Source organism: Brassica napus, chromosome C5 (assembly GCF_020379485.1).
Source record: "Brassica napus cultivar Da-Ae chromosome C5, Da-Ae, whole genome shotgun sequence".
Lineage (NCBI taxonomy): Eukaryota > Viridiplantae > Streptophyta > Magnoliopsida > Brassicales > Brassicaceae > Brassica > Brassica napus.
This window is the reverse complement of record NC_063448.1, coordinates 39,032,213-39,104,301: the sequence shown is the minus strand read 5'-3', so window position 1 is coordinate 39,104,301 and position 72,089 is coordinate 39,032,213. Positions and strand designations below refer to the sequence as shown.

The 72,089-nt window shown below is 37.8% G+C and overlaps 4 protein-coding genes, 1 long non-coding RNA gene and 3 pseudogenes across 6 annotated transcripts in view; all 8 read left to right on the top strand.

Moving 5' to 3' along the window:
- Positions 1 to 26,761: 26,761 nt before the first annotated feature.
- Positions 26,762 to 28,513, top strand: LOC106383984 (annotated as a pseudogene).
- A 196-nt stretch (positions 28,514 to 28,709) lies between these two features.
- Positions 28,710 to 30,440, top strand: LOC106383983. Its single transcript, XM_013824022.1, has 2 exons — positions 28,710 to 29,567; positions 29,727 to 30,440. The coding sequence occupies exons 1-2, from the start codon at positions 28,710 to 28,712 to the stop codon at positions 30,438 to 30,440; spliced, it is 1,572 nt and encodes a 523-aa protein (XP_013679476.1).
- Positions 30,441 to 33,139: 2,699 nt separating this feature from the next.
- On the top strand, positions 33,140 to 35,879 carry LOC106388243 (serine/threonine-protein kinase WNK2). Its single transcript, XM_013828270.3, has 7 exons — positions 33,140 to 33,359; positions 33,440 to 33,477; positions 33,628 to 33,855; positions 33,937 to 34,157; positions 34,252 to 34,409; positions 34,640 to 35,003; positions 35,085 to 35,879. Exons 1-7 carry the CDS (start codon positions 33,285 to 33,287, stop codon positions 35,798 to 35,800), a joined length of 1,800 nt encoding a protein of 599 aa, XP_013683724.1. The 5' UTR covers positions 33,140 to 33,284; the 3' UTR covers positions 35,801 to 35,879.
- Positions 35,880 to 40,099: 4,220 nt separating this feature from the next.
- LOC125587714 (imidazoleglycerol-phosphate dehydratase 1, chloroplastic-like) lies at positions 40,100 to 42,113 on the top strand. The gene is made up of 8 exons (XM_048758734.1): positions 40,100 to 40,454; positions 40,575 to 40,696; positions 40,850 to 40,954; positions 41,049 to 41,141; positions 41,231 to 41,305; positions 41,391 to 41,453; positions 41,567 to 41,676; positions 41,832 to 42,113. Exons 1-8 carry the CDS (start codon positions 40,139 to 40,141, stop codon positions 41,857 to 41,859), a joined length of 912 nt encoding a protein of 303 aa, XP_048614691.1. The 5' UTR covers positions 40,100 to 40,138; the 3' UTR covers positions 41,860 to 42,113.
- Positions 42,114 to 42,585: 472 nt separating this feature from the next.
- LOC125588212 lies at positions 42,586 to 42,703 on the top strand (annotated as a pseudogene).
- Positions 42,704 to 43,826: 1,123 nt separating this feature from the next.
- Positions 43,827 to 45,262, top strand: LOC125587715. Its single transcript, XR_007324013.1, has 3 exons — positions 43,827 to 44,348; positions 44,446 to 44,780; positions 44,855 to 45,262. It is a non-coding gene; the product is annotated as an uncharacterized LOC125587715 (long non-coding RNA).
- A 4,315-nt stretch (positions 45,263 to 49,577) lies between these two features.
- Positions 49,578 to 49,690, top strand: LOC125588250 (annotated as a pseudogene).
- A 19,451-nt stretch (positions 49,691 to 69,141) lies between these two features.
- Positions 69,142 to 72,089, top strand: part of LOC111198057 — a 4,183-nt gene continuing 1,235 nt past the window's right edge. For both annotated transcript variants that reach the window (XM_022694619.2, XM_022694618.2), the window contains exons 1-2: positions 69,142 to 70,230; positions 71,722 to 72,029. In XM_022694619.2, the coding sequence (XP_022550340.2) occupies positions 69,362 to 70,230; positions 71,722 to 72,029 (1,177 nt within the window). In that variant the 5' untranslated portion in view covers positions 69,142 to 69,361. The remainder of the gene's footprint in view (positions 70,231 to 71,721; positions 72,030 to 72,089) is intronic.

The following is a 72,089-nucleotide window of genomic DNA, read 5'->3' as shown; positions in this document are numbered from 1 at the left end:
ATATAAAACAACATTTGTTACACATACATTAGGATGGTAAAAAAACAATATTTCTTTAAACATACGTTACAATAGAGAAATACAACATCAGAGACATATATTACATCACTCTAAATCGTTTTCGTTCTCATCAATATTACATCACTCTAAATCGTTTTCGTTCTCATCACTATCATTACAATCATCATCGTCGCTTCTCTCGAACTCGTCTTCACGTGCTTCATCTGTCGCATCTTCGGGAATATCTTCATATTGAAAGTTTTGCGGGTCGATCAAAAGGATTTCATCAGTTGGTTGTTCTGGTACCTCAACTTCATTGATAGCGTCTTCTTCTTGCAAGGGCGGTTCTTCTCCAGCGACAATGCGTCCACGAGGTGTAATTTTGATAGCAGCTAACCAGTTTATCCCGGAAGTTCGAAGCCGAGGATAAGGAAGGAAGCTTACTTGCTCGGCTTGTGAAGCTAAAATGAAAGGCTCAAATTTGTTGTATCTTCTCCCAAAATTGACATCCACAACACCAAATTTGTTATACCGAATCCCTCGGTTCACAACAGGATCGAACCATTCACATTTGAAGAGGACGCATTTTAGCTTCAATAACCCCGGAAATTCCACTTCAATAATCTCCTGCAAGATCCCGTAAAAGTCCGTTTCACCTTTCACACATATTCCGTAGTTACTCGTTGCCCGATGTCTCCCATACTCGTATGTGTGAAAGGTAAATCCTCGTGTGAAATACATAGGTGATGTGGTGACCTTTGCAACTGGACCTTGAACCAATTCGTGAAACCATACGGGATAATAAGGATCGTCATAATCAACCTGCAAAAAGCAGTTATTCTTAATTAATATTGAAGTATCAAAACACTTACTTAATTAATCAATGTATGAGATATATTACGTACCTGTGATTTTAACCACTTGACAAAGTGCTTATCTTTACGTGTGTCCACATCAGTTGCAGATATTCCTGGTATTGCTTCTTCAACTTGAGATACAAACATGCTGCAAATTAAACAAATAATCAAGTCATACATAATTAACTGCAATTCATATAATTAACATTCACAAAAATATTTACCTTTCAAAGTAACGGGTCACTGCATCCTCGCAGTTGAGCAGAATATAAGTGTGGGCACTATGTTTATCCTCTTCACATGACCACCATACTTCTTTCGTTTTACCACCAAACCGTGCAATTTCGCAGAAAATGTCAGGAACACCATCAATTGGATATGATGTCGGTACTCCACCATCATCATATCTTCTAGGAACTCTTTTCCTCGTACGAACAGTTGGAGCAAAGTAGTATGATGTGAAGTTAGATGTTTCGGCTGTCAAACTTCCCGCAACTATTGAACCTTCCACCTTTGCAAGATTTCTTGCTTTCCCCTTCAAATGTTTCATCTGTCGCTCATACGGATACATCCATCCGTTGTGAACAGGTCCACGAAGCAATGCTTCATACGGTAGGTGGACAACTAGATGCTCCATGACGTCAAAAAATGAAGGAGGAAATATCTTCTCCAGGTTGCACAATATGATCTGAATGTTATGATGAAGTTGTTCGATGACTTCTTCCTTGAACGTACGTGTGCTGAGATCTCTGAAAAAAGCGCCGATGGCTGTATATTGCAAAAGTAATCAAATTAATAATCATAACATATGTATATATATTAACGTTTTATAATTACCTGCAAGTGCTTCATGGACATTTGCTGGAAGGAACTCGGTAAAAGCAAATGGAAGTAGTCGTTGCATAAACACATGACAATCATGACTCTTCATTCCGGAGAACTTTTGACCTCGTTCAACACATCTTGACAGATTTGAAACATAACCATCAGGAAACTTAACTTCTGATGCAACCCAGTCAAACAAGGTTGTTTTGGCTTCTGATGACAACCGGAAGATGGGAACAGGAACGTTTCCATTGCTCTTGATATGTAACTCACTTCTTGAGCAAATATCAGGTAAGTCCATCCTTGACTTTTTGTTATCTTTTGTCTTCCCAGGGACGTTAAGTAATGTATTCATGATGTTCTCAAAAAAGTTCTTCTCAATATGCATGACATCCAGATTGTGGCGTAAGAGAAGATCCTTCCAATAGGGTAGCTCCCAAAATATACTCTTCTTATGCCAATTGTGAGACACACCATATCCATCAGGCATATTTCCAGGAACATGCCAATTTCCTCCAACTTTAACTGTTTCCTGAGCTCCGTAATAATCAATGTCTGCTTCGATCTGCTGGCCGGTGAGATATGGAGGAGGACCGTCTCTGACAATTTTTTTGTGCCGAAACAATGTCTTATTTCTTCTGTACGGATGGGCAAGTGGAAGAAAGCGACGATGACAGTCAAACCAACAACTCTTCCTACCATTCTTCAGTTGAAAAGCATCCGTCGATCCAAGACAATATGGACAAGATAATCTTCCATGTGTTGTCCAGCCAGACAACATCCCATAAGCAGGGAAATCACTTATCGTCCACAGCAGAACTGCTCGCATCGTAAAATTGTTTTTCAAGGAACAATCGTACGTCCTCACCCCTTCTGACCACAATTGCTTTAGCTCTTCTATCAACGGTTGAAGAAAAACATCAAGAGACCGTTTTGGATGCTTCGGCCCAGGGATTAATATGGTCAAAAATAGAAATTCTTGTTCCATGCACATATCCGGCGGTAAATTGTACGGCGTAAGAATGACTGGCCACAAAGAATATTGTCTACCAGACATTCCAAATGGACTAAATCCATCGGTGCATAACCCAAGATAGACATTCCGAATATTTGTAGCAAAATCTGCGTGTACCTTGTTGAAATGTTTCCACGCTCTTGCGTCTGATGGATGTGCAACCTCACCATCTCTCTGGACATGTTCCGCATGCCACCTCATCGATGCAGCAGTCCTCTCAGATTGATATAATCTTTTCAATCTGTCTGTAATTGGTAGGTACCACATCCTTTGGTACGGTACCCTATTCCTCCCACGGCCTTGCGGTTTGAATCGTGGTTTTTTGCAGAATCGACACTCTTCTAACTTGTCATCTTCTTTCCAGTAGATCATGCAGTTGTCGATGCAAACATCAATCATCTCCGAAGGCAACCCAAGACTATAAACCAATTTCTGAATCTCATAATAAGATTCAGCAGACACGTTGTCTTCTGGCAAATACTCTTTAAACAACTCCGCCCATGCATCCATGCAATTCTCAGGTAAATTATGATCCGTTTTAATATTCATCATCCTAGCTGCTAGAGACAATTTAGAGAGACCTTCTCTACAACCAGTGTAGATTGGTTGATTTGCAGCATCTAGCATTTCATAAAACCTTTTTGCATCCAAATTAGGTTCTTCTACATTTCCAGTTCCATCAGCTATTGTTGTAGTTGTTTCTAAAAATGCATCACTAATCATATCTTGAACCCTATCATGATCTACCATCTGCTCATGATCTTGATGATAATTATATTCATTATGCAAATGATTCGGTTCTTCACTATGATGACCATCCTCAAAATTATTATTACTACTACTAGCTTCATTTCCCCCATAACCCTCTCCATGTTGATACCAAATGTAGTACTGTGGTGTAAATCCTCTGTTTACTAAATGCTTCCATACAGTTTCACTACGTGCAAATTTTGAATTCTTGCATTTCCGACAGGGACATAACATCTTACCGCTTTCCTGTGTGATCGGTGTACAGCCCGCCTGGTGCATGAATGTCTCTAGCCCGCTCAGAAATGCGTTCGTCACCCTCCCGTCGGAATCTTTGTGCAAATACATCCAACTCCGTAACTCGTAAATACTACCGCCACCGGCCATTTTTTTCTTAGATTTTTTTTTGAAATCTTTTTTTTCTGATTTTTTTCGGATTTTTTTTCGGATTTTTTTTCTTCCGTTTGTGTGTTGTGAGGAAGAGAGTTGTGGGAAATGATATATATATAGAGAAATTTTCGAGTTGGGTAGTTGAAATATAACAACGATTTTACAAGGAATATTTTACATGGATTTTACATGGTTTTAACATATTATTTACAACGACTTTACGACGAAATTAGGTAAGTTAAAGCACATTGAATACACGTTTTCACCTAAATATAACGGTAACATGCTTCGTTGTAATGTCGATGTAATGATTACGGCGTATTTCTCATTCCACGTACATTCGTCGTAAACTTACATGGAGTTTACGACGAAATCAGTTCGTCGTAAATTTACATGGCGTTTACGACGAAAGTTAGATTCCTCGTAATTTCGTTGTAAAGACCATGTAAATTTACAACGAAATATTTTCGTCGTAAATGTTCGTTGTTATGGGCACGTTTTCTTGTAGTGTACAATAATACAATACTGTCACATCCACCCAAGTCAAATACATTTCAAATAAAACAAGAAATCTGCAAAACTCATTACACATATGAATAGCACAAATGACCAAAAAATCCTCGCGAAACGCGTAAACACCACTAGTAAAATATAAACTACTAGGTTTGGACAGTTACACAAACAAAAAAGGTTAAGGTGTTTGGCCAAACTCATTTAAGCTGTAATTATTTTGGCTGAAATTTCATTTGAGTTAGGACCAGTCGAAAAACTCAAATATTCATGTATATCTTTAGATAATAAAATATTTCATTAATCGATAATAAAACTAGAGGTATTGACATGTTTTTAATATTTTAATCAACACACGTAAAATAAATATGAAAATTGTGAATATATTTTGCTCTTTGATCATTACAAAATTTACATTCCAAATTCGACAAATGTGTTTCGTATAGAACATGTACCTTTTACGAAATCCCAAAATAATGGATGTTTGACTGTGTTTAACCTAAATTTTATTCTTTTTATCTCTTATATATATATATTTAATTTTAGTTTACAAAAATTGATTATTCAATTCTTATTATAATTGGTTTGCTTTTGCATATAATAAGATTTCAAAGCTTATAAGAAACACAGTCTGGACAAAGAAAAATAAAATAATTAACCTTATAGCACGAAATCCTAATTAGTTGGTAATGTTAAAATATTATTTTCTCATTAATAAAATATAGTTTGAACTATTTTAATCTCGTTACATATAGGCCTGAGACTTTTATCCGAGATCCGGATTCGATCCGGATCCGATCCGAAAATCCGGATATCCGGAGGGACCGAATCCGGATCCGGACAGTAAAATATTGGATCTGTCAAAGCCGGATCTGGATCCGGATATCTTGATTTCTTAGTCCGGATATCCGGATCCGTAAGTTTTATTAATAACTATTTTAAAAATAGTAATATCTATATATAAAAACTAATTTTATTTATATATTTTCATTTTTATAATAGTATATGTAAGTTTTATGTAATTTTTTTAATATTATACATAGAGATAATTAAAAACATTATATATTTTTTATTTTTAAATTATTGTTAATATTTTATATGTATTAATTTTATTTTTTATTTATTTTAAGAATCCAAATCCGGATATCCGCCAGATATTACAATTTTTAGAAGGATATCCGAAAACCCTGGCTCCGGATAAGGATAGTAAAATTATGGATCCGTCGGATAAGGATCCAGATCCGGATACCTTACAGTTATCCGGATACCCGATCTGTCCCAGACCTAGTTACATATATAGTAAAAGTTCCACAAACTAATAATTTTGAGATTATAATAATTATCATTTTAAAGAAAATTTTAGTTTTCGATATATATTTATAAAATATTTTTCCAATTTTTAAATGAAATAAATTTGACTTCTCGATATTATATACTAATTAAGTTTTATATATTTAGATTTTTCTCTTTTAGTTAGATTAATTGATTATATTTTAAGTAGCGAAGTTACATTTTCTAGAAATGTATCACACTATAATGATAAATTACTATTTATATTTTTATTTGAAAATTCTTACGTATTATAATTTTTTTGAAAATTTATTTGTACACTATATTTCATAGTTAATAAATAAAATTAGAAATCACTCATTATTCTCTTTTCAATTATACAAAATTAAGAATTTTATTTTATTAATATTATAGAGATGTGTTTTATGTTTTTAAATTTTTAAATTTTTTTCATTAAAATATATTTTTCAGATAACAACATAATATATATAAAATTTTTTTATTTTAAAATATATTTTTTTAGATTTTGGATATCTCTTATTATTATTAATTTTAATCCCTTATCTCATCATAAAAAATCATAAAATTTTAAATTCATTTTTATTTTGTGGCTGATTTATATTCTTATTCATTAATAGTATAAACGATTAACCACTCTAAATTTTAATCTTGAGAGTTCGAACGCGTAAAATCAACTCGCAAATAATAGTATATATTGTTGTAGAAATATTTTAATTTTTCATTTAATTTTTATAACTAATTGATATACATTTATAACATAAATTATTCAAGGCCAAATTTATAGCAAGTTTTAAAGTTTTACGGTTATATTCTAACCAATCATTCACGATATAACAACTCTTCAAAAGAACTCACAATGTTAAGATAAAATATACTTATTAATACTCTAAACCCATCTAAGCAATTAATTGTAGGTTAAGTACTCCTTAATCGAAAGAAGAGAGGAAGGATATCAGAACTATTATGCAAAAACTGTATTATTTTTAGAATATACATATAATTATCATATACGTGTATGTATGTGTTATGTGTTTATAGAAATGGTGACATTGGTGAGATTGATTTTGAACGAAGGAAAGAAAAAGCAGATTGAAGACTTCTAAGAGAATCATTAACCCTAACCGTCACGTGTCGATGGAGTCCGTAAACAGAACAAACAACGACGTTTAAACAAGCAGCGGCTTAGATTTTTCCTGGGATCCACTCATTTGTTTAATATTTTTTTAAGCACTCCCCGCTAAGAGCATCTGCAATGAAAGTCTTTAAGTGGGAGTCTTTAGGAAAAAAAATAATTAAATAATTAGTGAATCTCACCAAAAGCTAATGATTCAATCATTAAAATTCTTAAATAAAGACTCTTCCTTAGTGAATCTTTGCACTATTTACGGGTCCCCACGACATGTGGCGACCCGTGATTGGTTGATATATATTTTTTTTATCTCAAAAAAAAAAATATTTAAAAAATCAAAATATACTTTTTCTAAGGATTTTTCTTTGGGTAAACACCATTACGGTTGCTCTAAGCTCCCTGGTTAATGATGCTCTAAGGCAACCTAACATAACCACAACGATATCTCAAGGTTTGTCATTTGCTTCCATTTGCATATTTACTCTTTCTTCATTTTTATTTCAATTTCTCCTAAGTAAAATATAATCATCTTTAGATGTTGGTCCAAACTCCACACTGGTGTATCTTGAACAGGAATATACAATTATGTAGTCTACTTACTGAGATTGGCTCACGCACTTATTTTGCGGGGCCGAAGACCATATTAATTAAAATAAATACATTTGATATCAATTCTTCATTCAAATTTATTATAAAAAGAAAAGAAAATTTAGTACTATTTATTCGACAATTTGATAATGGTTATATGGTTTTATGTCCTTTATGTACTGAAAGTATATTGTTTAAACTGATATGTTTAAAATACTGGTGACTGAGCAAATGACATATTCAACAGCATAGATCATGTACCTGAATATACGTTTCAGTGAATAAAAATAAATGATTTTATAACAAATACACCTTCAAAAAATGTTCATCTCAATTAATTACATTCAAATACATGCAACTACACACACTACAAGAAAACACAAGTTTAACGAGGAAAATTAACGAGGAAAAACAATCCTCGTAAAAATACGTCGATTTTGCGAGGAAATTACGTGAAAAAATAAAAGCATCGTTATTTCCTCGTAACATTACGACAAAAAAGTTTCGTCGTAAAGATGATGTAAATTGACGTGGTTTTTACGAGGAAACACTATTTCCTCGTAAATACGACGTAAAGTTTGCGAGTTCTTTACGAGAAATTAGTTTACGTGTACTTTACGAGGTAATTTTGAATCCACCACCAAGTTAGCTTCCTTCCATACCCTCGGATGAGAGATTCGGGTATAAATTGGTTAGCCGTGATCAAAGTTACACCTCGAGGACGAATCATCAGTGGAGAAGAACCACCATTGAAAAAAGAACAGATAAATGAAGTCGAGGAACCTGAACAAGAAATTGATGACATCCTTCTCATTGACCCGCATAATCATGCACGAGTACGAAGTTCTTACCGACGATACCACAGACAAAGCTGTTGAAGACGAGTTTAATGAAAATGATGATGTTTCTATTGATGACGAGAATGTTGATGTATCCGATTGATGTATTTGATTTTGTGTAGTTTGTTTTATGAATAAGATAATGTGGGAGTTTGTTTTATGAATAAGGTAATGTGAGAGTTTGTTTTAATTATGAATAAGGACTTGTGTTTTGGAATGGAAAGAATTGATTGAGGTGAAAGAATAGATTGAGGTTCAAGGGTAGATGGGTTTGGGGTTTGGAATATATGAAGTAGAAGATAAAGAAGATGGGGTTTGGGGTTTGGGGTTTCGGATTTTAGGGATTTAAACGTAATACTCGTTAATTCCTTGTAAAATAGCGTGGAACTTACGACAAAATGTAAAATAAAGAACGCGGCCATGCTAATTCCACGTAAGCCAAAATCGTCGTAAAGGAGTCGTAAATACACGAGGAAAATACGACGAAATTAAAAAAATAAAGAAAGCGGGGCACGCTAATTCCACGTAAGACAAAATCGTCGTAAACGAGTCGTAAGCCAACGAGGAAATTATGACGAAATTATAAAAACTAGAAAAAAAAGAAGAGAAAAAAGATACTGGAATCACATGTGGCGAGACTTACGTTAGTCTCACCCACATGAGTTCCAATATCTTCTTCTCCTCTTTTTTTTTCAAATATTTCTAATTTGAAAAACATTTTGGTGAAAAGCGGGACTCGCTAATTCCTCATAGTATAAAAACTAGAAAAAAAGAAAAGAAGAAAGATTCTGGAATCACATGTGGCGAGACTTACATACGTAAGTCTCGCCCACATGAGTTCCAATATCTTCTTCTCCTCTATTTTTTTTCAAATATTTCTAATTTGGGAATGTGGGAATTGTGATTTAGAATGGAAATAAAGATGGGGTTTGGAATATATGAAGTAGAAAATAAGGAATATGGGATTTGGGGTTTCGGATTTTAGGGATTTAAACATAACACTCGTTAATTCCTCGTAAAGCGACGTCGAACTTACGACGCGGGCTTCGTTAATTCCACGTAAGACAGAATCGTCGTAAAAGACTCGTAAGAAGAAGAGGAAATACCGATGAAATAAAAAAATAAAGAAAGCGACCCCCGTTAAATCCATGTAGGATGAAATCGTCGTAAATACCACGTAGGACGAAATCGTCGTAAATACCACGTAGGATGAAATCGTCGTAAATACCACGTATGACGAAATCGTCGTAAATACCTCGCAGTGTAAAAACTAGAAAAAACATAAAAAGGAGAAAGATACCAGATTCACATGTGGCAAGACTTCTAACAATTATAATACGTAAGTCTCGCCCACATGAATTCTAATATCTTCTTCTTTTCCTTTTTTTCAAATATTTATAATTTGAATAGGATTTTCCTGAGGAGTGTGATTTGAGATAGGATGTGATTTGGGAGTTTGTGTGTGGTTTGAGAAGGAGAGTTGTGGGTATATTTATAGGATAGCGCGGCTCGTCAATTCCACGTAAGCAAAATCGTCGTTAATACTTCGTATAATAAAAATGCGGGCCTTTGTAATTCCTCGCTATTTCCTCGTACAATAAAACGCGGGCCTTTGTAATTGCTCGCTGAAATCGAATTTCCAGGGATACTGAAGCTGAAATGCGTCCTCTTCAAATGTGAATGGTTTGACCCCGTTGTCAACAGAGGTTTTCGGTCTAACAAATTCGGTGTAGTTGATGTCAACGGTGGACGACGGTACAACAAATTCGAGCCTTTCATCTTAGCTTCACAAGCAGACCAAGTTAGCTTCCTTCCATACCCTTGGATGAGAGATTCGGGTATAAATTGGTTAGCAGTGATCAAAGTTACACCTCGAGGACGAATAATCAGTGGAGAAAAACCACCATTGCAAGAAGAACAGATAAATGAAGTCGAGGAACCTGAACAAGAAATTGATGACATCCTTCTCATTGATCCGCATAATCACGAGTACGAAGATCTTACCGATGATGCCACAGACGAAGCTGTTGAAGACGAGTTTAATGAAAATGATGACATTTCTAGTGATGACGAGAATGTCGATGAATCCGATTGATGTATTTTCGATTTTGTGTAGTTTGTTTTATGAATAAGGTAATGTGAGAGTTTGTTTTATGAATAAGGTAATATTGTGGGAGTTTGTTTTGTGAATAAGAAAATGTGGGAGTTTGTTTTATGAATAAGTAAAAGTGGGAATTGTGGTTTGGAATATATGAATTAGAAGATAAGGAATTGTGGTTTGGAATGAAAATAAAGATAGGATTTGGAATATATGAAGTAGAAGATAAGGAATATGGGGTTTGGGGTTTCGAATTTTAGGGATTTAAACGTAATACTCGTTAATTCCTCGTACATTGACGTCGAACTTACGACGCAGTCCTCGTTTATTCCACGTTGACAGATTCGTCGTAAAGGACTCGTTGAATAACGTGGAAATAACGACGAAATAAAAAAAAATAAAGAAAGCGAAACCCGTTAATTCCACGTAGGACAGAATCGTCGTAAACACCCCGTAATATAAATGATGAATGCGGCCCTCTTTAATTCCACGTAGGACGGAATCATCGTAAACACCTCGTAATGAAAATCGTCGTAAACACCTCGTAGTGGAAAAACTAGAAAAAAAAAGAAAAAGAAGAAAAATACTGGATTTACATGTGGCAAGACTTCCAGCAATTATATTACTTAAGTCTCACCAACATAAATTCTAATATCTTTTTCTCTTCCTTTTTTCTCAAATTTTTATAATTTGAATAGGATTGGATTTTGGAGTATGATGTGAGATAGGGTGTGATTAGGGAGTTTGTGTGTGGGTTGAGAAGGAGAGTTACGGGTATATTTATAGGGAAGCTTTCCTCGGTAATTCCACGTAAGCGAAATCGTCGTAATGTCCTCGTACCTAAAAAACACGTGCCTTTGTAATTCCTCATAACTTCCTCGTACGATAAAACGCGGGCCTTTGTAATCTCTCGCTGTTTCGTCGTAAAGAAAAACACGGGCCTCTGTAATTCGTCGTAAAATTACGAGGAATTTGTGACGTTATGTAATCTTATATATACCCCCGAGCGCTCACTCTTTCTTTCCTCTCTACTTCCTCTCCACTTCCTCTCCACTTTCTCTCCACTTCCTCCCTGTTTCGTTGCAATGGTAAGCCTCTCTAATTCCTCTCTAATTTGGTTAGTTTAGGTAGATTAAGTGGTTAGTATAGGGAATTTAGATAGGTTTACGGATCTTATGTTATTTAGTGTTGATTAGGTGGATAATGTTGGAAAATATACTGTTGACGAAAATTTAAAAAATTAATTTTTTTCTCAGGTTCGAAAAGGTAGACTTACTGCCCATTACAGAGAGATGTTCGGTGAGCCGGGTAGTCGTTTAGACCCGTCGTCTTCTTCAGCGCCCGGTTCTTCGGGTCAGGAGACTGTCCCCGAGACTCAGTACACTCAGAGAGTCTTTGGGTTTCCTTCTTCTAGTACACCATCGGTTCCTCATGTGCCTCCCCCGATGGCTCATCCGACGATGCCTCCTCCTGTGCCTCAGAGAGTCTTTGGGTCTCCTTTTTATTATTCATTTAATTTAACTTGAAATGTTTACTAACAAAATTTATATTTTTTTTTAAGGTTGTCCCTAAAAAAAAGGGACGGACGTTGGGGATTGGTTCCGTCAACGATGTTCCGAGAGTGACATCGTCTTATGGTCAGCGACGGGATGATGAAGTCTCTCAGCTGCGTAGGGAGTCCGATGAGTTGCGTTGAGAGTCTGCTGAGCTACGTCACGATTTGAGCTCGACGCGATCTCGTATGGGTGGACTCGAGGGCTTCTTGGACGTTGTAGCGGCCACAAATCCGGAATGGGAGACCTTGTTGAGGACCATGCGACAACGAAATCCTATTCCAGGCGAGTCAACATCCGACACACATGCCGAGGCGGATGTAACGGCGAGGAGTGATGAATTCTACCGGCGATTAACGACCCTTATTTCTTTTTAATTTTGGTTCTTGTATTATAAATTCAAAACTTATTTATATATAAAATATTTTGGTTTTGATTTTTTTAGAATTTTAATTTTATTAATAATTTAAATTATTTTTTTAATTATATTTTTTTATATTTCTGTAAAATAACGAAACGAAGTAAATTCGTAGCTAATTTTGCGACTTCTTTACGTCGAAGCTTAACGAGGTTTTTACGAGAAAAGGTTTACAAGGAAATGACGTGGAAAGTTCACGTAGTCTTTACGAGGAAAGCTATCAAGGTATTTACGTTTACTTTACGAGTATTTGCTTTCAAGTTATTTACGTGGGTTTTACGAGGAACGACTTTCGAGGTATTTACGAGGAAATTTAGCGACGTCCTTACGTGGAAGCTTTACGTGGTCTTTACGACGAAATATTCTTCTTCGCTTTTACGGCGAAATTATTTCCTCGCTATGTTACGACGAATTAGCGTGGATATATGCGTTACGACAAACGTATAACGACGAAACGGGTTTCCTCGCTAATTACTCGTAACACTGATTTTACGACGAAATCACGAAGAAAACTGCCCTCGTAAAACTTGTGTTTTCTTGTGACATCAAATTTAAATTGTTTCTCTTTGCATTCTTACAAAAGGTACACTGAGAAAGTCTACACTGACAAAAATTATATTTCTCCAAGAAAATTCCAAACTTAGGATTGAGATGGAAAACCCAAATATTCATAGAAAATAATTGTTCTTCTCGAAGTAATTGGTATGAAGCTCATCATATATTAAGGACATAAAATTTGGAGAAATTTACCCTGTTTTTTTTTTTTGTAACTGAACCCTTTTTGGTCGGCCAACTCTTGTTTATTTATTTAAACAAAGTAAAATATATATTACATTTAGACAAACACATGGATATAGAAATTAAGAAAAATATGGTACCCAAAATCACTAGAGAAAACAAAATTATTACAATATTAAACATGCATGCGTATATATAATTAATGAAGCCTAATTCAATGAGAAAATATAAGGTGGCAAATCCATGCATGTTAAAATACATCTAGAAAGAAGAAGTGTGAAGAGAAAACATGATAGGTGAAATGGGATTGTTCTTGAGGCACAAGTGAGCTTAAAAAAAGATATAGAAAGAGAAAGATGTTTGACAAACACCTAATACCAAAGAGACCCCATCACAATAAAAACATTAAGTTACAGGTTCATCATTCTTCCTCGATATTGCGTTATACTTCATCAAAACTGAAGAACAGAAATCTAATAAACTACTATATTTAATCAAGCTGGTATCCATGTGTCATGGTCAAAAGTATTGTGAAACTTATTTAATAATAAATTTGTATGGTGAAATAAAAAGAAAAAGAGAGAAAAGATAGATGGAGAAGGAGATGGTGGCTTGGGCCATACTTAAAAACTAACATATAAAATACGTTGATGTGGCTGCCTTCATTCTCCACTATCCAAGGTGGAGCACTGTGATTGGTTGTTTCTTGATTTGGGTTCATATATGTTATATATAACTATATATATAAAGATAGTATCATTAATTAATATTCATAATTTGCAAGAGCCTCCTCAGGCACTGTATGAGAAATGGGGTGGCTCAATTCTTTCTTCTCTCCCTTGAAGAAACTATGGTTTCGCGTCAATTCTACTCAGAAGAAGAGTATGGCCTCTCTTTCCCTCTCTATATCTTTCTCTCTACCGATTCTATATCTATTTTCCAGCATTATATTTGAATTCACACACACACACACACATATATATATATATCTTTATAATTAATGACCCAGTAGATCAGGTATACTTCTTTTTTTTCGTGGTTCATATATACTCTCTCAATGAAACTATGAAAATGAATTTTGTTTGCATCATGAACCTATGTATATGTGTGTATGCGGCATTGTGTTAAAGTAGAAAGATGGATAATGTGCAGGAAGAGGAATCCCCTATATATTATTTGTGAAACATTACAACTTCTTTTTGTAGCCACATGTCATTACTAGGATGATTCTTAGAATTATTAGAGAAATAGGTTGGTCCATCTCATTATATAATAAGCTTTTTATTAAACTAACCATAAATTAATTATTAATATCATTTATTATTTCATTAAATAAAAATTACGGAATTGCCTAATGTGGGTAGAGTATATATGACAATTAACGATTTTAAATAATAAAGATTTGATAAAAAAAATATCTTCTATCAAATTTGTTTAATTTAAAACTATTAAAATAATATTTTTAAAAACACAATAACCATATTATAAAAATTTACATTTTTCTGTATATTTTATATTTTGAATTTTAAAAAATGACTATAAATTACTAAAACTGTTAAAGGTCTCACATTCAAATTTTGCGATCCATGGTTTAAAATTTTTGTTATGACAAAATACAAATGATTACAAAATTATATAAGTAAAAGTATAATTTAATTAATCATTAAGATTTAAAATATATATGTATATATATCATTCTAAATTAAACTATAAACCATATTGAATAAATAAATATTTTAGTTTCAAAATTTACTTTGAATAATTTTTTTTGATAAAAGTTTTGAACTAACATTGATAAATTTTTATCAATTACTAAAATTATTAATCCCACAATAAAAGTTTTGTTATCAGTAATTTAAAGTTTTTGCCATTAAAAATACACATGATAAAAAAACATATGAGTAGAAAGCATCATTTAAAAAAAATAAAAAAATAAAATAGACATTAATATTAAAAATATACTATGTATGTTAATATCATTTAAATTTAATTACATATCCTATCAAATTTTTAAAAAAAATGTTTGGATTAATAAAATTGATTTATACGTTCGCACCAATTTAATTATATATGTAATAGTTACTGACTTTTAATTATTCAATATATATTTATTATTTCATAATATGTAAGAACATATAATACATAAAATAATTTATATATATAATGTTTATCCCGCGCAAGGCGCGGATCTTAATCTAGTATACATATTATACGCGGACGTGAAGTCATGTCCATATGAAGATGTGCATGTTTTGTGGTCTATACTCGTGGAGTCTCATCCACACGCTTTCGTTTTGGTTCAGAGTTCATATATGGAATGTTCATGCTCAAGGACGAAACAAAGGAGAAAATTGTTGGCGAATCATTCATATATATATATATATATATATATATATGTTACTCTCACTTGTACATAACAATATAAATACACAGAGATTCTAAATCCTTATGGTTTTGTACATATTCTCTCTCGCGACTATATTGGTATATGGAATGTTCAGAGAGTTCATATTCTCTCTCGTGACTATATTGGTGTATGTACGGTTCTCTTGAGGTCGTATATGCATACTTAAAATATTGGTATATAGATTGCATTATTAGGAGAAATACTTTAGATATGACTTAAAAGCATATGGATTGTGTATATGAAAATGTCCTATATATAATAGTGTGCGTGACAAAAAAGCAAGGAAAGATGTACCATACGTTCTTATAATTGGTAGACATGAAAAGTTAAAGGTTGATGGCGAAAGGAGAGTGAATAGAAGTTGAATTGTCATGGAGATTGTTGGCTTGTGTCGGTTGATGACGTTAATTAGTTGGACTTTGGAAATTTGCGGTTGAATTTATTTTGCGTTTCCTATTCGTTTATGCTTATAAGTTTTTTTCTAGGGGTAAAATTTATACATATAAGTTGAAAGTTAAGCTGGCATTCTTTAAAGAAAAAAAATGAGGGAAGCCAAAAAAGAATGTTATGATTTAGTTATTATTATTGTTACTAGGTCGTTGTCCGCGCATGGTTACATCATTTTCTTTTTAAATTTAGTATAAATATGGTTACATCGTTTGATAACATTGTAATAAAAACTTACAAAGTTTGAGCTTGGAAAGTAGTTAGAGAACTTGTTGTCCACTTATTAATATTCTGCTGATGATCTTCTTTGACTATAAGTTGTATCAAAGTTCAATATTTGCACAAAATTTCAGAGGTAAATTAGAGTTTGGCATTTTGAATATAATAAGAGAGTGAGAAAGAAATCATGCATATTGATCCGAGGGGTTTGTGGTTTATTTGGAAAAATATAAGAAAGTATGCAAGCTAGAATAACTTTAAAAGAAGATGAATGAGATGAAATCACGTGAAAGGAATATAAAAAACATTCAGCTTAATACTACACCCAACAATCGAGGGTTACTTTTTGTTGTTCTTCCCCTCTCAGGATTCAGGAAGTAATGTTAGTGTTTGAAATATACCTGGTGTTTTTGAGTCTCGAGGGCTCTGGTTCGGTGCTGAAGCTTCTATAATTTGGGAGCTCCTAGAATCACTCTCTTCAATGGATTGGCTACTGACTGTCTTATCTCTCACATCTTCTTCTGGGCTTTGTAATGAGCTTATAAGATGTTTTATCTTTTAGAATCATGTGAGTAACTTAAATCAGAAAAAATCCAACACATTGCAACATTTTTGTTGTCTTTTTCATCACGACCTGATTGATCTTCACATTGTTTATGCTCGGCGAAAATCTTCCCAAAGTCATTTACTTTCATTTTCAACTTGTCAAATTGTCATTTTAAATTCAGGTAAAATAAAGTCCCTAGAATAAATGATAACTTGTATATTTTTGTTTTAGTCAAAAAACTTTAATCCTTTTAGATAGGGAAAAAACAGTTGTCACTTATTAAGTTGATTTTTGAAAATTATTCATATCACATAAACAATATTTGAGAATAAAGATACAATTTAGGTTTCATATATATATTAAGTTATATCTTTTAGGTAACATGTTACTATTTATTTCATAACATTTTGGAGTGAATTATTTGCATATTTTTCCTATATTATTTAAAATTTTAAAATTATTTGATTAATTGTTCTTTGTGGCAAATCGAACTAATGATTCCATTTAGCTTCTTTTTACTATATTTACGTTGCCTAAATAATAGTACATATTCCATTAAAATTATACGCCACATCATTTAAATTTGGACCATATTTATAAGAAGTTGCTTTGGTAAACAACTTTTTTTCAAAAAAAGTTCGCAATTGATATGCCAAGTTACAAAAAAAAGTTCGCAATTGTTTTATTTCCACAAATGAAATAAACAAACAATTCGTTCATAGTAATTTGTTTTGGCGATATATGAATAAAAAATACGACACTCTATTTAATTATTCCTTATCGCTAAATCAATATACTTATAGAACACAATTAAAGAGACTTTTTTATTGTATCCTCGAAGTTGAATTTGGTTTCTTCGAGATTATCTCGGTCTTACACATAGAAAGATTTTGAATCGAGAGGGACCATGAGTAACCCCAGTCTCTTAATTGAGGTTTTTAGCTTCATCTAAGAGACGATTTTTATCTTTTCTTAGATTTTAACTAAGAAGTACTAAGAACCGTCTTTTAAATAAGAGATATAAGAATCGTTTCTTAGCCGAAAAGTGTTAAAAAAAAAGTATTAAATCGTGAGTTAATAACCCCGGCTAAGAGACCGGGGTTAATCATGCCCTATTGTTACAAGAAGCCATATGGAGTTCTCCTTAAGCTACAAACACTTTTTTATTCTGGTTTAAAATACATTGTCCACAATTTAGTTTTATTTGGATGTCGTAATCTTTACGCTGTTTAAGAAATTTTTAGGTACAAAAAAGAACTTAGGTTTCAAATGAAGTTGCCAACATGGTCACCACCTAAAAAATCATTTCCATTTCTCAAATTCCATTAAAAAAAACTCAAATCCCATTAGCCAAAATTTATTTTTTGGTAAAACCCATTAGCCATTTTTTATAAAATAATTATGCTTATTGCATCTTGTGTGTGCTTTTGTAAACTCCTACATTCACAGCTGGTTTGGATTAAGCTGGAGGTTGTCAAAACAACTAAAGCTTTCTTTCTTTTGAATGAATCAACTAAAGCTCTTTATTGTCTGCTTTATAACTTGGCCGCCCAATTGATGTGCTTCTTTACCAAATTTTGCATTCAAACACTTTATTGGCTTGTTTCAACCTGCTCACGCCACATTGCAAGCATGCTGAATCATTTTAAGATTTTAGTAACTCTTACTATCCTGAGCAAGGACTTTGGGATGAATCTTATAGGGAAATACTTGCTGAAGTTGAAATACTTGATTTCTCTATTGATGTCGGACTCCTTAGATAGATTAAGATCCATGGAAAATGCAGCTTTCAATGGTAACCTTTAGTAGATTCTACTTACTTTGAATGTTCTCTCATCTCATCTTACGCCCTGCCCCTTTCCAATGCTGCAGGTTCTCAATGTCTTTTACTCTAAGCAATCAGAAATGTTTTTTAGTCCCAATTGGAATAGTACTTGTTGGCTCTGATAGCTCATTAGTTTGGACTGTTTTTGGAGTTAGAGATCACATTTCTGCAGCACACTCTGTTGTGTAAGTACTTGAACTAATATACTATTGGTCCCTGATTCTATCCGACTACCAACATTATTTAATTCTGCTTAATTAATGTTTTTTGCTGAAAAGCATTTTTCTTTGGTTTAGGGAAACCTAACAGTTATTGTTATCTTTGCTCTAAAATGTCAATTTAAATTCATCCAGATTCATCATCTGAATTTCATGCTCAAACTCTTTCTTAAACACAATCTTTCTCTTACAGACATAAGTATCCTCTATCCCCCAACTATTTATGTCCTTAGTCATACTCATAATTTGTTTGCAGCCCAGATCAGATTAATGCTAGGTGCATCATCCAACCATGGCTTCACCTATACTTCTGCTTCATAAAGCTTCTCTAGCCAGCCTTGATGATCTACAACCTGATATGCCAGAGTATACTAGTACAACTAGTACAACTAGTACAACTAGTACAACTAGTACAACTTCAACTCCAAAGCTTATCAGATTTCATCTTTTATGTACAAGATTCAAGACAAAGAAGAACGCATAGTATACTAGTACAACTAGTACAACTAGTACAACTTCAACTATTACAACTCAAGTTAGTATAACTAGTACAACTACAACGAGTATAACTAGTATAAATAGATTGAGTATAATCATTATAACTGATACAAGTAAAACATGTAAAACTAGTACAACTTTACAATTAATATGGTGATTTTTTATATTTTTTTTGTTTTCAGCGCATTAAGATGATAGAAAAGAGGATGATGTAGAACCAATAAGGCATGTTCTTCTAATCTTCTCCCGCCTGTATGTATCCAATACATGAATAATATATTTTTAATAATATTTGATTTGGATAATGATTTGTTTACAAGTTTTACTAGTTATACTAGTTGTACCATTTTCGGAAAAATATCATCTAAATCTTTTTGCTCTTGAGGCCAAAAAATAGATGCGGAGCCAGAAAAATATTCAACCATTGTTCCAAAAAACACTAGTCACTTGAAAAAGAAGGAGGAAGCGCCGGTGATGAGTAAAAGTGACTCACCGGCGATGAACAAAAAGAAGGACTCTACTGTGAAGAAGAGAGATGTCACAACAAAGAAGAAGAAGAAAGACACATTGAAGAAGAAGAGAGATGCGGAAAACAAGAGTGAAGTCATGGTGAAGAATAGGAAGCTCGACCATGGTGTCCACCGTGGTCCTCGTTAAATCCAACCAAGCATGCTCGAAACCGCGAGAGAGAAACACATCTCCATTTGGTAAATAAAACATAGTCGTACCAGTTATACTAGTATAACATGTATTTTTTCATACTGATATGAATAATCCAGTTAACAAACCTTAAAATATGAGGTATATTATGTAAAACATGATTTATTAGTCGTGTCAGTTACATAAGTTACATACTATACATGAATTATATAATTTGTATACCAATTATATCAGTTATATTAGTTATATCATTTGTTAACATGTTTAGTTGTACGAGTTATGCGAGTTATACACAACCAAATGAGAGAAATTGTGTGGCCGTGATCGAACAAGGGAAAAATTATCCTATGGTTGAGAAAAAGAGGAAGTGGGTCCCAGCCGAAAGAGAAAAGAATTGGAGAAAGATCGTGTGGCTCAGATTAAAGGAGATGTATGATGATCTAATGGTTGGGAAGCACTTTCATTAAGGGTAGTATAGTTATTTACACTAAATAAAATAACAAGTAGTTGTACTAGTTTTCTAGTTGTACCAGATGTACATAGTTGTACTAGTTTTTGAGTTGTATCAGTTTGCGCATAGTTGTACTTTGACAGTGAAATCGAAAAATATTAGTTGTACCACATAATAAATACAATTACCTCAGTTGTACCACTTATTTATGTTTACATGTCTTTGCCCGGTTACAATGAAAACATCAATTTCGTAAAAATACATTTCATGAATGTTTTCCAAAAATTAAGTGGACAAACAAGTTAACAAACCTTAAAAGTATAAGGTAGATCATGTAAAATTATAGAGTTGTGTAATAATTTTCAAAAAAATAATTTAGAGAAACTTCTGAGTACATACCAATTAGGATATTTGATTATTTTTCTCATATGGAAAACCAAATTGGTTTTGTCAATTTCTGAAATGTCAAAGTTGTACCTGTTGTACCAGTAATACTCGCATATGTCTACTTTTAGGGGATGTACCAATATTTTACATCATAGGTTTGTAAAAATATGTTCGATGTTTGTTTATCATAATAATATGGCTAATATATTTAACAAACCTTTAAAGTATAAAGTATATAATGTAAAATTAAGAGTATAATGTAGTAATTTAACAACAATTTGAAAATCTTAAATAAAATAGATGAAATTTTGTCATCATATACCAATTATGATATTTTACTTGTTTATTTTATATGTAAAACATGATTTATTAGTCGTGTCTAGTAGCTATTATATATAAATTATAACATTTATATACCATTTATACCAGTTATACAATTCCTTAACATGTTTAGTTGTATGAGATTTATACTAGTTATACTCAGTCGAATGAGAGAATGAAATAAGGAGAATGGAATAAGGAAGGTGTGTGGCTGTAAATTGTTCACGTGGTTGAGATAAAAAAAAGAGAAAGAGAAAGAGAAAGAAGGAGAGATAATTGTGAATCTGTTGGATAAGAAGTCAGCCGTTGCATTTTGGAGGGTTAATAGAAACAAGAGTGAAAGAGGGAAAGGCAGGAAGTATAGTTAATTCTGTTTTTCACAACTGGTCGTTTATGGCAAATTATGAGCATAATCAACTTGGGCGTATCTGGGTAGTATGGGATCAATCAGTGAGAATGACTCCAGTCTACAAAAGCAGTCAACTAATTACTTGTTCGGTGCTTCTTGAAGGAAGAACAGAGGAAATTATTTGCTCTTTTGTATATGCTTTGAATACTATGGAGGAAAGAAGAGTTTTAGGGGAGGAGTTGAGAAATCACAAGGATGCAGCGATGTTTAGAGATAAACAATGGCTAGTCTTTGGAGATTTCAATGAGATATTGAATGGAAGTGAGCATTCAGGATATGAGAACAACCCAAATGTAACAACGGGAATGAGGGAATTTCAAGACATTACAAGATATTGCTCTCTCACGGATATGAGCTCGCATGGACCTCCTTTCACTTGGTGTAATAAAAGAGAGGAAGGGCTAATCTGCAAAAGACTTGATAGAGTGTTAATAAATGACGTTGCTATGCATGGATTGGCAAATGCATATAGTGTCTTCGAGGCTGGAGGTTGTTCGGATCACCTCAGATGTAGATTTCAATTGGAGGAAGTGGTTCAAAGGAAGAGGAGACCTTTCAAGTTTACAAATGTTATAGCTACTATGGAAGAATTTCATCCTACAGTGGAGGAGTACTGGAAGGAAACAGAGAAATTATTTCATTCTACATCAGCTATGTTCCGGTTGGGTAAAAAATTGAAAGGATTAAAGCCGGCTCTAAGGGCTTTGAGCAAGGAGAAGCTGGGGCAACTACCAAAGAGGACAAAAGAAGCTTATTTGGTCTTGTGTGAGAAGCAGAAAGAAACTCTGGAAAGACCATCGTCAGAAGCCATTATAGAAGAAAGTGAAGCTTTGGAAAGATGGCAAAGGCTAGCTGATTTGGAGGAGGAGTTTTATAAACAAAAATCCAAGATGCACCGGATGGAGGTGGGGGATAGAAACAATAGATTCTTACACAATGCAGCTAAAATAAGAGAAGTTCGCAATGCTATTAGAGAGGTACAATGCCCGGATGGTAGTGTGGTGACAACGGAGGAAGATATTAAAAAAGAAGCATAAAGGTTTTTCTCAGAACTACTAACCTTTAGACCTCCAGACTACGAAGAGCCTAGTGTGGAAAGACTGCAAAGCCTTCTACAATTCAGATGTAGTGAAGAAGATCAAGAGAAGTTGATAAGTGAAGTCACAGCAGAGGAAGTCAAGGCAGTAATATTCAAAATGTCATCAAATAAATCCCCTGGGCCTGATGGCTATACTGTAGAATTCTTCAAGTCAGCTTGGCCAATTGTCGGTGAAGATGTAGTTGTAGCAGTGCAATCATTTTTCATCAAAGGTTTTCTCCCTAAAGGTATAAATTCAACAATACTGGCGCTCATACCTAAGAAGGAAACTGCGAAGGAGATGAAAGATTATAGACCGATATCATGCTGCAACGTTTTATACAAGGTGATATCCAAACTGCTAGCAAATCGGCTTAAGGACATCATGCCACAGTTCATCGCCAACAATCAGTCTGCTTTCGTAAAAGACAGATTGCTGATGGAGAATCTATTACTAGCAACTGAATTGGTGAAAGACTATCACAAAACAGAGATATCAGCTAGATGCGCTATGAAGATTGATATTTCCAAGGCCTTCGATTCCGTTCAATGGCCTTTTCTCCTCGCTACACTAGAAGCTCTTGGATTTCCGGCGAAATACATACACTGGATTAGACTGTGTATCTCCACGGCATCTTTCTCTATTCAAGTTAATGGGGAATTGGCAGGCTATTTTAACAGCAAAAGAGGATTGAGGCAAGGTTGTGCATTATCACCATCTCTGTTTGTGATATGTATGAATGTTTTATCCAAGCTACTGGACAAAGCAGCATCTGAGAGACTGATTGGTTATCACCCGAAATGTAAAAATGTTTCTCTGACGCATTTGTGTTTTGCGGATGACATAATGGTTTTCTCAGATGGAAAGAAGAGATCAGTTGAAGGTATACTACAAGTATTTGAAGAATTTGCCAAGATATCAGGGTTGAAGATCAGTCTTGAGAAAACCACATTGTACATGGCTGGTATTACGCAGGAGAATCAGAGGGCCATCCTGATGAATTTTCCCTTTGCAGCAGGACAGCTTCCGGTGAGGTATCTAGGTCTGCCCCTTCTTACTCGGAAGATGACAGTTGCTGATTACACACCATTGATGGAAAAAGTCATGACGAGAATGTGTAACTGGAATGGAAGGTTCTTATCATACGCAGGTCGACTCCAACTAATCCAATCAGTGATAATGAGTTTGACAAATTTCTGGCTTACAGCTTTCAGAATGCCTAAGAAATGTCTGGGAGAAATAGAGAAAATGTGTGCTGCTTTTCTATGGTCGGGTCCTGAGATGAACACAAAGAAGTCGAAAATTAGTTGGGTAGAGGTGTGCAAGAAGAAAACTGAAGGTGGCCTTGGAGTAAGACCTCTGACTGAGGTAAATGATGTAGCTTGTCTCAAGCTAGTATGGAGGATTCTCTCAGGCACGAGCTCGCTGTGGGTTAAATGGATTCAGATATACTTGATGCGCAAAGGATCGTTTTGGGCAGTTAGAGAAAGCACAACAATTGGTTCCTGGATGTGGAGAAAAATTCTTAAAGAAAGGGCAGTTGCAAGGGATTTTCACAGAATGGAGGTCAAGAATGGTGAAGCTACCTCTTTTTGGTATGATAAATGGAGCTCTATAGGATGTTTATGGGAGCTACTAGGAGTACGAGGTTTCATTGATTTGGGAATATCAGCCACTTCAACTATGGCAGAAGCAATGCGTAATCATAGAAGGAGACGTCACCGTCAAGTGATTCTAAATGAAGTGGAAGATGAGATAGAGAAGTAAAAAAATGAGAATCACCAGACAGAGGACATAGCGCTATGGAAGAGTAAGGCTGGGACCTACAAATCAGCTTTCTCATCAAGAAACACATGGATAGAGATAAGGAAGGAATATATGACCCAGGGCTGGAGCAAAATAGTATGGTTCAAACATGCTACTCCAAAATATTCTTTTCATATGTGGACAGCAATGAGAAACAGGCTATCAACATGTGACAGAATCAGGAAGTGGAGCCCATCCATTAACCCCATATGTGTTCTTTGCCAGCAACATGAGGAGACAAGGAGTTATTTGTTTTTCTCGTGTTCATATTCAAGTAGGATCTAGCAGAGTTTGGTGAGAGGTCTGCTTCGATATAAATACACAGAAGATTGGGAGGAGATTGTAGCGCTGCTATTGGAGAACAATTTGGACAGTGTTAAGTTGTTCTTGCTGAAATACGCTTTTCAAGCATCTGCTCATTCTATTTGGAGGGAAAGAAACAGACGCAGACATGGAGAAAAGGAGCTACCGAATACGCTTCTGATCAAAACCATTGACAAAAATGTCAGGAACAGATTATCTACCATTAAGAGGCTAGGAGATCATAAAATGGATGCAGGGCTGAGCGTATGGTTTGGATCAAGAGAATGATCTCATTATAACAATTTAGTCAAATATTTTATATCTTAGTCTCAATGTTATATACAATGTACAAAAGTTTTGGATAAATAAATTTAACATTTATTCAAAAAAAAAAAAAAAAATTGTGAATCTGATGACCAAGATTAAAACACAGAGATAAGATCTGATGGCTAAGATTAAGCCATCGTTAATGGCAAAATCGTCATTTACACGATTTTTGTCGTAGATTAATTTAGGTGGCTGAAAATTTCTTTTAATCCATTTGTCCCGATTAAAGTCCGACAAAGCTGATCACTCAGCCGAAAACAATGAACAAATCTATGCCAAACTTAACATTCTAGGCTCTAGCTATACTCTAAGGAAGAAAATGCAGTATAGACTACTCGTGGAATTGGTAGCACATGTATTTCCCCGCTAGAAAGTAGCCATACCTAATCTTGGTTACTTTGGTATTAACACAAAAAGATAATTCAACAATCAATATAGACTACCACATATTAAAAGTTAGAACAATCGACAATCGACATGCTACAACTAATAATTCATATATTCTGATAAGCTTTTCAATCCATCTGGTTTCACAAAACTGATGATTACAAACTTTAATATATATTTTTTGAACTACAAACTTTAGAGGGTTATTGGAACATGAATTTCTGTGGAATTTGATGATTTTAATAGTTGAGAGGATTTTACAAGTTAACTAGATTTAACAAATTTTATCAAATACTTTTACATAAATTTTCATTACTTGTGTATAGAATTCTATTTATTGTTATTAACTTTTAAAGTAAGAAATTAATGGTGGTAGAAAAAAATGGAAAGAAAATCATTTCAATTAAGGAAATTCTTAAACAACTTTAAAAAAGTTTTTCTCACAAAAAAGATCTCAAGAAATAAAATGACCAAAAAATTTAATTTCTACTTTTTACTTTTTACTTTATAGATATATAAATAATAAATAATAAAAATATTTTTTTATATAATTTCGAAATATATGTTTTAAATTTGAATTTTTGTAAAAAAATTTGAATTATTATTTTTGAAATGTTTTTTAAAAAAAATCGAAAGTGCTTTTTAAAACTATTTTTACAATTTTTATTTTAAATTTTTAATATTTTTTTCTATTTTTTTAAGTTGTGAATTGTATTATGTTAAATTTGTGATTTGTATATTATTTCATTCTTCAATTTGAATTTTTGTATGTGAGTGTATTTTATTACATTGATTTCAAAAATCTTATGGGTATAGATGATATTCTCAAAGTTGAGTACTATGAGTAAAAACAAAGAAAATTTACATCTCAATAACAATAAATTTTAATAGAATCTTAAAATCAATGGAAACTAAACTTTTCCAATAACAAAGGATTTTGAGTGGAATTTAAAAATCATCACCCCAATAACAATGGATTCTATTTAGATTTTAAAAATTCACAAACCAATAACAACGGAATCTCAAAATTTAATAATTCCTTTAGAATTCTTTGGCCAATAACCCCCCCCTAATATTTGCACAACTTGTTTTTCCTTTTCAATTCTTTTACGAAACAATATTTATATCTTTCTAAAAGCATGTATATTTTATTAGTTCGTATTCGTTTATATCTCTTTCATCTTTTGTAAACTGAATTAACACAAAGAGATTAATGTTTAACAATACTACTTGATTTCCTCGTTTGGGCTTTGTTTCTCTCTCTAAAAAAATAATCTTATTTTTGTGAGTGGAGCTTTAGCGGTGGTTGTTACGGTGACTCATCAGACACGAGTCAAGTTAGAAAGTATTTTCAGATCAATCTTCAAGAAAATTAGGGTTTGGTCATCAATCAGTCGGCGTCGCATAAAAATTTCAGGAAAAATCTTTTTTGGTGATCGCTGGTGATTCAAGATGTCTTATGAGATGGATAAAGCGATGATTGAGTTATCTTTAGATGAGGTGGACGAACCGTTCGATATGCCTAATCTACCTCAATTCAAGTCGACGGAACGAAACGCAAGGAGCTTAATCGGGAGAATCCTTAACCCGGATTGTCATAAGATGTTCAACTTGATTCTCAATATGCCTAGGAAGTGGCAGAAGCTAGGCAGAGTAAAGGGTATAGCTCTATCAAAGGAACGATTTCAGTTCATTTTCGATCATGAACACGACTTGGTTGAAATTCTAGAGAAGGGGGTTCATACTTTTAACGATTGGACGCTAGCCATAGACCGCTGGGTTGAAGTTCCTCCTCCGGATTATCTGCTTTTCATTCCAGTATGGGTTCAGATTCGCAATATGCCAGTGAATTATTATACAGAGGAGGCGATTACGGCGCTGGGGGAATTGATAGGTGGTTGCATTTGATCCGGAAAAGTCTCAGAGCCGAGAGTATGTACGAGTTTTGGTGCGCTTCAACGTGACAAGACCATTAAGAAAGTCAAAGGTGGGTCAATCTACCTGAAGGAGGATCTACGGTGGTATATTTTAACTATGAGCGAATTCAGAAGAGATGCTATGAGTGTCAAAGATTAAATCACTCTAAGGATGTATGTCCTCTGCTGGTACGAAAAAGAAAGGAGCCGACCTTGGAAAGAAGACAGAGGATTATCATGGACAAAGCAGCTTCTAAGAAAATAATAGATGAAGATGACCCTCTTTTTGGGATCATAAATGAAGAGCAAGTTGGTTTATGCAAGGAGACAGGTCGAAGGAAGTTATCTCCGGAGGTTCTGGAGGAAATGAGGCGTTACATGATGGTGGCCACAGAGGCGGATAAATAAATAAGAGCTGATAGAGTTAAAACTTCTGTTGCAGAAGCTGAAAAGGATCCTGTGGCTCAGAAAACTATTCTCAGATTGGAATCTAAGCCAGTCTCACTGAGGTGGAGCATAGAGCGGAGAGAAGTTAATGGCATCAGCTATTAAAGCGCATAGTTTGGAGGAAAGGCAGGTCCAGAGGTCCAAATTGATAGGAAATGAAGGAATCTTGGAGACAAAAGGATCGGGGCCTAGTGCATCGATGTATAATCCTGGTCCATCAAACGTGCGGGAGATTGATGAAAGGAATGCTGTCTCTCTTAACCTTGAGGTGAGCTCAACGGGATACGGTTCGAATCCTTCTATAATTCAACCATCCGGGGTTTCTTCCAAAAAGGCGACACCTAGAAGGAGACCGTACATAAGGAAGAGACAAGACAAGAAAATAACATCTACGAGCATCCTTCAGGAATTATATGGGAGTGCAGTAGATAAGGAGAAGGTCGGATCTAAAAAAGACAAGTGGAGAAAGAAGCAGCAGGACAAAAAGTCGCTAGACATGATGAATCAAGGGTGATCCCGCATGAGGGATCGCCGCAATCCAAATGAGCCTAATTAGCTGGAATTGTCAGGGAGTGGAAAGGCCTCAGGACCTGACAATTCCCAGACTAAGGGAGATGCGTAAAAAACATTTCCCTGAGGTCCTCTTTTTGATGGAAACAATGAACTGTAGAAATATTTTGGTTTACTTGCAAGTATGGTTAGGCTATGACCGGGTAGTTACTGTAGAGCCTGTAGGAAAGGCGGGGGGTCTTGCTGTGTTTTATAAGAAGTCTGTAAATATAAAGTTTTTGATTTTAAACAAAAATCTAATAGACGGTATAATACAGTATGGTGATGTCTCTTTTTATGCGTCCGGTGTGTACGGCCCATCGACCTTAAGAGGTAGAATGTCTTTGTGGGAAAGGTTGAGTAGGATTGGTGTAGATAGGAGAGACAGTTGGTGTGTGTTTGAGGATTTTAACGACATTCTACACAATGGAGAAAAGATAGGTGGAGTGTAGAGGTCGGATGAATCTTTTTTACCGTTTAATCAGATGATGGAAGCAGGGCAATTGGAAGAGTTACCTAGCCATGGGAATGGCTTTACTTGGGGAGGTAAAAGAAACAACTGTTGGATTCAGTCAAGATTGGACAGATGCTTTGGAAATAAGGAATGGTTCAGGCAGTTCCCTTGTGCTAACCAATCTTTCTTGGATAAAAGAGGGTCTGATCATCGGCCAGTGTTAATCAACTTTATTGAAGCTCAAGAATCCTACAGAGGCTCGTTCAAGTTTGATAGAAGATTGTTAGAAATAGAAGGCATTAAGGATAATGTGATCAATGCTTGGGATTTTGGAGGCAATAATGGTGTTGCAACTGTTTCTTCAAGATTGAGAGCCTGCAGAAAGGTGTTGAGTGGGTTAAAGAAGCAAGTCAACATGAATTCAAGGGATCGAATCCAACAAGCTGAGGTTGCTTTAGAAAGAGAACAATCTTCAAATCAGCCGTCAGTGGAGCATATTAACGTTCTGAAAAGGGAGCTTGTGAGAGCCTACAGAGATGAAGAGATATACTGGAGGCAAAAAAGCAAAGAGAAGTGGCTAAGGGGTGGTGATAGAAATACAAGATTCTTTCACAATTCGGTGAAAATGGCACGGGCTAGAAACACTATAGATAAACTGATCAATGAGGAAGGAGTTGAAGTGTTCTCAGAGGCTGCAAAGGGTGAAGTGGCGGTACAATATTTCTCAAACTTATTCAAGTCTTCTAATCCAACTTCTTTTGGAACATGGTTTCAAGGCATGAGGACCAGAGTAACAACAAATATGAATCATGAGCTTACGAAGCCTGTATCAGATCTTGAGGTCAAACAAGATGTGTTCGCATTGATCCTTCAAAAGCACCGGGGCCTGATGGTATGTCTGCGTTATTCTTTCAAAAATTCTGGGAAGTGATTAAGGAACAGGTTGTTAAGGAAGTTCGATTGTTCTTCGATTCTGGAGTTCTTCCAAAGGAATGGAACTACACGCATCTTTGCGTAATACCGAAGTTCCATAATCCAAAAAACATAGCAGATCTCACTGAAGCCATGGATGCCGGAGCTGATATCTCCAACACAATCAGCTTTTGTCTCAGAGAGGATCATATCAGATAACATTACCGTAGCACACGAGGTGATTCATTCTCTAGGTTCTCAAGATCCATTTGCATCAGAAGATATGATGGTCAAGACAGATATGTCCAAGGCCTATGACCGGGTGAAATGGAGCTATCTGAGAGCACTTCTCGAAGCTATGGAATTTGACGCTAAGTGGATTAACTGGATTCTGATGTGTGTATCCTCAGTCACTTTTTCTGTCCTAATAAATGATCAGCCTCATGGTTTAATCACGCCCCAGAGAGGACTTAGACAGGGAGATCCCCTGTCTCCTTTTTTGTTTTTTCTCTGCGCTGAAGGACTAACCCATCTATTACACAAAGCTGAAGAGGAAGGAAGTATTACAGGGATAAAATATGGTAGGAGTGGTCCAACGGTGAATCATCTGATGTTTGCAGATGATTGTTTATTCGTATGCAAGGCGAATGAAGATCAGAGTGGGGCTTTAATGAGGATACTAAAGAGATATGGAGATGTAACAGGGCAAGTGATAAATTCGGAGAAATCCTCAATAACTTTTGGGAAGAAGATAAAGGAGGAGGAGAAAATCAAAGTGAAGCGAATGATGGGTATTGATGCTGAAGGGGGAAATGCGAAATACCTTGGGCTACCTGAGAGCTTAAAAGGATAAAAAATTCAGGTTTTCTCATATCTTAAGGAAAGGCTGAGCAAGAAAATATCGACTTGGCACGCCAGAGCTTTATCTGAAGGAGGGAAAGAGGTCATGATCAAATCGGTGGCTTATGCGTTGCCGGTATATGCTATGTCCTGTTATAGACTGCCAAAAACGGTTTGTGACAACCTCGCGAGCGCAATGGCTAGCTTTTTGTGGAGTTCGGTTGAACACAAAAGGAAGATACATTGGATTAGCTGGAATAAGATGTGTTTACCCAAGAAAAGTGGGGACATGAGATTTAAAGACCTGGAATGCTTAAACCAAGCTTTGCTTGCAAAGCAAGCGTGGAGACTGATTCAATATGAAGATTGCTTAATGGCAAAAGTACTTAAAGGAAAATATTATGATGATCAACATTTTATCAAAGCTTCCTTAGGTGCAAGACCATCATACGCCTGGAGGAGCATCTTGCATGGAAGAGAACTATTGATAAAAGGCTTGAAGCATTCTGTTGGTAATGGAAGAAGCATCAACGTGTGGTCGGAGCCATGGATGGAAGATACGGAGGGGATATGCAGAACGCCATATAGAAGACAGAGATATTTTGATGCTAATTTAAGGGTCTCAGATGTGATTGATACTCAGACCCGAAGATGGAGTAACAAAGCAATGTCTGATACCTCTGTTCAAAGTGATATAGAGCTTCTGATGCAGAACCAACCATCAGTGAATGAAGAAGATTCATGGATATGGCGACACACGAGGAATGGAGTATACTTGGTCAAAACAGGATATGATCTAGCATACTCACTGCATAATCGAGACTTCCTTATGGATCAGACTTCACTACCCTCTCTAAATCCTCTCAAGGAGCAGATATGGAGTCTAAAAGCTCCATCAAAAATCAAGGTGTTTCTGTGGAAGGCTCTGTCGGGAGCAATTGCAGTAAATGATGGTCTTGCCAATAGGGGGATGATGTGTGATGATAGATGTCAAACATGCGGAATAGATGGAGAGTCCATCAACCATGTCCTCTTTTCGTGTTCTTTGGCAAGAAAAACGTGGGCCACATCAGGCTTTCCTTTTCCACAAGGAGGTTTTGATGATAATTCAATCTACTCTAACGTGAGTTACTTGCTCTCGGTGTGGAAGAATAAGAAATGGGATCAAGAGATAACGAGCTTCTTCCCCTGGCTGGTATAGTATATATGGAAGAATAGGAATTCTTTGTTGTTTGAAGGATTCTTACATGAAGGGGCTCAAGTTTGTGTTAAAGCAAAGGAGGAAGCGAAGTTATGGTTTGTGGCGCAGGGACTAAATGAGATGGGTGAAGACAGAGGAAGTAATGAAGTGAATCTGAGGAATGAGGGGTGGCAGAGGCCACCAGTAGATGTTGTCAAGTGTAACATCGGTATGGAGTGGTCACAGAAGAGAAGGATTATGGGGGCAGCGTGGGTCCTAAGAGATTCAAATTACTTCATAGTCGGCGGCCTTTTGGATCAGTTGGGTCAAAAGACGAGGCTTATTTTTTGAGTATAGTGTGGGCGTTGGAAAGCATGATGAGTCATGGGTGTTTCAAAGTTCACTTTGCCTCTAAAGGAAGAGTTTTGGTGAATGCTATCAATAGACCAAAGGCTTGGCCCTCTTTCAGATTCAAAGTGAATGAGATCAGACGGCTCCTTGAAAATTTTTTAGATTGGCACTTTTACTGTGAAACTCTTGAAGCCAATAAGGGAGCCCGCTTGATTGCGCAAAGTGCGGTGACAAGGGATCGATTTCAATCTTATGTTGCGTGCGGTCAACCGAGATGGCTCTCTCAGGTGTTTGATAATGAAGCTATGTATCGATAGTGCATAGATGGCTTCTATTTTTCGGGGTTTGTTGGCTACGAAATATCTGTAAAATATGATATGTAAGGTTTCACATATATATATAATGCATCTTTCAGGGGAAAAAAAAAAGAATTAACACAGAGAGAAAGATGAATTTTCACGTAAAATATTACGTGAATGTAAACAAAAGATAGTAATTAATACAAAAAGTGTGGGTTATGATTGGTCCATATATGTGTCTTACTGTCTTAAACACCATCACCAAAAAGGAGACACTTCTATGTGTCGCCGTGACTCAGTCCCATGTGCTTTCTCTCGATCCGTGACATTAACTGCTCTACTATACGACAAAAACCCTTTTAGCCTTTACACACAAGTGTCGATAAACCAACGACTTCATTAGTTTTTGGTCAATTCTTTCCGGTTATCGACATACCGTACCGGTTTTTGGAATTTAGCTTACCAAACCAATCAACCTTTTGCAGAAATGCAAAGCGTATTTATTATTACTTATATGTGGTCTTAAGACCTCTATTTAGATTCTTCTACACCTCTCAAGTTGAATAATCTTCCCCTTGCTCAAAAGACAAAAAAAAAGAATAATCTTCCCCATTGTCAACCAGACAAAGTCTCAATTTTATGTTTCTTCCTTAAATTAGCTGACCGAAAAATCAAAATTTGCCGAATATTCTAATTGAAATGACAAATTTTGCATAGCTCGTACTAATGTTAGCTGAATGCGGTTTTCAAATAATTCTACGATAGTACGATTTGGTACTTATTGGTTGGTTAAACCGAAGAAACCCGGTTTACTAAAAGGTAAACCGACGCGTGGTATTGTGAAAAGGTGATTGGGTGAGAAGCCTAACTGGCCGTCTCTCGGCTGTGTCCACTACTAGGTGGGCATCCAAAGAAAAAACCACTTGTTTCCTCATATTCTCTCTTTAAAAAAAAAAAAAAATATATATATTTTCTTCTTCTATCATCTCCGCAAACTCCAACATCTCTCGCTCAAAAAGAAGGAGCCATGAATGGTGAAGAAAGCTTCGTAGAAGATTGCTCTGAGTTTGTTGAAGTTGATCCTTCAGGAAGATATGGAAGAGTATGATTCTTCTGAACTTAATAGTTCATACTTCGTTATAATCGATTTGATTTGATTTTTATTTTTTTGGTTTTGGACAGTACGAGGAAGTACTTGGCAAGGGAGCTTCGAAGACAGTGTAATCGCATTCATCTTCTCTCTTTGTCTTTCTTTAGAACAACCTTTTTTTTTGTTTGGTCGGGAACGTTCTCTCGTAACGTCACAAACTTTATTTATTATTTAATTAATTATTAATTTAATACAATCCAAAAATTCTTCTTCTGTGCAGATACAGAGCCTTTGATGAGTACGAAGGGATAGAAGTGGCATGGAACCAAGTCAAGCTTCGAAATTTCACGAGAAATCCTGAGCAGTTGGACAAATTCTTCAGAGAGATTCATCTGCTCAAGACCTTGAATCATCAGAACATCATGAGATTCTATACTTCATGGGTTGATACTGACAATTTATCAATCAATTTTGTCACTGAACTTTTCACCTCCGGCACTCTTAGACAGTAAGCAGCTTGTGTCTTTGTCATCTCTTTGTCTAAATCAGAAATGGGTACTTCAAAGTTGAAGTCTTTGAGATTGTGTAGGTATAGGTTGAGACATAGAAGAGTGAATATTAAAGCGGTGAAGCAATGGTGTAAGCAGATTCTAAAAGGGCTTCTCTATCTCCATAGCCGTTCTCCTCCGATCATCCATAGAGATCTCAAATGCGATAACATCTTCATCAATGGAAACCAAGGTGAAGTCAAGATAGGTGACCTTGGACTCGCTGCTATTCTTCGTAAATCACATGCTGTTCGCTGCGTTGGTACTTTCGAAAACTTCACCTTTATTGGCTTTTTAATAATGTCTTTGAAACATAACTGGACCTACCTACTTTATGTTTGTGTGTTTGTTTAAAGGAACCCCTGAGTTTATGGCACCAGAAGTTTATGATGAGGAGTACAATGAGCTGGTTGATGTATATGCTTTTGGAATGTGCGTGTTAGAGATGGTCACTTTCGATTACCCTTACAGTGAATGCACTCACCCTGCACAAATCTACAAGAAAGTTACTTCGGTAAATAATCTTGAACATCAAACTTTTTTATGTTATGTCTAGGGTGGCATTTGGGCACAGCCGAGTGAAACATTAGCATTAGCCCCAAATTCTTTTGAAATTTTTTAATATAGAGATAGGTCCCAAAATTACTGGATTTTTTAAATTAAAACTATTAAAAAATGTTTATAGCCTCAAAATCTCAGATCCTTTTATGTCATGTCTTGGTTTAACATTCTTCATTACTTCAGGGGAAGAAGCCTGAAGCTTTCTACTTAGTGAAGGACCCTGAGGTTCGTGCCTTCGTTGAGAAGTGTTTAGCCACCGTGACGTCTAGGCTTACTGCTTTGGAGCTTTTGCAAGACCCTTTCTTACAAGATGATGTTAATGGATTTGATCTGAGACCTATTGATTACTACAACGGTTATGATGAAACTGGTGTGTTCCTTAGACAACCTCTCATGGATCCTGATCAGCTTGAGCCACAGATATGTGAGATCAATCTTTTCGCTCAAGACGATGAAGAAGACTCTGACCATGTCGATATTTCGATTAAAGGGAAGAGAAACGGTAATGATGGGATCTTCTTGAGATTCAGAATCTCTGATGCAGAAGGTATTATTAAGATTACACACAAAGTTTCAATCTTCACGATGCTTATAAGACAATAGAACCTAAAGATTTTATGTGCTACAGGACGTATAAGGAACATATACTTCCCGTTTGAGACGGCTATAGACACAGCGTGGAGTGTAGTAGAAGAGATGGTGTCTGAACTCGACATAACGAATCAAGACGTTGCGAAAATCGCGGAGATGATCGATGCGGAGATTTCTGCTTTGGTACCTGACTGGAAGATTGATGATCACAACGTTACAGAAAGTGAATCAAACGTGAACAACAACAATGGAGGATTCTGTGGGAACTGTGCTTCTAACGGGTACATACAAGAGACAGTATCATCAAACAGTGAACTCTCGGGAGAAAAATCTCACCAACATCATCATCATCAGTTTGATGACAGAAGCTGTTCTTCGGTACACGGTAGGTTTGAGGAGATAAGTTACCAAGTGGAAGGAGAAGGACAACACGGAGATGGAGGCGATGTTGTTGTTGTGTCTGGAGAAGGTGGTAATAATAACAGGATTCATTATGCGGATATTTGGGGATTGAGAGATTCGCGTTCTGATGATGGAGAAGAAGAGCACGGTACGTCGGTGAGTTTGAGTAGGAGGAAGAAGGTGAGAGGTGAGTGGTGGTCGGAGAATGAGATAAGGAGAGAGTTGAGATGGCTAAAGGCAAGACATAAGATACAGCTTGATCATCAAAGGCTAAAGGCACCGACGGAGTCAGATTCACCGCCTCTTCTTTATAGGGCGATCTCGCTTCCCGTCGACGCCGTTGATATATGAGATTGTAATGTTTAATTACTGAAAGCTGAAACTTACGTTTTATGAGAACATCTAATCGAAAGGGCTTACAGTTCAAATACATTAGAGCATGTTTTTTTTTTTGGTCAGGCAAATTATGATTTAAAAGAAAAGAAAAATACCTTTTAACATAAGACAGGTTGCTTAATTAAGCTAAGGAAGAGGCGTTGCTTAAGGACACGCGTCACACATTCAAGTCTCTCTCTCTCATCTCAACCTCTCTCTCGCGGACGAAATCACTCGGTTTTGATTCCAAAACTTCGTGATTTTTCTCTCGTCGACGGATGAATCTCTCTCTCGGTGGCTCTGGTCGGCCTGTTCTTCCTGTTTCGGATCCTCCTCTCTCCGGAGAGAATGATACCTCCGACGGTAAAGGAGTCTACGATCTGTCTTTTCAAAGGATCTGCCATGACCAAACACGGCGCCTACGCTGCTCTCTCTTACATGGCTGCGCTGGTAATCAATCTCATCCAATTTCTAGTGTTTCATCGAAATCTAATGTGTTTGCTCCTGACATTGAGATTCGGTTTAGCATGCTTTAAAGTCAGTGTCTTTGTGTATGTTGTTTTGTCTTTCAATTGAAAGCTGGTCGCTTTTCACATCAATGATCAGAGACCAAGATTGCGAGTATGAAGTGGTTGACGATGATGATGAGTATGATGACAACACACCTGTAGAGAAGAGCTATTGATTACAATAGCACCGTTGTGAGATATATTCAGGTAATGTATTGTATTCCCATCTTTCCCAGTTGAACTCTCTGAGTCATTACATAGCATTCCTCATACTTTTTTTTTTAATGGAAGTTAGAGTGCAGAGTGGTTTTACTCAATTGATGTTTTTGTTCAGGCTCGAACATGGCAGCGAGATTCAAGGGATATGACCTCTTTGCAAGCAACTCCAGCTGCTGCAGTTGATGTTAGATACCATTTGATGTCTGTGGATTATGTTTTCCAATATTCGATTATCTTACGGCTCTTAACTTATTATATATATATATATCAATGTTTCAGATGCTTCCCCCAGTTGCCTATTCAGATAACCCTTCCACAAGCTTTGCTGCCAAGTTTGTTCACTCGTCTCTAAACAAGAACCGTTGTTCAATCAACTGTATAGTGGTATATTCCTGTGACAGCTGCTTGAATTCTATTCTACTCTGTTTGCGATGTTTATATATATGTTGATCCCTCTCTTTTGGCAACTTATTGCAAACAGAGACCAATATTGCAAGTATGAAGTGGTTGACGATGATGATGAGTATGATGACAACACACCTGAGTAACTCCCACTCTCGTCCAAGCCGTTCTCATATCATTTAAATTTTTTTCGATACCAATAGGATTTGTATTTTATTTCTCATAACTTTGGAAGTTCTAGGCATGACTGATTAGTATCACTGTGTCTCATTCCAAACATTACTCTTGTGCTAAAGCTGATTATGAAGAAAAAAAAGACTAAACCAAAAATTTATTTTAGTAATCTTTGTTTTAATGTTTTAATGTTTTTATACTAAAATCTAGTTTGATTTTGTTTTATTTAATAAATAAATTTAATCTTTGTTTAAAATTTTATGTTTAAAAAGAGTTTAATCTTTTTTTTATTGTTAAGAACCTTAATTAAGAAACCACCAATAAACCACTATAATTAAGTGTCTCTTAACAAAGTTCCTTATCTTAATTTTAATAGTTAAAAAATCATTAAGAGACACTTACGGGTTTTACCAATGAACATGCTCTTACTAAAAAGTAAACTTCGCTTGTAAACTTTCAACGTCTACTAGCTGAACCATAGTCGGATCAACGGCAATGAATTGATATACAAAAGCCAAAAAAACATCCATAAACCTACTATATTTTAGCTGATACAAAGCAAGTGAAAGTTAAAATTCTGAAATAGTTGATTTACAAGATTCACTTCTTTGTATTTGTTGTAATAATTAGATTCCAAAATTTCCAAAAGAATCATAAAACCTAATTTATGTTGTACAAATATGAAATGCAATTTTTCTAAATGTCTTGTTCTTTCTATTTTTTCTTCACTTATATTTTAAATGGCTTAAAATAATTTTGTTAGATAATATAATATTTAAGAAGTGTCTCAAGTTATTCATAGTCTTTAAAATTTCATCAAAATTCTTAGTATTAGAAATATTAAACGAATCAATCCGCATCCAAGTAACCCAATCCACGTCCAAGTAACCCAATCCACAATAGATTCAATTTTATTTTGCTCTGTGAGGATCAACATACCGCGGATTGCAGTTTGTATATGCATGTCTACTCGTCCCGCTAGTGGGATATTTAGACATAATCTGCGGGTTTGCTGTATTGACATCTCTACATTTCACTATGCAAATTATTGATTTAAAATCGTTAAAAAAAAACAATTTTCATTTTGATTATTTAGCAATTGATTTTTTAATTCTTAAATTTATGCAGTCAGTTATAGTCCCTGTTCTAAAACGCGAACGCCTAGCCGCCTAGGCGTCCGCCCAAGCGCTGGACGGAGACCAACCGCCCCGAGTTTACCATAATCGGACTAAAAAATCGGTCACCAATTAATCGGCCCAATAACCGATTAATCGGCCCATTTACCGATTAGGCGGACGATTATTAAATAAATCAGACCAATAAAAACTCAAAAAAATAAATCTTAACTAATAGAGATATTTTTGGAGCTTATTAAGAAGCCCAAATATCTCGAAGGCTTATTATGAAGCCCAAATATCTTGAAATATTTCAATATGTAGAAGACTTTATATAAATCAAGATTTGGTGTCATTTTCTCTTAGTAACCGATGTGGGACTTTTTTTCAGAGAGATAAATAATTGAAAATAATGAAAATGAAGGAAAGGAGCATCGAACCCGGGTTGTATAGCGCGCCAGATCAAGGACCAAACCATTAGGAGACATCGACATCTATGACACAATAGGCATATACTTATATATATCCACATATAACATAATAAAAGTACAAAAAACTAGACCCCGCTTAGTCCCCGCTTAATCCCCGATTTTTCGGTAACTCGCTAGGCCCGGAATTGCCGCCCGACTAGCGTCTGGCGTAGTTCCGAAAAGAGGTCATAGTTTGATAAATTATTCTGCAAAAAAGGTAGTTGAACTGCTGATTACAAATAAATAGAGAATTAAATTAATGATTTTTCGGTTATGCCACTTACCTACTTTAGCGTTAACGAGTCATCTGGTTCGGTTCAGTCCATTAAGAGCATCTCCAAAAGACACTCTATAACTTTAAATATAAAGTTTTTTGCTTTCTAAAACGAAACTTCAAAACTTTAATTTTGAAGTTTTTAAGAGTGAAACTCTATATTTGAAGTTTCACTACTCAAAACTTCAAATTTCATATTTTTATTTGCATTTTGGTCCCTACAACTACACATAACATTTATGATTCATATAAATATTTTCTTGTATATTGTTTTAATCCCTATAAAAATTATATCTCATAAATATTTTAAGTTTTGTGTACAAAATCTAAGTTTTACACATAAAATTAAATAAAACTTTCAAATAAGATTTAAAATATTTAAAACTAGATTTAGACAACAAAAATATACAAAAGAAATTTAACAAAAAAGCTTTTAAAAAATTACATGAAGACATAACTATTACACAAATTTAAATATTACAACACCACTAATAGTCATGTAAGTTTTATCTAGAACCATCAAAATTTCCAAATATTGACCAATTTTTGTTTGTGTAACTGAAGATGGTTGTTGTTGTTGATGATGTCTTTTCGTACAATTCTTTCTTGTTCATATTGAATATATTCACGAGTATAAATATCATCGATAAAAGTTAGTCTTGTAGCAATATTTTATGTTTATTGTTTTATTTTCTTGTTCTGATTTAATGTATTTACAAAGTATTAATATTATCTAATTTCAACAATTTTTCATCTCTAATCTACAAATTAAAAATGAGGAGAACTATTTTTACTTCGAAATGCACTAGTAGATCTTATATGCATTACGAAAATCACTTTATGAAATAATACGATATTTTGATTGAAGTTTAATATTAATTAAGTTATTTTGCTTAAAAATTTATATTTTAATATAATATTTTATTAATTAATAATTTTGTAATATGTTTATATGTGGTAGTTATTTACAAAAGTTTTATGAATTTAAATTAGTTATAAAAAATATAAGAACCATATTATAAAATAAAAATAATTTTAAAGTTGAGTTTGAAGTTTTGCTTTCGGAAAATAATGCTTTTAAAGTTCAAATATAGAGTTTTGTAAACTTGGAAATAGAGTTTTTTTGTTTTTGAGATGCTCTAATAATCTGAATGGGAGCTGAAGTGTCGTCGTTTGAGGGATTCGAACAAGAAAGGCATACAAAGCTCTCTCTCTCTCTCTGTGGTTCCTTCCGCTGTCTGTCGTCTGCGTCCGCCATGTTTAGTCAATCTTCCGCTCAGCTTGTGCGACCTAACCTCGGATTTATGGTTTCGCCCTCTCAGAAGGCGTCGATCGCTTCTTCTTCGCTTCCTCGATTTTTGCGGATGGAGTCTCAATCTCAGTCTCAGCCTCGCCAATCTATTTCCTGCGCTTCTTCACCAAGCAGTAACCTTTCTCAGGCTAATTCTTCTTCCTTAATCGAATCAGGTCAGCTTTGAGACTATATATAGCTTGAGATGGAATCTCATTTCTTCATTGAACTCCTGATGATGGTATCATCAAGTTTTTTTTTTTGGCTCACTTAAAATCGTCTTTTTATGCGATCAGCTCGCATTGGAGAAGTTAAGAGAGTAACAAAGGAGACTAATGTGTCAGTGAAGATCAATTTGGATGGCACTGGAGTTGCAGATAGCTCCACTGGAATCCCTTTCCTTGACCATATGTTAGATGTATCCTTTCTTCCTTGTATCTTTTGTGTTCTGTAATGATTTGAATCTCCCCTTGGAACAGATCTTAGCCCGACAGTTTCAATGAAAGGATCATGTTTGATTCATTATTTGAACCATTTTGAGTAATGTTTGTCTTTTCACTTGCTTGGTTAGCAACTTGCTTCACATGGGTTATTTGATGTGCACGTAAGAGCTACTGGTGATGTTCATATCGATGATCATCACACTAACGAAGATATAGCTCTTGCCATTGGAACTGTAAGTTAGTGACATTTACTAGTTAAAACCTGCCAGCAATGGTTGTTATGTAATGAAACTACTGAGTATTTGTTCTTTGTTTGTGTGTGTCTAGGCTCTGTTGAAGGCGCTTGGTGAGCGTAAAGGGATTAATCGGTTTGGTGACTTCACAGCTCCTCTTGATGAAGCACTTATACATGTTTCCCTGGTAGAATAAAATATTATGAAAGTTCTCTGTTGCACATCTGTGTTTATTCTCTCATTGCTGCTTATGATGAAACGAAAACCTCTTTGCAGGACTTGTCTGGTAGACCATATCTTGGTTTCAACGTGAAGATTCCAACCCAGAGAGTTGGAAACTATGAAACTCAGGTTCTTCAACCTTTCTATTTTAGTTATTTCTTTCGGGGTTTGTTTGATGTTTAGTTATAAATTTTGCAAACCTTTCTATTTATAGTTGGTGGAGCACTTTTTCCAGTCGTTGGTGAATACTTCCGGTATGACACTTCACATCCGTCAGGTACTGTCTTTCCAAATTTTTCCATTGGCAAACGATTTCATGAAGTGTTCTTCTGTAATCTGTTTTGGCAACTTTTTGAAGACAGTGTTTAATAGAAGTTTTTGTTACAACAGCTTGCTGGTGAAAACTCTCATCACATAATAGAGGCCACCTTTAAGGCCTTTGCCAGGGCTCTAAGACAAGCAACGGAGAATGATCCTCGCCGTGGTGGGACCATTCCCAGGTTTGACTTATCCTCCACGACATTCTATTGCACACACTTAGATAGGATAAATATCATAGACTATGCAAGACTCATTACGTCATATCTCGGTTTAAAAGCATATACTCTTTGTGATCCTGAGGACGTATTTGAGTGTTATTTTGTGGAATTTGCAGTTCAAAAGGAGTCTTGTCACGGTCTTGAGAGCTGAGCAATCAGAAGAAAAACTCCCAGATTCACTCTTTATCGAGTTCATCGTGAGTTAGAAAGTAAATTGGGTGAAGATCACACACTTTATCGGAAGATGGCTTCATCTCTATAATTAATCTGTCGATCAAAGAGTTGTATCTCTACATTTTGAAAAATCTCTTACCATTTCTGTATCAAACTCATAAACTTACTGCAACTTCAAAGAACCGACCAATTTGCTAGAAAAGGAAAATATCTTGAAACTACAACGTTTTGAGTCTTGTCGGTAACCATTAGGCCTGGACTCGAATATCCATCTGAAAAATTTATTGAATGAATATTTAAGTTTCTGATTAGCTTCGATCTGGAAAACTTTAGATATCTAGAAACCGGATACCGAGAATTCTTTTAAATATTTGTACACTATTCGATCCATTAATTATATATATGTTTTTTTATCTATATATAGCATTATAATTAAATAATTAAACTTTCATAATATTTCTTTAAAATAAAAATAATAATATCATACAAACAAACTAACATCTTTAAAATAAATTGTAATGCAAAACAAAAAAAAATAAATATTAACAAGCCTAATTATATATCTATTAATATACCAATCGGATATCTGATATTTTTAAAATTAATATTTCTGATTTGCTTTTTTTTTTACGATAATTACATTTTGCTATTTGTCTTGACTCGAATTTTTACTATATATCAAAAATTTTTCGGATTGGGTGCGATCGTACCAGCACTAATGCACCAGATCCCATCAGAATTCGCAGTGAAGCGTGCTTGGGCGAGAGTAGTATTAGGATGGGTGATCTCCCGGAAAGTCCTCGTGTTGAACCTTTTTTTTATAAAAGGGTGCGATTAGAGATGTTAAAACGGGCTTGAAGCCCGTGGGCCTAACGGGCTTGAAGCCCGTGGGCCTAACGGGCTTTAGAATAAACGGGCGGATCCGTGACCCGTTTATTATGATATAAAAATAAACGGGTTTATACGGGTCCGCCCGTTTAGGTCCGTCTCGTTAACGGATATACCCGCTAAATAAAAGCCCGTTTATGAGTTAAAAAAAAAAATTATTTAAAGATTATTTTTTTCAAAAAATATTTTTTTTTTATAATTTTATTTTGAAAGAAAATAGTTATATTATATATAGTTTGTGTTACAAAACAAATATATATATATTGTGCTTTTTTTCTAGAAAAAAATTTAGGTTATAATTGTGTTTAAAACCTACTAAAATTTGTTGATGTTTTATATGATATTATGAACTGATTAATCTATATATAATAGCAAACCTAATTTTGTTTTCTTATGACATCAGCATTTTTTTATAGGAAAAAAAAAAGTTTGATCTAACGTTTGAGTTTATCCCTACTTTTAATCTAACGGACACGATTTATTTTAATCACAAAATCTTACGTCATGTAATTGTTTCAACAGATTGATGCACCTCTTCTCTGATCGACGCACCTTTTTACGGTGACCTCTTTTGATACGGGAACGACGCACCTTTTAAACTGATTATTAGATTGAAGTATTGGTTAGTCGTTATTTTTTTTTCTGAGAACGCTTCTCAATCGAAGTCCCAAGGAAAAGCTTTGGTTCCTCATCATGCTCTGCTCTAACCAGCCAACTCGACGGCTACAATTGATTTCTAATATATTTCGCCGCGAATTTAAACCGCCACCACCGTCTTCATTGATGATGAGACTGACGTTATAAAGTTGATGAGAGAGAAGAGCAAGAACTAGAAGAATAAAGTTGTTGCGGTGACAACGCTGCCATGGATGGAATTGAAAAGCTCAATTTCGAGAAAATAAGATACGGAGGATAGATCATGTCATCTGATGTTGAGGCTCAAATACGACGCCAATTTGGAAGCTTCGTCTGTTAAATCTTGTGCTGTTTCTTGGGTCGGAAGCAACCGGGGCAGACGTCAAGCGTATGTCTTCCTCTAATCACATTTCTCTCTAGCCATTGAAAATCTGTTTTTTGTTTTCTAAATTAGTTTTATATTAATTTCCTGTAATTGATACTACATTAGAAATTCTGTTATAAGTACTAGGTGTAGAGATATGTTTGATTTAACAAAAGTTTCCGAACGTATAGATGAGATGTTTTTAGATGTCAGTGAATATATTATATTGCATAGATGGTAGATGTATACACAGGAGAAGGCGGTTAACTGGTTCAAATTAATTATCCATTCCTTATTTACATATCATTCTTTTTAATCTCTTGCATGTTCTCAACTTCGGTTACATGTTATTTGTCTGATTAGGCTGGTTCCATATCGATGGCAAGAGAATCAAGATATCTAATGAATATTTATACGCTGCAGTCTGAGTAGGCTTGTGAATGTGAATGTGATTGTATTGCAGATCCAGCATCACCCCTGGGACACTACTGATCATCCTTGCTGGTAGGTTCAAGGGCAAGAGAGTTAATTTTTTTTAACCAACTACCCTCTGTTTTTCTTTTTGTGACCGGTGAGTTTTTATAATTCTGCCACATTCTATTATCCATCTTAAGCATTCACTACTTGTGTCACCTGATATGTTCCTATTTTGTAATTGGCCCTTCAAGATCAATGATTGCCACGTCCTGAAAGTCTCTGATGTTAGCCTCGATAAATATGATGATCAGTATTTTGGAAAGGTAGGCGAGAAGAAGAACAAGAAGGGAGAAGGAGAGTCTCTGATGGAGCCGTGGATCTATATATCTGAATTACAAACACCTAAAGGCAAAATACAAAAAGTGTACTATTTATACTACTCAAGTTTATTGTTTTCTGCTAGGCTTCAATCTCAAGCTCTCCCTTGTACTTCTTCACTTCTTTCCTCTTCCTCTGCGTGTTGTCTTCCTCTCGTGTCCTTACTTATACACTCCAATGTATCAGAGTCTTCGAGGCAGAGAGAGAGGTAAAAATCTTCTTTGGGAAATATATCAACTGTTTTGATGAAAGACATGATACAACTCCTCTCTTCATTCTCAGAAAGTGTCTACACATAGGGAAAAAGACGACTAGATGGCTGTGGACGGAGCTTTGATCAAAGCCATCGAGGTAGTTTCAGAGTTGAATACTTGCCTTTGCACAGTTTTCATTGCACAAGGAATGGAGCCACATAAGCTTGTTTTCTAGATTTTAAAACCTTTTATGAGCATCTTAGGTATATGTGCCCTCATGCGTTACTCTTTTTTTTGTTCTTGTCCACATACCAGAGATATTTTGACTTGATACATTCTATATATCACATTTGGTATAAACAATCCATCTTATTTAATTTGAACTTTGAAGCAATATTTTTCAATAGATAATAATATTGTTATGTCGAAAACTCAGTGAATCTTCAAGTAAACTGGGATGAGAGCACAAATAAATGAAATAGCTTTTTTCCACAAATATTTTGTTGTAATTAGATAAGATTGATACTGATGTGGACACATATCGACAGAGACGTCAGACAAATTGGGCTAACTACCCGAACTTTACCATTATGTTTTTTTTTTTTGGTAAACTACCATTATGTTTTTTTATGTGTAGCTCGGAATTTCAGATAAGCTTATAACCTGAAAGAAATATAGTTACTAATAGATTCGGAACTTCGTGCGTGAGTGAGTTCTACTCTCTCTTACGCCAATTTGCCTTTGTACTTTTACCATTCGAATGATAAAGCTGACTTACACGATGGGAAAAACATTTGTGTCACATGTAAGTTGTGTTCTGAGTTCACATTTGATTTGAGTTTGCAATTGGAATATATTCAAATATTCTCTGCATCACAACCCATTAGCCATCAACAGACAACCCATCAAAAGATTTGAAGTAATCTCTATTTTATATAACGATTAACGATGTCTCATTTGCTTCTGAAATGACATTCTTTTGGAGTCAACGTGTCATTTGCATCTTTTAATAAATCTGTATATGAAAGTTTCAAATTTTGTTATCGCTTCATAATTCTATTGATATCATCAAGAGATAAATCTCTTTTCAAATGGTTAGGGATGCGTAGGAGGAGATGGAGTGAATCTTTGTGGCCAGCGAGTAATCTGTTTACACGCTTCTTTTTTATTTGTTCTCAACAAGTATATTACTAGGATAATATTTGCGCCTTGCGCATCGTGAGTTTATTCGTATATATTATCGACAATTTTTTTTATATATTTGATCATTTTATTTATACATATATAATAATTTTTGTTGTTATTATATAATTTCATCAATTTTTATTAAAAATTATGGAACTAAACTATAAATTAATATATCATGGGTTGATCGAATTGGACATTAAACAAATTATGACACAAAAACCTTATTTTTTTTCACCTAACACATTTTTAAAAAAGTGAACAGTATTGTTTCCACGGTTGAATTATCTTGACCTTTATCTTTCATATGGTTTTTAAAGGTTTCAGATCAACCATCGAATTGATACATGTCATTTTAATGCTTTTAGTCGTATGTTTAATGATAACTTACATTTTTGTAATTTAAAATCGTTTCAAAAATTCAAAATATAAAATATAAGAAAAAATATAACATATAAGAAAAATATAACATATAAAGTTTCTTTATTTTTGTATTTGAAAGTCGTTTAAAAAAAATAAAATATAACATATAAGGTTTCTTCATTTTTTTTAATTTAAAGTAATTTTTAAAAATTCAAAATATAACATATAAGAAAAAATCTAATTTTATTATTATATGGTTAATGTGATTGTTTAATATTTTTTAATAATATAAAATTAAGAAAATGAAGAAAAATGCAAAAAATTGTTATCAAATCTTTATTATTCATTGTCATTAATTGTTATATATATGTTATTCATATTAGGTAATTCCGTAGCTTTTATTTAAGAAAAAAATACACGTTTCTTATATTTTGGGTTAATATAATGTTCCCTAATAATTGGATTTGAACAAACATTTTTTCAATTGATTTTTAAGCTGACACGTAAGCTAAATTGACATCCTAATTAAGTGACACCTAAGCATGGTCTCTTTTTAATTAGTACAAAATTAAGGTTACAACTTTTTAAATGATCCTCAATTAATATATAAGGGATTTATAGATCCCGACTTCTTTCATCTTTGGAATCGTTATTTTTCAGAAGTTTTTGAACTGCAGTTAGTTACAGTATTTTTCAACTCGAATCTTATTGTGCATTTTCTTATACATTGGTTATAACTCCTAAATTATTTTTCTACTTGAATCAAAAATAATGTCAATAGTTCTTCTTTTATTTGAATGAATGTAAATTTATTTAGTCAAAACCTATATTACATCAAGTGCAGCTGTTTTTTCTAAGTTTACGGAATCAAAGAATGAGTTCTAAAAACCAAAAAATAATGATCCTTCAAGTTGGAGATGAGCCTTGTCTTGTCCGAAATCAAGTAACCAAACTCTCCTCTAGGTACTTTTGACCCCTCCCTTGAAATGATAAAAGCTTGAGTCTAATGGTTTTGTCCACAAATTTGATCAGACAGTTCACATCCCTTGCCTGCTCACCATGCCGACGTGAGTTTCTCTCCCTCCATACCATATGCACTACTGCTTGAAATGTGTATCGCACAAGAAAGTCCTTGGTAGGAGTAAGTCTTGGATTGGAAAAAAATTATCAATTATATCACTCCATATGGTTGTGAAGGTATCTTAAAACAGCCTCCCAACAAGAGGCTTCCAAATCTAATCTGACTACCGACAACTAAAGAATAGATGGTGACAGGTCTCTTGAGAATCGTTACACGGCACACATATCGTGTTTATTGCAGAGTTCCACAGCAGCATTCTATCACACGTTTGCAAACTTTGACGCATGACTATCTAAACAAGAAAATCTTCTTTTTCGGCTACATGTTTGTATCTTTTTCCAAATTCTATGATCCTCACTTCTCTCTTTTCAAACTTGTATACATAAGTAATTATAAATGAGGCAGAATTGTTCAAGAAATGGCCAATTAAGTTTGAAATAGGAACTCTCTTTAAACTGAATTCTAAGGGAGACAAACGCTAGGAGAATAAAAATGTATTAAGTGGTTAAAACAGATAATTATGAATTTATGATGATAGATGTTCCCAGAAACATATGAGTTTAGCTTTACAAACTTTCTATATACAAATAACTATTAGTCTTATTGAGGTATGGTAATTTGGTGTTTCAATTAGCACAGTGGACAGATATCATATTTATATGAATAATCTAATGGTTTTGAAGTTTAATACTTCTATATAAATACTTTAATATGCTGTTTTTCAGTGGAATCCACGTAATGTCATGTGGATGATGTCTGTTACATTCTTTTTGTACCAATTTCAGATTTTCAAAAAGTTTATCCAGATCGTTAGGAAGTTGTAAATGAAGGATTGTTAGGTGAGACAAGACAATTACAAAAGAGTATGGTCCAAAGCAGCCTCAACAACATCCTCAAGTGCATCACTTATCTGTTTGTGTCTGAGTAGGTTAGTTTGGACTCGAAAAAAGAAGTGGAGAGACCTTAGAGGTAAGTTTCTTTGGAGAACTTGGTATTCCTAATGTTATATATAAGTAATTAGAAGAACAAACATAATCTGGAAATTACAACTTGTACAACATATTATCCCAAATTCAAATTTCAGAATACCCTTAAAACAAAATTTTGATAAACAACTTAAGTGTATTACATCTAAATAATTTGAAAAGTTTTGATATAATATAAATTTTTTTTGTCTTACCATATAAAGAAATTTTGTGTAACCTAATACTTGACAAAGATCGAAATTCATTGATTTATTTTCTTTCATTTCAATGTATTTTAAAATTTAGTGTTGTTTAAAATATCAGCATTTTTGTTAAATGTTTCAAGATTCAACAATCTTTATACAGCTTGACTGAACAGTTTTATTTTACAAAATTGACATGTATTTAAAATAAAAAATAAGACAAAATTATTTTTTTTATATTTTGTACGTGTATAATATACTCCTTTTGTTTTTAATATTTGACGGTTTGGAAAAAAAATGTTTCAAATTAGATGATGTTTTCAATTTCTAATGAAAAAACTATTATTTTTTTTATGTTAGGCTTTATGTATTTTGCAGTTAGGTTTTTCTATTGGTCAGACTATGGTTAAGTATAACTATTATTAATATTTTTGTGTAGAAAATTTACATATTAAATATTTTTTAGACGTTATATACCATCCTAAAACATCATCTAATAAAAACGAAAAGAATAATTAGCAAAACATGTGTGTGTGATAAAAAAAATAGATTTAATAAATATGTAAACTAAATGAAAAATTATTATGTTAAGATAAATTAATTGTTAAATATATTTTTTTATTAATATCAAATCATTTAAATTTGACCGTAAAGAATTTAATTGCCCGCGCGAATGCGCGGATTTGTTTCCTAGTATTTAATAAAAGTAAAGTATTTTTTTCAAATTTTGCTTTAATTGGAATTTCTATTTATTATAAGTTTTAAAATCAAATAAAAACTATTAAAAATCATATAAAGATATGACAAAAGATTAATGACAAAAAATAGAATTCACAAAAAAAAATAAACAGACCTAAACGGGGTAAACGGGTACTATCAACATAAATGGACTAACATTAAATGGGTTTAAACGGGTAATGGGTCTAAACGGACTTGACAATAAACAAGCATAAACGAGCAGGGTCTAAACGAGCAGAGTCTAAACAGGCCCGGGTAGCCCATATTAACATCCCTAGGTGCAATCATAGCAACACTAATGCACCGGATCCCATCAGAACTCGCAGTTAAGCGTGCTTGGGCGAGAGTAGTACTAGGATGGGTGACCGCCCGAGAATTCTGTACATCCCCATCCCGCAGTTTGAACTGGATCAGTCCAAGGTCGGACTGATCAGACGGGATAGACATGTTGGACAGTACATCTGGATAGTACTGGTCAGGTTAAGACGATACTGCTGTCCGAATATAGCAGTTGAGCATGTCAGACTAATCTGGACGGATTCAGACAAGGCAGCTGGACTTGTCATCCGAGATCAGTTAGTCAATGTGTTGACTGACTGGTATACGTTTTGACGGGAACGGATACTGAGCTGAACATGAACTGATTAGCCAAGGAAAATAGTGGGAACATTATCTGGCGGTTACCGAGAGCAGTTACTGAGCGGTTACCGAGAGCAGTTACTGAGCGGTTACCAGAGCGGTTAATAAGCAGTTAGCGAAGCAGTTATTGGGCGGTTCTGAGTGGTTGCCGGACCACCGAACTGACTGGGACGGTTTATGGGTTTGGGAACTGCTAAGGTAGTTACGGAACCGAGAAAGAAACTGCTCGAGAGCAGTTTATGAATTAAATGGGCGCGGGAGCGGTTATGTCTGGAAGGAAAACCGCCCATCTGTTTCCTTTAAGGGGGAGATGGCGGATCAGAGAAAGGGAGCTTTTTCTAAACACGGTTTTTGGACAGAGAGACAGAGAGAAATACCGAGAGAGAGCGATGCGGATCGGAAGAGACAGAGATCGCGGAGAAGAGACCAGTCGGATCCTGATCCGGCTGTCCGCATACTGAACGATGGTAGGGAAGCCATGTTCTGATTGAAAGCCTGCGTCTTGATGGTTCACGATGTACGCATTGGCGGTTACGTCGGTTACAATCTGCGGGACCGTTCTCAAGCCAAGGGAAAGGGTCTGTCGGCTTAGTCTGTTCTGATTAGAGCCGTGTACTGATGAATCGCAATGATATTGGAGTCTGTGGCGGTTATGATCGAGAGGTAATGGTCGCCGGGTTGGAGACAACGTACGGAAGGGTTCTGTGTATGGATCAGATCAATTCCTACTAGATACTGGGTACTGGATCGGCTGTGTACTGGATCGAGTGGGATTGACGGGTAGACAGGCGGTTGAGGAACTGAACAGTGGGTTTGGTGCGTCTGTGGGTGGTTCTGAACGCACATTGGAGCGTGGGTGTGTTATAGATGCGATGGCTTACGCTATCGGTCCGTTCTGATGATCTGTGGAAAGGGTCGGATGCATACATCTGATAGTGGATACTGAGTGTGGGACGGTCAAAGTTAAGGAGGGATGCAGAACTGATGAGAACGTTTTGAGTGGTTCTGGTAGGACTACGAGCAGTACTGGTAGCGCACGGGAACGCGAGTATGTATCTGGATGCGATGGTTATGCTGTCGGACCGTGCTGTGAATGGAAGTAAAGAACGGGTACTGAGCTTTAAGGATGATCAGGGAATGGACGATACGATAGGATGGTATCCGACTGATCGTACTGATTGGATGCGTACCGTACTGGAGGCATACTGAAGAGGAACGGCTGGAGAGTATTGGCTGGATTGGATAGTGTACTGATGTACACGGCTCAAGGGAGCGTGTTACTGTTACTAGATGGTTTGAGGGCAGGATGGCCGTGAGGTGTACTGACGGGATCGAGGGCTGTAGAGCTGAGTATGTACTGACTGGTCTAGGTGTGATCAATGACTGGTTCTGGAACGCTAGCAAGGCTGGCGTACTGTCTGTTCTGGATGGCTGGTTGGAAACCAAGCCGTCTCTCTTTGTTCATGGTCATGTGGGGATGGTTGGCTGAGTGACTAAGTAACAAAGGGATTCGGTTAAGTATCTGAACGAGCTGGTTGGATAAGAACAAATGGGAAAGGATGAAGACAACAAGGATGAAGCGTATGGATGGACTGGCGGACAACTAGCACCGAGGCAGTGAGGTACATGTTTTATATTGTCAGTCTTAGTAATTTGCTAGGATGCTGGATAGATTTAATGAACTTGGGGAACTAAACTGAACTTCATAGAGGAAAACTAGATAAAAATCCCAAGTTAAGAGAATAATTCGGATAGGGCCAGTTTGGTCGAGGGAAGCGAACTAAGGATGAACCGGCGGTAAGGGAAACCGGGTCGGGGCCTTTCAAGTGGTATATGAGCGATGACGGTTCTAGGACAGAGTTTGAGGGATTATACAAGATTTGCCTAGACCGAACGGACGCGGAAAATGCTAAGGGTGAGCATTGGAGAACTGACGAGAGACTTGATCTTGGGAGTGATCAAGTCGGACTTACACTTTGTATGGGCAAATGTAAGTTAGAAGTCTAACTGGAAAGAAACCGGAGATAAGATCATTGATGAATGACTGGATTGGTGGAATGAAGTCTGAGTTAAGATCATTTGGAGAATGATCGGATTGCTTAAGGTGTTCTGGATTACTCAAGAGAGTTATCCAATAAATTTTTCTAAGTGTTGGAAACAACCGAGAGGTTTATTTAAGTCAATGGATCCGAATTCTGAAGTGAAGAAACGAGAAAGATTGACGAAGTGTATTCTGACGCTTAAGGATAATAAGCTGACTGGAGCTAGGATTGAATCAAGTGGCTCGAGGATGCCAAGGATGCTTCGGAAAAGTCTAAGTAAGACAAGGAACTGTAAAGGACAATGATGTCGGATATGGAGCCAAGGAGCTGACGAGTTTAATTGTGTATGGACAAGACGTCCGTAACTGGATCTGAAAGGGGGACTTTAGACGGAAGGCCTTCAAGGCATGATAGCCGAGTGGATGAGCGGGATGTTGTAAACGGGAACTGAGTTGGACAGGTGGTCCGAGAATTGAGATAGTATCTCAATGAAAGGGTTAAGGCAATGGATGGATTGCTAAGAGATAACCTGAAAGAGTCAGGAAATCGGAAAACTGAATTGGACAAGTCGTCCATGGAAGAGCCTAAGGACTAATGGCCAAGGCATTGATGTTGGAATGTGAAGTACGGAGACTTACATTCGAATGGAACGTCTGTTGAGAATGCTTAGACGAATCCTAAGATTTTCAAGGTAATGGACAAGCTGGTCCGGGAAAATGGAACTGGAAGTTTCATAAAAAGATTTTGGAAAAATCTGAGTAAGACTTACACTTAGCAAGTGGTGAGTGTAGGAAAGTCTGGATATAGGAACTGGACAAAAGGATTGTCAAAGTTGACTAAGCTTGATCGTCTTGGTAGGTTGGTGCTGTTTGAGAGTTGAGATTATTGGAACAAGAGATTGGAAGTCAGGTGTAGATGCCAAAGACTTGTTAGGTGATCAAGAAACTACTTGGAGGTACAAGATGCTATAGATGATGAGTTGTCGTCAGAGTTTCAAAAGTAGTAAATGATCGGTTCATATCATGAGCGTCTAGATCAGACAAGGTACTTAGGGGCTGTGACGCTTACTAAGGCTTACTAGATTTTGGATGACGGCTCGATGATGTGGGACGATCATTTGAGTTTGGATTATTAATTCCTTTCATGCGAGAGTCTATATCAGTTTAGATGCTTATGGCTGAGATGTTCATTAAGACTTAACTGGATTGTAAAACGGCTGCTCAATTACTTGGAATGATAATGCTAGACCAGACTAAGTGTCTGATGAACTGGACAAGTGGGAATGCTGAAACATTAGCGTTAAAGTTGATAATATGTCCTTAGAAACCGAGTGGGTTTTCTAAGGCATAACTGTACTGATACTGTCTGTTCTGGCATCTATGGAAACCGAGAGTTTCCAGGACGTGACTGTCTATCATCGCGTGTGTTGTCCTGACGTCTGTGGGAAACGGAGAGTTGCCAAGACGTAACTGTTATCGCGTCGGTGGGAACTAGATTAGTTCGCCATCGTGTGTCTGTACTGTAGTCTGCGAAAACCCAATCTGATGTCTGTGGGAGATGTACCTTCCAAGACATAACTGTACTGTCACTGGAACTCAAGAAGTTCACTACTGTGGGTTTCCGATCGTGATGAAAGCATGGATTGGAACTAGTGAGAGTTTGCCATCACATGTCTGTAGGACGTCTGTCTGTTAGGTACGTATTGTATGAACTGATGTCGTTGGGAACTGCTGAGTTTCCAAGACATAACCGTGACTGAGTCAATGGGAACTAAATGAGTTTGCCATTTTGGAATTGTGAACCGGGAAGGACTGAGAGTCCGAAAAGAAAACTGTGCAAGGGATCAAATGTAGGATCCGGTAAGAAAAGGTTGTAAGGATCAAGAATGATCTGGAGGTGTCAATAAAGATCAGTAAAGATCTGAGAAAAGCTAATATCGATCATCATAGGTGGTCGGGGACTGGTTAGGATCAGGGAGTGATCCGAGGAAACAACTCTAAGGATCAAGATGAGATCCATGAGTTCTGAAAAGATTAAGTTCCTAGTATTCGGAGTTAGGCCATGCTAAACAACCCTGGAGTGCTAGAATCAAACAGTCAAGTCAAGATTGGACTGAGACTGGTTGGAACTGAGTTCCAGAGGGACTAAAGTAGAGTCAATAACTGACTGTGATTGGTTAAGGTTTAAGCTGGAAAAACTTAACTAAGATAGTGAGTTAACACTTCGAGAATTGAGGTAAACTGGTCAGCACTGTTGGGAGTCTAGCGTTCTCGCTAAAGTGTGTGTCCAAACACCAAGAGATTGCTCAGAAGTAAGGACTACTATGCTTAGTGAGATGGTGCACTCAACCGAGTCTGTTGAGGAAAAAAAATGGCAAAGAGACCGGATCGAATAATTGATATCTGAGATCAAATCCAAGTGTGATTGTGATCAGGAAGTCTGGAACACAGTAATGGTCGAGTGACCGAAAGCCTGAGCATTGAGTTAAGGCATGAGTGTCGTTGGACTGGGATTCATTCCAAGTGGGAGAGACTTGTAGCATCCCCATCCCGTAGTCTGAACTGGATCAGTACAAGGTCGGACTGATCAGACGGGATAGACATGTTGGACAGTACATATGGATAGTACTGGTCAGATTAAGACGATACTGTCTGTAACACCCCCGAACCGTCCTAGGCATAGGTCAACCCACCAGCCAACAATCAAACAAGAACATGACCGACGGACGACCCACACCAAGGGTTGGAGATGAAAGGCCAACCGACCAGCCAACAGTCAAACAAGAACATGACTGACCGTCCAACCCAACACCATGGTCCGGAAGCGCTACGTGACGGGTTAGGGAGGATCCGGCCAGAGTCACAAAATTTACTGCACGACCTCGACCAGTTCATCCCCTAACACGTCCCGCTGCGTCATGGCACAAGGCTTTGCAACCCGTACCTATAGTTAGCGTTTTCCGTTAGATCGAGGCCTAAGGCTTTTCAACCCGTACTACGACCTAACGTTGTGTTAGACCGGACTAGTCAAATATCAGAGTACTCATGAAGCGCATATAAAACAATTACTTTTATTGATTTAAGAAATATTCATACATTGAATAATTCAAGATTGAGCCCGGCCTAATGCCAAATCGAGTCAACATAACACATAACTCAATACCGTTTACAGAAGGCATGAAAATCTACACCGGCGGTCCAAACGTCCAGCACCAAGCTATCCGATCATCCTTACCTAAAGCGACCTGCAAAAAGGACAACAGAGTTGGATGAGTAATCTAGTATTACTCAGTGAGCTGGCGGCCTTTACCCGCAACCTAGACTCTAACCCGGACAACCCAAAATAACAATCAATCTAGCCCTAGCATGCAATAAAAGCTAAGACTAAGCAAACCGTTACTAAGTTAGACTTGGCCTCCTGCCATGATCTAGCTTCAAGTAACGGGAACCTGCATTTAAACAAGTCAACAACCAATCCCTAGTTAACCATATATACGCTTGAGTTCAGTACTAATATAGTGTTAGATACTTAGACTATACAAGTATCATGAGCCGGTCGACCAACAATCAAACAAGAGCATGATCGGCCAACCAATGATACCGCATAGCTTTAATATCCACCACCCTTCACAAGCAATCCTTCAAACACATACATGCCAATGTCAGGCCTACACTAACCAAATACACACCAAGCCTAGTCCGGTACTTAAACCAGACTTAGGAATTAATGTCAGAACCTGCAAACAAAGCAATCAACAACCACAACCACAACAATAATAAGATAGTAACTACCAATGACTCGATCTTACTCGTAACACCGTATATCGGTGCTACATTAACTCGAGGGTTCCATAACCCTCTACGACACACTAACACAACACTCTAACCTTGGCCCTGGTGACTTCGTGTTCATCCTCTCTATCGGCAATATCCTATCTTCCTACCACAGAGGTCAGAAGAAGGAACTTTCAACCGACCGCAGCACACAGTCCTTCGGGTCACCGCGCGACAGCCCACAGTCCTTCGGGTCACGGCACACAGTCTTTCGGGTCACCGCGCGACAGCCCACAGTCCTTCGGGTCACTGCCACATTACACCATCGTGTAATACTCAGCCATAGGACATGACCCCGTTCGTCTGAGTCTTCCCGATCCAGCGAATAAGGGGTTTCCTTGAACCCGCTGAGTACGAGGGCGAGGAAACACTAGTCCACCCCAAAACATGCCTAGCATGGGCGGGTTTCGCACCTGATGTCGGCATAACACACACTTGACACAATTATCCCTAGGAAAGACCTAAGGGACAAGACTCCAACCCAAAATTAAACAATATATAGGAGTCTACGACAATATCAACCCAATACTCGTAGTCCAACCTATATGGCATATGACCCGTAGTATCAACATCACAACCAGGAGATCGGCCTATATGGCAAAAGATCTCTTAAACAACAACATTATCACTAAACAACTCAACCAGTTAGTCACTCCCTTACCAAGAGATGACTAACCTCAATCAACAAGATTAATTAAACGAGCAAGCATTTAATTAAATCTACTCAATCAATCTACTCAATCAAACCGTTACCCAGATAGTTCGGCCTCCTGCTACGACACTATCTTTAAAGATAACGGGAACCTGCACTCAACCATATCAATACGCAAGAATAGAAAACATGATGCATCCTAGCCCTAGTCCTAGCCAGGTTATCAACTCAGTCTTAATTCCATTCATCTCAGCTTAGCCCTTGCTAAACTGAGTCCGCTTCCATAAATAAAATAACCCTAAGGACTCTACCATTCAATAGAGTGATCATTCCAATCTATATGCTACTCGATCTACCCTAAATTCCAAATGGAATTCACACAAAACCAACTCACAAAACTACCCTAAATTCCAAGTGGAATTCACACAAACCAACTCACAGTGTTCTAGGCGAGAAGCAGCTGGTTGATCGGAGAGGACTTGGCCAAAACCCAAGGGACGACTTGAATGGAGTGGACTGGACTCGACTTGGACAGAACCTCGGCTTCACCATGAAGAAACTGACAGGCCTGGACAGACTGATCTAGACTCGGGCAGAACCTCTTTTAGCTCCTGGACAGTTCTTCGGACTTCCCGGCGGAGTATCGAGTCGAACTTCGACTGATCTGAACCCGTGGATCTGAACTAACTCCGGACAGTACCTCCACTTGATCATCAAAGGAATTGACTGGCCTGGACGAATTCAGTTGGCCAGAGCTTCCGCCTCACAATCGTAGAGAATCTTCGATTGGACAGAGCTGGCCTTCTCGGTGGAGTATCGGTCTTCAGAATCGACCATACTTTAAAATCGACCACTTTCTTTCACTTTCTCTCTCTAGCCACGTTTTAGGAGTGATTTTGGTGTGTGATGGATGTCTGAAACTGAAGGGAGGGTTGGGTATTTATAGAAACCTTCGGCCAGTAATATCGAGCCACACCGGCGACTGTGTGTCAGCCCGCATGCTTCCGGTCGCATGCGCGGCGACACACAGGCGCACACATGTCTTCATACATGTCTCAGACACATGCAGGAGGACACCTACACCTCCAGATGGCTTGCTGCATGGCTGGAGTTCATGCGTCGCGACACACAGCTCCCCTGCGTGTCGTTCAACATGCTTCGGTTGCAGATACGGCGACACCTCGTGCTTTTACATGTCAAGCTGCATGTGCTGCTTCCATGCATGGTGACACCTCGAGATTTTGTAGACACTCAGCTACTTAGATGGTTGCCACCACGTCCTGATCCCTTATATCAAGCCACCTCGAGCTTCTCGGTCGGTTTACGCGATTTTTGACCCTTCCGGCAAATTTCTGACCCGTGATCAATCCCGAATATTTTTCCGCTCCCGTTCTGATGCTCTAAATATTTTTAATAGACTCCAGATGAATTCTGATATCCTGTAAAAATATTTCCCGAGCCTCCGGCTTCCTCGAAGAATTCCATAATACCGAAATTAGGGTTTTTGCCCAATTTCGGGTTTTCCCGTCGTGCTTGCTTCCCGTCCTGCTTAATTCCCGTCCTGCTTCCAACTTTTTATGTCTCCAGAATAATATTTTACAGATACGAAGATTTTCCGAAAAAACTCTGTGATGAAGAAACGTCGAGCTTCTAAACCGTCGTGCTTCCAAAATTGTTATGCTTCCAAAACGTCCGTCTCATCAATCTAGGACATCTTCTAACTATGGTCGAGCAACTTATTCGACTCATAGTTTACTCACGATCACTTCTTCGCCCACCTCGTACTTCAAAACTTCTCGATCGATCCTTATCACCCGCAACTCGACCACCACAATGATACTCGACCATTCTCTTTCTTTTTTTTTTTTTTTTTTAACGGGTTTCTACATTCTCCCCCCCTTAATAGAATTCGTCCTCGAATTCTTAGTTGCGCAATTGCTCATCTTCGCGACATTCTCCACTCGTCTCCATATATCTTTACGCTATCCACAATCTTTCCTTAAGTGTCCTCCTCAAGGCCTCCACAATCGTCTTCAGTTGAATGATCGCTGGATCATCTCATACTGTTGCTCTGCCATAACACTCTGGTTTCTCAAATCCTTCACGATCTTCTTTTCCCCAAATACTCTGATGAAGTCCTTTCCCAACGAAGTCTTGTTCCTCACCATATGTCCAGTCCATACCACAGCCCAGTTCTTTGTATCTGTCTCTCCTATTTCGATTCGGGTTTGGGTTTGGCCTCAAACTCCCTCCACTTTAAGGTTTTCATCCCTTAAAGTTCCGATCAACGAACACACTTACTCGCTGCAACACAAAAGAACACCTCACACACAAGTTAGTAGACGATTAACCAAATAATCTACTAACCCACCAAATTCTAACAATGCAACCTAATTGCAATTCTAACCAGCAACTTGACAGTTCTACCCAAGCAACCTTACAGTTCTAGATTCCACTATCTCAATCCTAATTCCTAAAGCAATAAATCGTATCGCTGGACGTGACCGGTTTCCCTAATGCCTTTTGTGACTCATTTTGACTCGAGAAAAAAATTCCAAAACCGATTAATTAAATCATGAGTTCCAGAAGCATGGACGAAACCATGCTCTGATACCACCTCTGTAACACCCCCGAACCGTCCTAGGCATAGGTCAACCCACCGACCAACAATCAAACAAGAACTTGACCGACGGACGACCCACACCAAGGGTTGGAGATGAAAGGCCAACCGGCCAGCCAACAATCAAACAAGAACATGACTGACCTTCCAACCCAACACCATGGTCCGGAAGCGCTACGTGACGGGTTAGGGAGGATCCGGCCAGAGTCACAAAATTTACTCCACGACCTCGACCAGTTCATCCCTTAACACGTCCCGCTGCGTCATGGCACAAGGCTTTGCAACCCGAACCTAGAGTTAGCGTTTTCCATTAGATCGAGGCCTAAGGCTTTTCAACCCATACTACGACTTAACGTTGTGTTAGACCGGACTAGTCAAATATCAGAGTACTCATGAAGCGCATATAAAACAATCACTTTTATTGATTTAAGAAATATTCATACATTGAATAATTCAAGACTGGGCCCGGCCTAATGCCAAATCGAGTCAACATAACACATAACTCAATACAGTTTACAAAAGGCATGAAAATCTACACCGGCGGTCCTAACGTCCAGCACCAAGCTATCCGATCATCCTTACCTAAAGCGACCTGCAAAAAGGACAACGGAGTTGGATGAGTAATCTAGTATTACTCAGTGAGCTGGCGGCCTCTACCCGCAACCTAGACTCTAACCCGGACAACCCAAAATAACAATCAATCTAGCCCTAGCATGCAATAAAAGCTAAGGCTAAGCAAACCGTTACTAAGTTAGACTTGGCCTCCTGCCATGATCTAGCTTCAAGTAACGGGAACCTGCATTTAAACAAGTCAACAACCAATCCCTAGTTAACCATATATACGCTTGAGTTCAGTACTCATGTAGTGTTAGATACTTAGACTATACAAGTATCATGAGCCGGTCGACCAACAATCAAACAAGAACATGATCGGCCAACCAATGATACCGCTTAGCTTTAATATCCACCCCCTTCACAAGCAATCCTTCAAACACATACATGCCAATGTCAGGCCTACACTAACCAAATACACACCAAGCCTAGTCCGATACCTAAACCAGACTTAGGACTTAATGTCAGAACCTGCAAACAAAGCAATCAACAACCACAACCACAACAATAATAAGATAGTAACTACCAATGACTCGATCTTACTCGTAACACCGTATATCGGTGCTACATTAACTCGAGGGTTCCATAACCCTCTACGACACACTAACACAACACTATAACCTGGGCCCTGGTGACTTCGTGTTCATCCTCTCCATCGGCAATATCCTATCTTCCTACCACAGAGGCCAGAAGAAGGAACTTTCAACCGACTGCGGCCCACAGTCTTTCGGGTCATCGCGTGACAGTCGACAGTCCTTCGGGTCACTGCCACATTACACCATCGTGTAATACTCAGCCATAGGACATGACCCCGTTCGTCTGAGTCTTCCCGATCCAACGAATAAGGGGTTTCCTTGAACCCGCTGGGTACGAAGGCGAGGAAACACTAGTCCACCCCAAAACATCCCTAGCATGGGCGGGTTTCGCACCTGCTGTCGGCATAACACACACTCGACACAATTATCCCTAGGAAAGACCTAAGGGACAAGACTCCAACCCAAAACTAAACAATATATAGGAGTCTACGACAATATCAACCCAATACTCGTAGTCCAGCCTATATGGCATAGGACCCGTAGTATCAACATCACAACCAGGAGATCGGCCTATATGGCAAAAGATCTCTTAAACAACAACATTATCACTAAACAACTCAACCAGTTAGTCACTCCCTTACCAAGAGATGACTAACCTCAATCAACAAGATTAATTAAACGAGCAAGAATTTAATTAAATCTACTCAATCAATCTACTCAATCAAACCGTAACCCAGATAGTTTGGCCTCCTGCTACGACACTATCTTTAAAGATAACGGGAACCTGCACTCAACCATATCAATACGCAAGAATAGAAAACATGATGCATCCTAGCCCTAGTCCTAGTCAGGTTATCAACTCAGTCTTAATTCCATTCATCTCAGCTTAGCCCTTGCTAAACTGAGTCCGGTTTCATAAATAAAATAACCCAACGGACTCTACCATTCAATAGAGTGATCATTCCAATCTATATGCTACTCGATCTAACCTAAATTCCAAATGGAATTCACACAAAACCAACTCACAAAACTACCCTAAATTCCAAGTGGAATTCACACAAACCAACTCACAGTGTTCTAGGCGAGAAGCAGCTGGTTGATCGGAGAGGACTTGGCCAAAACCCAAGGGACGACTTGAATGAAGTGGACTAGACTCGACTTGGACAGAACCTCGGCTTCACCATGAAGAAACTGACAGGCCTAGACAGACTGATCTAGACTCGGGCAGAACCTCTTTTAGCTCCTGGACAGTTCTTCAGACTTCCAGGCGGAGTATCGAGTAGAACTTCGACTGATCTGAACCCGTGGATCTGAACTAACTCCAGACAGTACCTCCACTTGATCATCAAAGGAATTGACTGGCCTGGACGAATTCAGTTGGCCAGAGCTTCCGCCTCACAATCGTAGAGAATCTTCGATTGGACAGAGCTGGCCTTCTCGGTGGAGTCTCGGTCTTCAGAATCGACCATACTTTAAAATCGACCACTTTCTTTCACTTTCTCTCTCTAGCCACGTTTTAGGAGTGATTTTGGTGTGTGATGGATGTCTGAAACTGAAGGGAGGGTTGGGTATTTATAGAAACCTTCGGCCAGTAATATCGAGTCACACCGGCGACTGTGTGTCAGCCCGCATGCTTCCGATCGCATGCGCGGCGACACACGGGCGCACACATGTCTTCATACATGTCTCAGACACATGCAGGAGGACACCTACACGTCCAGATGGCTTGCTGCATGGCTGGAGTTCATGTGTCGCGACACACGGCTCCCCTGCGTGTCGTTCAACATGCTTCGGTTGCAGATACGGCGACACCTCGTGCTTCTACATGTCAAGCTGCATGTGCTGCTTCCATGCATGGTGACACCTCGAGCTTTTGTAGACACTCAGCTACTTAGATGGTTGCCACCACGTCCTGATCCCTTAGATCAAGCCACCTCGAGCTTCTCGGTCGGTTTACGCGATTTTTGACCCTTCCGGCAAATTTCTGACCCGTGATCAATCCCGAATATTTTTCCGCTCCCGTTCTGATGCTCTAAATATTTTTAATAGACTCCAGATGAATTCTGATATCCTGTAAAAATATTTCCCGAGCCTCCGGCTTCCTCGAAGAATTCCATAATACCGAAATTAGGGTTTTTGCCCAATTTCGGGTTTTCCCGTCGTGCTTGCTTCCCGTCCTGCTTAATTCTCGTCCTGCTTCCAACTTTTTATGTCTCCAGAATAATATTTTACAGATACGAAGATTTTCCGAAAAAACTCTGTGATGAAGAAACGTCGAGCTTCTAAACCGTCGTGCTTCCAAAATTGTTATGCTTCCAAAACGTCCGTCTCATCAATCTAGGACATCTTCTAACTATGGTCGAGCAACTTATTCGACTCATAGTTTACTCACGATCACTTCTTCGCCCACCTCGTACTTCAAAACTTCTCGATCGATCCTTATCACCCGCAACTCGACCACCACAATGATACTCGACCATTCTCTTTCTTTTTTTGTTTTTAGCGGGTTTCTACATTCTCCCCCCCCCCCTTAATAGAATTCGTCCTCGAATTCTTAGTTGCGCAATTGCTCATCTTCGCGACATTCTCCACTCGTCTCCATATATCTTTACGCTGTCCACAATCTTTCCTTAAGTGTCCTCCTCAAGGCCTCCACAATCGTCTTCAGTTGAATGATCGCTGGATCATCTCATACTGTTGCTCTGCCATAACACTCTGGTTTCTCAAATCCTTCTCGATCTTCTTTTCCCTAAATACTCTGATGAAGTCCTTTCCCAACGAAGTCTTGTTCCTCACCATATGTCCAGTCCATACCACATCCCAGTTCTTTGTATCTGTCTCTCCTATTTCGCTTCGGGTTTGGGTTTGGCCTCAAACTCCCTCCACTTTAAGGTTTTCATCCCTTAAAGTTCCGATCAACGAACACACTTACTCGCTGCAACTCAAAAGAACACCTCACACACAAGTTAGTAGACGATTAACCAAATAATCTACTAACCCACCAAATTCTAACAATGCAACCTAATTGCAATTCTAACCAGCAACTTGACAGTTCTACCCAAGCAACCTAACAGTTCTAGATTCCACTATCTCAATCCTAATTCCTAAAACAATAAATCGTATCGCTGGACGTGACCGGTTTCCCTAATGCCTTTTGTGACTCATTTTGACTCGAGAAAAAAATTCTAAAACCGATTAAATCATGAGTTCCAGAAGCATGGACGAAACCATGCTCTGATACCACCTCTGTAACACCCCCGAACCGTCCTAGGCATAGGTCAACCCACCGGCCAACAATCAAACAAGAACATGACCGACGGACGACCCACACCAAGGGTTGGAGATGAAAGGCCAACCGGTAAGCCAACAATCAAACAAGAACATGACTGACCGTCCAACCCAACACCATGGTCCGGAAGCGCTACGTGACGGGTTAGGGAGGATCCGGCCAGAGTCACAAAATTTACTCCACGACTTCGACCAGTTCATCCCCTAACACGTTCCGCTGCGTCATGGAACAAGGCTTTGCAACCCGTACCTAGAGTTAGCGTTTTCTGTTAGATCGAGGCTTAAGGCTTTTCAACCCGTACTACGACTTAACGTTGTGTTAGACCGGACTAGTCAAATATCAGAGTACTCATGAAGCGCGTATAAAACAATCACTTTTATTGATTTAAGAAATATTCATACATTGAATAATTCAAGACTGGGCCTAGCCTAATGCCAAATCGAGTCAACATAACACATAACTCAATACCGTTTACAAAAGGCATGAAAATCTACACCGGTGGTCCTAACGTCCAGCACCAAGCTATCCGATCATCCTTACCTAAAGCGACCTGCAAAAAGGACAACGGAGTTGGATGAGTAATCTAGTATTACTCAGTGAGCTGGCGGCCTCTACCCGCAACCTAGACTCTAACCCGGACAACCCAAAATAACAATCAATCTAGCCCTAGCATGCAATAAAAGCTAAGGCTAAGCAAACCGTTACTAAGTTAGACTTGGCCTCCTGCCATGATCTAGCTTCAAGTAACGGGAACCTGCATTTAAACAAGTCAACAACCAATCCCTAGTTAACCATATATACGCTTGAGTTCAGTACTCATGTAGTGTTAGATCCTTAGACTATACAAGTATCATGAGCCGGTCGACCAACAATCAAACAAGAACATGATCGGCCAACCAATGATACCGCTTAGCTTTAATATCCACCCCCTTCACAAGCAATCCTTCAAACACATACAGGCCAACGTCAGGCCTACACTAACCAAATACACACCAAGCCTAGTCCGATACCTAAACCAGACTTAGGACTTAATGTTAGAACCTGCAAACAAAGCAATCAACAACCACAACAAAAACAATAATAAGATAGTAACTACCAATGACTCGATCTTACTCGTAACACCGTATATCGGTGCTACATTAACTCGAGGGTTCCATAACCCTCTACGACACACTAACACAACACTCTAACCTGGGCCCTGGTGACTTCGTGTTCATCCTCTTTATCGGCAATATCCTATCTTCCTACCACAGAGGCCAGAAGAAGGAACTTTCAACCGACCGCGGCCCACAGTCTTTCGGGTCACCGCATGACAGCCCACAGTCCTTCAGGTCACTGCCACATTACACCGTCGTGTAATACTCAGCCATAGGACATGACCCCGTTCGTCTGAGTCTTCCCGATCCAGCGAATAAGGGGTTTCCTTGAACCCGCTGGGTACGAGGGCGAAGAAACACTAGTCCACCCCAAAACATGCCTAGCATGGGCGGGTTTCGCACCTGCTGTCGGCATAACACACACTCGACACAATTATCCCTAGGAAAGACCTAAGGGACAAGACTCCAACCCAAAACTAAACAATATATAGGAGTCTACGACAATATCAATCCAATACTCGTAGTCCAGCCTATATGGCATAGGACCCGTAGTATCAACATCACAACCAGGAGATCGGCCTATATGGCAAAAGATCTCTTAAACAACAACATTATCACTAAACAACTCAACCAGTTAGTCACTCCCTTACCAAGAGATGACTAACCTCAATCAACAAGATTAATTAAACGAGCAAGCATTTAATTAAATCTACTCAATCAATCTACTCAATCAAACCGTTACCCAGATAGTTCGGCCTCCTGCTACGACACTATCTTTAAAGATAACGGGAACCTGCACTCAACCATATCAATACGCAAGAATAGAAAACATGATGCATCCTAGCCCTAGTCCTAGTCAGGTTATCAACTCAGTCTTAATTCCATTCATCACAGCTTAGCCCTTGCTAAACTGAGTCCGGTTCCATAAATAAAATAACCCTAAGGACTCTACCATTCAATAGAGTGATCATTCCAATCTATATGCTACTCGATCTACCTTAAATTCCAAATGGAATTTACACAAATCCAACTCACAAAACTACCCTAAATTCCAAGTGGAATTCACACAAACCAACTCACAGTGTTCTAGGCGAGAAGCAGCTGGTTGATCGGAGAGGACTTGGCCAAAACCCAAGGGACGACTTGAATGAAGTGGACTAGACTCGACTTGGACAGAACCTCGGCTTCACCATGAAGAAACTGACAGGCCTAGACAGACTGATCTAGACTCGGGCAGAACCTCTTTTAGCTCCTGGACAGTTCTTCAGACTTCCAGGCGGAGTATCGAGTAGAACTTCGACTGATCTGAACCCGTGGATCTGAACTAACTCCGGACAGTACCTCCACTTGATCATCAAAGGAATTGACTGGCCTGGACGAATTCAGTTGGCCAGAGCTTCCGCCTCACAATCGTAGAGAATCTTCGATTGGACAGAGTTGGCCTTCTCGGTGGAGTCTCGGTCTTCAGAATCGACCATACTTTAAAATCGACCACTTTCTTTCACTTTCTCTCTCTAGCCACGTTTTAGGAGTGATTTTGGTGTGTGATGGATGTCTGAAACTGAAGGGAGGGTTGGGTATTTATAGAAACCTTCGGCCAGTAATATCGAGTCACACCGGCGACTGTGTGTCAGCCCGCATGCTTCCGATCGCATGCGCGGCGACACACGGGCGCACACATGTCTTCATACATGTCTCAGACACATGCAGGAGGACACCTACACGTCCAGATGGCTTGCTGCATGGCTGGAGTTCATGCGTCGCGACACACGGCTCCCCTGCGTGTCGTTCAACATGCTTCGGTTGCAGATACGGCGACACCTCGTGCTTCTACATGTCAAGCTGCATGTGCTGCTTCCATGCATGGTGACACCTCGAGCTTTTGTAGACACTCAGCTACTTAGATGGTTGCCACCACGTCCTGATCCCTTAGATCAAGCCACATCGAGCTTCTCGGTCGGTTTACGCGATTTTTGACCCTTCCAGCAAATTTCTGACCCGTGATCAATCTCGAATATTTTTCCGCACCCGTTCTGATGCTCTAAATATTTTTAATAGACTCTAGATGAATTCTGATATCTTGTAAAAATATTTCCCGAGCCTCCGGCTTCCTTGAAGAATTCCATAATACCGAAATTAGGGTTTTTGCCCAATTTTGGGTTTTCCCGTCGTGCTTGCTTCCCGTCCTGCTTAATTCCCGTCCTGCTTCCAACTTATTATGTCTCCAGAATAATATTTTACTGATACGAAGATTTTCCGAGAAAACTTCGTGATGAAGAAACGTCAGTCTTCAAAAACGTCGAGCTTCTAAACCGTCGTGCTTCCAAAATTGTTATGCTTCCAAAACGTCCGTCTCATCAATCTAGGACATCTTCTAACTATGGTCGAGCAACTTATTCGACTCATAGTTTACTCACGATCACTTCTTCGCCCACCTCGTACTTCAAAACTTCTCGATCGATCCTTATCACCCGCAACTCGACCACCACAATGATACTCGACCATTCTCTTTCTTCTTTTTTTTTTAACGGGTTTCTACACTGTCTGTCCGAACATAGCAGTTGAGCTTGTCGGACTAATCTGGACGGATTCAGACAAGGCAACTGGACTTGTCATCCGAGATCAGTTAGTCAATGTGTTGACTGACTGGTATACATTCTGACGGGAACGGATACTGAGCTGAACATGAACTGATTAGCCAAGGAAAATGGTGAGAACAATATCTGGCGGTTACCGAGAGCAGTTACTGAGCGGTTCTGAGTGGTTGCCGGACCACCGAACTGACTGGGACGGTTTATGGGTTTGGGAACTTCTAAGGTAGTTACAGAACCGAGAAAGAAACTGCTCGAGGGCAGTTTATGAATTAAATGGGCGCGGGAGCGGTTATGTCTGGAAGGAAAACCGCCCATCTGTTTCCTTTAAGGGGAAGATCGCGGATCAGAGAAAGGGAGCTTTTTTTGAACACGATTTTTGGACAGAGAGACAGAGAGAAATACTGAGAGAGAGTGATGCGGATCGGAAGAGACAGAGATTGCGGAGAAGAGACCAGTTGGATCCTGATCCGGCTGTCCGCGTACTGAACGATGGTAGGGAAGCCATGTTCTGATTGAAAGCTTGCGTCTTGATGGTTCACGATGTACGCATTGGTGGTTACGTCGGTTACAGTATTCGGGACCGTTCTCAAGCCAAGCGAAAAGGGTCTGTCAGCTTAGTCTGTTCTGATTAGAGCCGTGTACTGATGAATCGCAACGATATTGGAGTCTGTGGCGGTTATGATCGAGAGGTAATGGTCGCCGGTCTGGAGACAACGTACGGAAGGGTTCTGTGTATGGATCGGATCAATTCCTACTAGATACTGGGTACTGGATCGGCTGTGTATTGGATCGAGTGGGATTGACGGGTAGACAGGCGGTTGAGGAACTGAACAGTGGGTTTGGTGCGTCTGTGGGTGGTTCTGAACGCACATTGGAGCGTGGGTGTGTTATATATGCGATGGCTTACCCTATCGGTCCGTTCTGATGATCTGTGGAAAGGGTCGGATGCATACATCTGATCGTGGATACTGAGTGTGGGACGGTCAAAGTTAAGGAGGGATGCGGAACTGATGAGAACGTTTTGAGTGGTTCTGGTAGGACTACGAGCAGTACTGGTAGCGCACGGGAACGCGAGTATGTGTCTGGATGCGATGGTTATGCTGTCGGACCGTGCTGTGAATGGAAGTTAAGAACGGGTACTGAGCTTTAAAGAGGATCAGGGTATGGACGATACGATAGGTTGGTATCCGACTGATCGTACTGATTGGATGCATACCGTACTGGAGGCATACTGAAGAGGAACGGCTGGAGGAGTATTGGCTGGATTGGATAGTGTACTGATGTACACGGCTCAAGGGAGCGTGTTACTGTTACTAGATGGTTTGAGGGCATGATGGCCGTGAGGTGTACTGACGGGATCGAGGGCTGTAGAGCCGAGTATGTACTGACTGGTCTAGGTGTGATCAAGGACTGGTTCTGGAACGCTAGCAAGGCTGGCGTACTGTCTGTTCTGGATGGCTGGTTGGAAACCAAGCCGTCTCTCTTTGTTCATGGTCATGTGGGGATGGTTGGCTGAGTGACTAAGTAACAAAAGGATTCGGTTAAATATCTGATCGAGCTGGCTGGATAAGAACGAATGGGAAAGGATGAAGACAAAAAGGATGAAGCGTATGGATGGACTGGCGGACAACTAGCACCGAGGCAGTGAGGTACATGTTTATTATATTATCAGTCTTAGTAATTTGCTAGGATGCTGGATAGATTTAATGAACTTGGGGAACTGAACTGAACCTCATAGAGGAAAACTGGATAAAAATCCTAAGTTAAGAGAATAATTCGGATAGGGCCAGTTTGGTCGAGGGAAGCGAACTAAAGACGAACCGGCGGTAAAGGAAACCAGGTCGGAACCTTTCAAATTCCTCGTGTTGCACCCTTTTAAAAAAAAAAAAATCTAAATTTCTTCGGATCAAAAATGGGCAAAAAAATATATGGCCAGCTCTGACCGCTACCGTTAATCAAGAGAATGTTTCCATCTCTCTCCGCTTCATTCACCGTCTAAATTCACGGAAAATCCCAACCCTAATTTAAAATCCTCGCGTCACGTTTCTTCTTGCATAGAAGATCAGATTGAAGCTAATCTCAGCGAGAATTGCTGAAGGTAGAATCAAGATCACGAAGATCGAAAACCTGATCTTCACAGCAATTGATGATGGTCGGGGGCAATAACGCCAAGTCAACGCCTCAAAAGCCTCCAACAACCTCCGCCGCAGCTTCTTCTTCCCATCACCGTAAATCTCGTTGGGGCTCAAACAACAACGATGGTGGTAGCAGTAAGACTAACACAACCACCAGCAACAACAAGCAGACGACAGGTGGCCAGAAAATCCCCGATAAGAAACTTCCGAATCCTTCTCCTAACCTAGCTCCGATCCCGAGCCAATCCCGTCCCAATCCAACACCCTCATCATCATCGCGTTCTGCTCTACCCCCGGCGCAATTCGCTTTCCCAGATCCGTCGGCGGCGCTTGGTGCTCCTCCTGCGCCGACTTACGGGTTCCATATGCTCGAGCGTCGCACCATCGTCCTCGTCGACGGAAGCGTCCGATCATACTTCGCGCTTCCTCCTAATTACCGTGATTTCCCTCCCAAGCCCCGTCTCCCTGATCCGGCGGCTAATAGATTTATGGGACCTGAATTCGGTAGATTCCCTCCGGAGGAGTTTAGAGATCAGAGGCAGCACGAAGGATCAATGAAACGGAAACATCCAGGCGAGGAAGAGATTGATAGGAGGGACGAGGGAGGTGAATTGCTGAGACAAAGGCATCAGTTTATGCTGTATGCGAATCCTAATGATCCCTCTCTTATGGCTGGTACGAGTAGGAGGGATTCTGGGGAAGATGCTAGAGCGGCTAAGCACATGCGGGTGGGATCAAGCAGGAATGAGAATGGAGGTCAGGTTGCGATGAAGAAAGCGTTTTTGGATTTGGTTAAGCGGATTTACGAGGACCCGTCCGAGAAGAAGAACTACTTGGAGAACGGGAGGAAAGGGCGGCTTCAGTGTCTCGTCTGCGGCAGGTTTGATGAGTTTCAATCTGTTTCTTGTGTTTGTTTTTTGCTTAGGTGCAGTTTGCTTTTGCTGGAGACCCTTATTGCCTTGTTCTTTATGGTTTCTTTAATTTGTCAGTTGTGTCGTAGATGGATCTATGAGTATGAACAAAAGTAAGAGAGAGCACTAAAATAACTTGAACACATTTGTTTCTTTTTTTTTATTAATATGGTAACTTTTTCTTAATATAGTATCTATCTTGACATGGTTTAGGGTTGTGATGTTAGCTAAATGCGTAGCATTCCTGAGTAGCTTAACGTTGTTTGCTTCTCGTTTATCTTGTTCCTTGTTTGCTAATGTAGTTAATGAAATTTTTGCTCTAAAAATGCAGCGGTAACATGCATATACTTATATTGATTACTCATTATAGTACGATGCTTTGCGTTTACTCTCTATTGAATTGCCTCTTAGATAATTCAGTTGAGCTATTTTACTTTGATATTAGGTGTTATTTAACTTAGTTTTTATCTCCTTCGTACCTAATACTCCTTGGACTGCTCTTTTGTATCTCATTTGTTTAAAATTTAATCTTTGTTCTACATCATATTAGTTGTCTCTGGGTATCTATCGACTCAAGTTATTACTCCTTGCCTTTTTGTAGGCTTATTTTTTATACTTGATCCAGTATAATGGTAGTTTTCTTGCAGCTGTTTAAAATCAGGGTGCTGATATGTCGATGTTAACTGGTTTTTATAGGCACCCGCATTACTTATTATTTTTCTCAGGATTATTTATATTTCACATAGGGTATCAAATAATATGCAGCTCTTATTGATAGTGACCCGTAAATCAGCTTTCTATTATCAGTAAAGAATGTGCTTACTCTCCCTTACCGCTGTGCTTGTGATTTGTGATTTGTGATTTATGAATCCAGCATGTTAAGCTGTCCGACTTCGTATTCTTAACTTTTTAGGTAATGTAGATATTGTAACTATAGGCACTTCCATCTAAATTTGTTCCAGCTTGATAACTAGATGTAGGTTGTCAACTAATTTGGTATGTTGAATGCATGGTCGCTTTGATGGCCGTTCCAATTAGTGTCAGTGATCATCTATTTTTCATGCTCTTTCATGTCACAAAATAAGCTTCTTTGGATGTAAAAGTTTACGATGAAGTTCTCTAAAGCCTTTTATAGTTATCTTTGATATTTTCCAACCCTTCAGCTATGTTATGATGGTACTCCAGAGGTTTATGTGTGTGTTTTATGTATGTTATGTGTTTTCCTTGCATCACTTATAACCCTATTCTATAGCTTAGGTTTATCATTGGCTTATTCAATACACATTTTCGTATGAAATAAACTGATTTGTGGATGTTGCTTTACACATTTAATCAGATAAGTGTATTTTCAATAGTTTTGGTGATTCTGATTTCCTGAGTTTAATTTCTCAGACTATTGTGCAGAATTTTTTTGGTGAATCTGAATGAGTGTTTCCAATTCGACTTCTGCTTAAACACAGGTGTCCTAAAGACGTCCAGGATACACATGGTTTGGTAATGCACACGTACTATTGCGATGATACTAGCTCACGTGTGCATCACTCAGGCCTACACAAAGCTCTATGTGTATTGATGGGATGGAATTTCTCAAAGCCCCCTGATAACTCGAAGGCTTACCAGAATCTACCTGCGGAAATGGTAGCAATCAATCAAGACGAGCTGATTCTATGGCCACCTCACATTATTGTTCACAATACGAGTACAGGGAAGGGTAAAGATGGGCGTATGGAAGGTCTTGGAAGCAAAAGAATGGATGACAGAATTAGAGGTACAACATGCGGCAATGTTTATGAATCTTGCGTTGGTTAATCTGCACCTTAGGATCCTC

Bases quoted from the DNA above. Each gene is read 5' to 3' on its own strand.
- LOC106388243 (XM_013828270.3), top strand. From the start codon at position 33,285: ATGAATGGTGAAGAAAGCTTCGTAGAAGATTGCTCTGAGTTTGTTGAA. The intron at 33,478-33,627 runs GTAATCGCATTC...TCTTCTGTGCAG, and splicing joins AAGGGAGCTTCGAAGACAGT to ATACAGAGCCTTTGATGAGT. The intron at 34,158-34,251 runs GTACTTTCGAAA...GTTTGTTTAAAG, and splicing joins ACATGCTGTTCGCTGCGTTG to GAACCCCTGAGTTTATGGCA.
- LOC106383983 (XM_013824022.1), top strand. From the start codon at position 28,710: ATGGAAGCAGGGCAATTGGAAGAGTTACCTAGCCATGGGAATGGCTTT. The intron at 29,568-29,726 runs GTATGTCTGCGT...AAAACATAGCAG, and splicing joins AAAAGCACCGGGGCCTGATG to ATCTCACTGAAGCCATGGAT.
- LOC125587714 (XM_048758734.1), top strand. From the start codon at position 40,139: ATGGGAGCTGAAGTGTCGTCGTTTGAGGGATTCGAACAAGAAAGGCAT. The intron at 40,455-40,574 runs GTCAGCTTTGAG...TTATGCGATCAG, and splicing joins TTCTTCCTTAATCGAATCAG to CTCGCATTGGAGAAGTTAAG. The intron at 41,142-41,230 runs GTAGAATAAAAT...ACCTCTTTGCAG, and splicing joins CACTTATACATGTTTCCCTG to GACTTGTCTGGTAGACCATA.